General features: G+C 40.3%; 3 protein-coding genes across 3 annotated transcripts; 1 reads left to right on the top strand and 2 right to left on the bottom strand.

Annotated features, from left to right (window-relative positions):
* Positions 1-15,539: 15,539 nt before the first annotated feature.
* LOC131724817 (zinc finger protein 239-like) lies at positions 15,540-17,762 on the bottom strand. The gene is made up of 2 exons (XM_059017642.1): positions 17,446-17,762; positions 15,540-16,206 (listed from the first exon to the last, which is right to left on the bottom strand). Exons 1-2 carry the CDS (start codon positions 17,744-17,746, stop codon positions 15,638-15,640), a joined length of 870 nt encoding a protein of 289 aa, XP_058873625.1. The 5' UTR covers positions 17,747-17,762; the 3' UTR covers positions 15,540-15,637.
* A 22,099-nt stretch (positions 17,763-39,861) lies between these two features.
* On the bottom strand, positions 39,862-44,621 carry LOC131724778 (zinc finger protein 300-like). Its single transcript, XM_059017528.1, has 3 exons — positions 44,609-44,621; positions 42,221-42,541; positions 39,862-41,547 (listed from the first exon to the last, which is right to left on the bottom strand). Exons 1-3 carry the CDS (start codon positions 44,619-44,621, stop codon positions 41,168-41,170), a joined length of 714 nt encoding a protein of 237 aa, XP_058873511.1. The 3' UTR covers positions 39,862-41,167.
* Positions 44,622-44,671: 50 nt separating this feature from the next.
* Positions 44,672-63,467, top strand: LOC131724814 (zinc finger protein 286A-like). The gene is made up of 5 exons (XM_059017639.1): positions 44,672-44,932; positions 48,456-48,653; positions 51,186-51,386; positions 56,361-56,681; positions 61,482-63,467. Exons 2-5 carry the CDS (start codon positions 48,494-48,496, stop codon positions 61,793-61,795), a joined length of 996 nt encoding a protein of 331 aa, XP_058873622.1. The 5' UTR covers positions 44,672-44,932; positions 48,456-48,493; the 3' UTR covers positions 61,796-63,467.
* The last annotated feature ends 8,622 nt before the right edge of the window (positions 63,468-72,089 follow it).

Below are 72,089 nucleotides of genomic sequence, written 5' to 3'. Positions count from 1 at the left end.
CCCTATCTGTGGTTTCAATTGAAGGCAGTGCAGACGCCGGTGTTTTATAAAGCAATTATATGCAGACTGCCAGTTAAGCATGCAGTCTACTGACAGGGCTGCATTCATGATAAGATCTCAGACAGGCTTCATAAAGGTACATATACGCTTCATAAAAATCATACACTTATTGTCATCTATCTATCTATCTATCTATCTATCTATCTACAGTGCCGTGAAAAAGTATTGGCCCCCTGTCTGATTTTCTGCATTTTTGCACATTTTTGACACTGAATGTTATCAGATCTTCAACCAAAACCCAATATTAGATAAAAGGAACCCTGAGTGAACAAATAACACAAAAATTTGATACATATTTTATTTATTTATTAAAGAAAGGTATGCAACACCCAATGCCCCCGTGTGAAAAAGTAATCACCTCCTTAGACTCAATAACTGGTTACGCCACCTTTAGCAGCAATAACTGCAACCAAACGCTTTCTGTAGTTATTGATTAGTCTCTCACAACGCCGTGGAGGAATTTTGGTCCACTCCTTTATGCAGAACTGCTTCAACTCAGTGACATTTGTGGGTTTTCAAGCATAACTGCTCATTTCAGGTCCTGCAACAACATCTCAATGGGGTTTAGGTCTGGACTTTGAGTAGGCCATTCCAAAACTTCAATGATGGCAAGGCGTCCAGGTCCTGATGCAGCAAAGCATCCCCAAACCATGACACTACCACCACCATGCTTGACCGTTGGTATGAGGTTCTTACTGTGAAATGCAGTGTTTGGTTTTCGCCAGACATAATGGGGCCCATGTCGGCCAAAAAGTTCCACTTTTGACTCATCTATCCGAGGCAGAGTCGTGGGTTCAATCCCGGGGGGGAACACTGCTGCTGTACCCTTGAGCAAGGTACTTTACCTAGATTGCTCCAGTAAAAACCCAACTGTATAAATGGGTCATTGTATGTATAAATAAATAAATAATGTGATGAGAAAATTGTAAGTCGCCCTGGATAAGGGTGTCTGCTAAGAAATAAATACATAATTAATAATAATAATAATATAACATTGTTCCAGAACTCATGAGGATCATCCAGGTGCTTTTTGGCAAACTTGAGACAAGCATTCATATTCTTCTTAGTGAGCAATGGTTTCCTCCTTGCTACTCTACCATGAATCCCGTTTTTGCCCAGTGTCTTTCTGATGGTGGAGTCGTGAACACTGACCTTAGCCGAGGCGAGAGAGGCCTGCAGATCCTTCGATGTTGTTCTAGGGTTCTTTGTGACTTCCTGGACGATTTTACGCTTTGTTCTTGGAGAGATTTTGGCAGGACGGCCACTCCTGGGAAGATTCACTACTGTCCCAAACTTTCTCCATTTGGACAATATGGCTGTGACTGTGGTTCGGTGGAGCCCCAGAGCCTTAGAAATGGCTTTGTAACCCTTTCCAGACTGATAGTCATCAACAACTTTTTTCCGGAGGTCTTCAGGAATTTCTTTTGTTCGTGGCATGATGTGCCTCTAGAACCTGTGTGCTGACAACTTCACTCTGATGGTAAGGACCAAAGTTAGTCAGATTTATATTGGGCAGGGCTGACCCAAATCAGGCCTGGTTGTTAACCAAAGTACTCAAACAGCTGACCCTAATTATCCCTTTAATTGGGTTGAGTTAACTAGGGGAGTGGGGGGGGGGGGGGCAATAACTTTTTCACACCTGAAGATTGCATGTTTGATTACCTTGCACACCAAACAAATGAAAGAAGCACCAAACTTTGGTATCATTTTTTCTCTGACTCCATCTATATAATACTACAACCTACAAAAAAATCTGACCAAATACAATTTGAAAAATGTGCAAAAATGCAGAAAATCAGACGGGGGGGCAAATACTTTTTCACGGCACTGTATCTATAAATAAATAAATGTCTCTATCTATCCATATATCAGAGGATGATTCAAAATCGGAGGCAGAACCACAGTAAATGTCTGGTTTAAATTTAAAACGAATTGTAAAATTGTTGAGTTACTTGTGTTGGAATACTGTTTCAAAATTGTATAAATGCAACAAAAATATATTAAAAGGGTTAATGCGTGGCCGAAGGTTTCTCACTGATAATTTACTGTTTCTCAGCCAAAACGGCAAGTTTCTCAGTATCTAAAAAGCTTAGAGGGAGCGCTGGTTAGGATAATGATCTGTGACCTTTGATATCAATCTACAGCAGCAAATTGAGGTTTCATGTTTGATTAAACAGTTTGCCTGCAAATATATTTCAGATACGTTTTTGATTTTTTTTAAGTTTTGGTTCCTGATGCCGATGGTGGTGGACACAACACACTGCAACAATACTCCTGTATTTTTAAACAGGGCGATACCTGTATGTTTATTTGTCAAACACTGCGCTTTGTTTTGTAGGTTTGATACTTTTAAGGAAAAGCAAACGAAACCTAACTCCTTCTGGAAGAGCTAACTAAACTATACAGGTTTCCATTCTGTCAGTTGACTAATCTGCTTACTGACAAAATCCACACATTCCCAGTAATAAAGCTACAAAAACACAGATTCAAGTTCAGTTATTGAGTACAGTCTCTTTGTCAAACAGAATACATTTACTGTAGGATTTTGCTGTTACAGGTATTGCATGATTAATTAGGGTCGTTACGTTAAAATGCAAATAACAGCTTCTGACTTGAGACTGACTTGTCAAGCGCCAGCATTTTAAAAAGACGCGTTTGCTTCTAATTAGTAGCTACTATAGAAGGCTTTTTATTTGTGTTCTCGAATATGTAATCTGCTATTCAAATAGTTGTTTTGGTATTTTCGTGTATTTGACTACTGACCCATCCCAATACATACATGTATGGAGAAATAAAACATAAACAGTTGAAGGCAGTGCAGATGCCAGTGTCAAATATATGTGTTTGTGTGGCTCAGAAAATAATCATTTTCAATGGACAGATTCTCATGCTCTGGGCTACACTGAGGTGAATCTGAGCCCCGAGCAAAGCTCTCCTTACACTTTTATCATGGAACTTGAGCCATGGCTTACCTTGATGGAACGGGTTGATTTGTTTAACCTATAAAAGGCTTGCACAAATGAAGGCTGACTTAAACTGTTCCTCAAAAGTAACAGATGGGAAAAGATGATAAAACGTCACTAGTATACTTACTGTTATGTTAAGAACTAGTACTGTAGTTTTAAAAAAAGATTAATGTTTTATTAAAATGGCCTGGAGATACTGTAATTGTACAACTAAAAAAATAAAACGTTTGATTTTATTGCAAACATGGAAGGGTGTGGGGGTGTGTGTTTTTTTGACCCTCACTATAACGCCACCCTCATTTATTACCCGTTTTTGCCCATGGCCCTTACCAGGCAGTTTAAAGAGGGTTGACTGTAATACATATTTTATTTGATAAAACAAAAATGTAAATACATGAAAATGTGTATGTTCTTTATTTAAAATAAAGTTTTAGAACAACTCAATTTTTCCAGTTTTTATTGAAATTTACGCAGTTTAATGTCGCAATCTCTGAAATTAAAGCATAGAACAAATAAACAATTGGAGATAAAAAAAGAAATCATGAAATCGTTTTGTTTAACAAAATTTAATCTAAATTTTTGACTCATCAAAGTAGCCACCTTTCGCAGATATAACAGCCGAACACACTCGTGGCATTCTTTCTACAATGGAAATCAAATATTGTTCGGAAAGTTCTTCCCAACACTGTTAAAGAAGTTCACACAAATGTTGCACTTGCAAGTTGCTTTGCTTTCACTCTTCTGTCCAGTTCATCCCAAACCAGCTCGATGGGGTTTAAGTCTGGAGACTGTGCTGGCCATTCCATGATTTGAAGCCTACCGTCTTGTTCTTTTCTTCTAAGGTAGTTCTGACATAGCCTGGAGGTATGTTTTGGGTCATTATCTTGCTGTAGGATGAACCCCTGACCAACTAGGCATATACCAGAGGGTATTGCATGGCGCTGCAAAATGCTGTGGTAGCAGTTTTGGTTCAGCGTGCCACTCACTCTGTGCAAGTCGCCGACTCTGGATCCAGCAAAAGAGCCCCAGACCGTCACGCTTCCTCCTCCATGTTTGACAGTTGGTGTCACACACCGAGGAACCATCCTTTCGCCTACTCGACGGCGTACAAAAACCCTGTGCGATGAACCGAAGATTTCAAATTTTGATTCATCAGTCCATAAGACCTTCTTCCAGTCTTCAGTAGTCCACTGGCGGTGCTTCATGGCCCAGGCAAGCCTCTTTTTCTTATTTTGCCATCTTAGCAATGGCTTTCTTACTGCCACTCGACCTGTTAAACCTGCAGCTCGAAGTTTTCTCTTCACAGTTGAAACTGAGACTTGCTTACTTCGACCAGTGTTAAGCTGTGCTTGAAGCTGTTGTCCTGTGAGCCGCCTATCACGCAAGCTGTTGACTCTCAGAAACTTGTCTTCTGATTCTGTTGTGGCTTTGGGTCTGCCAGACCTCTTCCTGTCAGTTTCCTCCAGTTTCCAAGTGCCTTTTGATGGTGTAGGAAACTGTACTCACTGACACCTTGGCTTTCTTTGCAATTTCTCTAAAGGAAAGACCTACACTTTTAAGGGTTATAATGGTCTGTCTGTCTTCCTTTGTTAATTGCCTTTTTCTCACCATTATGAGAGCAATATACTACTTCCTGCAGTACAATACTGTCCAAATAATGCTTAAGAGAGTGTAGTAACACAGTCTGTTCCAACACTGCTTTTATACAGACAGAGGGTTTGTAAGTAATCAACAAAAGTTGGGACACCTGTAGGAATTGTTAGCATCAACTTTCAAGGCTTAATTTACTTCCATTGCTGCAGAACAGCTGTAAGTTGTTAACCCATTACTTGTTCCCTGAAAAAGGCATTTTTGTATAACTCTGAAATGTACATTATTTTTCAGTTTTTGGTAACCTAAACTTTTTTTTTTAACCTCTGGCAGTTTACCGCTTACCTTTATACCATTTCAGGTTATTCACTGGACTTGAACTGCTTAAATTTCAATAAAAACTGGAAAAATGGGGGTGTTCTAAAACTTTTGACCGGTAGTGTATATTTCAGCTTCAGTTGGGCATTAATCATCCCTCAACCACAAATACTTTAGAAGCAATGTTGGATGCATATCTATTTAAAAATAAATTGATTAAAATTTAAAAAAAACACCTCCTCATAAATGGTTCCACTGGAATGACCCAATGACCTCTCTCAATAGAATTGACAAGGGGCTGGCTTTGTAGAGGAGCCTGGCTGGTAAGTAATAGCTATAATTTTGTACAATTTTCTTTCACACAGATCCCAAGGAGAGCCATGCTATGCCTAAATCTGAAGCACAGGAGGGGCCAAGGATAGAAGCAGTTTACACACAAGAGGAATCATTTGACCAGGAGTGGTGTGCAAGTCTAAAGCAGGTTACAGAGCTGAGATTTGTTAAAGATGAAGAGGTCCTTCAAATTGAATGTGTTACTATTAAAGAGGAATTCATAGAACAGGAATGTGTCCCCATTGCAGAGGAAGTTCCTACTGAAAATAATGTCTGTACACTTGAGGAGAACAACCAGCTGGGATCCAGCCTGTGTGATGACTGTCCACCTGAATGTGAACTGGGATTTAGAGGTAATTATACAAAACAATAAACATTGAGCTGTATATTGCTCTTACAGAAACTAGTTACTAAACTGTAGAAGGGTACTGAAGATTCATATTTATGGTCATTCTACATTGTCAATGGCTTGCAACATAACTTTCCTTGCTACTGCGCCATCGCTGGGAGTGCATCCACTATCATGCCACTTTGCCTGTTAGATCTTTGCCTTTCCTGTTTCTGGTAGACTGTTTGCAGTTGTGCTGCTCCAACAGCTTTATAGTGGTGCTGAGATCACATGTCTACTCATCAATCCAGTCAGGTTGCTAAATGTCATCAGAAGAAACAGTTCAATACAGTACTTGAATATAAACCTGATCTTATGCTTTTTTTCCTCAAAGCGATATTAAGTGGGGTGGAAATCGGTGGCTTTGCAAATGCGAGTGATATTAACCGGAGTGCTTCAATAATCAAAGTGATATTCTCAAGCATTGTCTTATTTGACACCAATTATTCTGCCTGGCAAATTTCAATGTGATGATAATAAAAGGAGGCTGGTATTAACAGGAGTGATATTAAGCGGGTCTGACTGTATTCTCATCAGAGTTCACTCTAGGAGTTGGTCATGGTTATGAGGGGAAGCCCTGCAGAAGAGTGAATGTGTAAGAATGCTGTACAATAACCTTTGTCTCTCTTCTCTTTTTTTTCCTCTAGCCGATAAAGGAAATTTCACAGGAAAGGCTCCATTTTCCTGTGCTGATTGTGGGAAGGGTTTCAGTCGTTTATCACGGCTTAAAATCCACCAGCGCATTCACACAGGAGAGAAACCTCATCACTGCACTGAGTGTGGGAAGAGATTCACTCGTTTATCAGACCTTAAAAGACACCAACGAATTCACACAGGAGAGAAACCATACCACTGTAATGAATGTGGGAGGAGCTTCACTCGAACAGATAAACTTAAAACACACCAACTAAATCACACAGGAGAGAAATCTTGAATGCTGAATGTTGAGAGGTTTAACTTGGTGGGACATTCTCACAAGGCAAAAACCCAGTCACAATTATTTATTCCAGCAATTTTCTTTTGCAAAACTCCAAGAATGCTATTTCAAAAGTATTCAAACCCTTTGATGCTATTATAGTATTGTCTACAAGGTGCTTGAAATTTCAATATGATGATGCAGAACCTAATTCTAGAAGTCTGGAAAATTCTGGATTGTAGGTGAACATTCTTAGATTCTTCTAAAAGCGTTAGGCACAGGATGATTACCAATAAGACAATATGGGAATATACAGACAGATCTTTTTTCTGCAAGTTTTTTTTTTTTTTTAATTGGCCTTTGTGCCTTTTTTGTGATCACATTTTTATAATGAAATGAACAAAACAGTTAGCAATCACACAATCACACACTCTTTATAATTTGTTGCAGTACTTCTACCTCTCCACTAGACAGCACTCAGATACCACCTCTTAAGAGGTCCATGTGTTATTCCATTATAATTAGGGCTTCTAGTTTTTGGGTTTTATTTTCCATCTCTCTCCCTCCCTTTAAACCTTAATTAATAGTTGTTAAGCCTTAACTGAAGACCAGATTGTTTAAATTAGCGACTCACTACTAGAAACTAACGCAGTGGAAACTAATAAGCTGAATGCAGCGATTAGAGGCAGATTGAAACGCAGGTTCAAACACAATCAGGAGAGATCAATGCACGTCGTTTGTGAACTCCATCAAGATACAAGGGTAAAAAGAAACCACTTCCTTTGGGAATTAGTGTGTGATTAAGAAAGTGAATCGGCTCAAAATATGTTTAAAGGGACATCATGTGATCAAAAATAAAACCTGAAAACTAGAAGCCGTAATTATGTTACAGTTGTAGTTCCTCTTTCTCCCCAGTAGAGTGTGCTAAAAGCCTGTTTCTTCACGTGTCTGCAGTATTTCCATCCTCCCCTCCTTGGTCACCTTGTTCTCAGACAGGCTGCTATAGAGCCCCCATCTTCAAGCTCCTGAACCCTTTTGGCAGCTAAGTCCCTCCCTGTTGACCTTGTAATCTGAGCAAACACACATCAATGCTGCAGTAAACAGGTATTTTCATTGGCAGTACACTAAGTTAAAGAAAGTTCTCAGTTTGTATCCCTTACTTTGAAATGTGTTACACTTCCAAAGTCATTTCTGCTCAGCAGTGTCTTCTGGGTCAGAGCGTGTAACAGTCAATAAGGGAAGCAGCTGGTTAATTCAGGACAGGAAATTAGCCGTTGAAGTGCAACACTCTCTGAAAGCCTGGCTTGCAAACAGATTTCTTTTAACTGAGAATAGAAACAGATGTAATGATTTAAAATAACATGTTTTTCTTTTAAAACTGCACATCTGATACCTATATAATGATTGGAAATACACAACCGGTGAGATTTATGGAATTATTGTGTTAGATACAAACAATTCAAATTCAAGTGTTTTAAATAAAACATTAACTAGCACACACTGCCCCCCCCCCCCCACCCCACCCCACCCCACCCCACCCCAAAAAAGTGTAGTAATGGATTTTAACTAAATAATATCTTAACTAGCACAGACTGCAAGGCTCAAGTCGGACCCCCCTAAAAAGTATAGTAATTGATTTAACTAAATAAGATATTAAAATACACCAATACAATGTTTCCTATGACTGTTGCCCCTCAAACTGCACGAGGGAACACCTCTAATGAAAGAGACACCCAACACACTATGACACCCTAGGGTTGAAATGTGAAATAAAAAAATATTAACACTAATTAATATTAAATTAATAATAGAGACTGAAATCTGCTATGATGTGTGTTTTGCCCAAATTGTTTTTTTGATACAAGTTAGAAGAAACAATATATACTGATGCACAATGAAAACGCAGCAGTCTAAGTTTTACAATATAAGGCACATACATAATGTTATTTGCATTTTAAATAGTGAGCAGATAGGTTTGTTGATTTGTTCCTTGGGATAACAATATACTGAGCTCAAGTCATGTGATTTCATAAAAACACCAGGTGCTCAGTGTTTGTTATTTGAGTTGAGTTAAAATTGCCAAAATGAGTTGATTAAGAATCTGTATAAATAGCCATTTGAAAAGATTTAATTAAACGCAAGAACAGTGAAGATCGCCCGGCTTCTATCGGCATGATTGAAGGCGGCCTGTCTGTGAGAGAAGTTGCCCGGACTCAACAATTAGCAGACTAGTCCAGAGAAACCAGGAAACCGGCTCTGTGAGGGACAGGCCACGTCCTGGAAGGCAGAGGGTCACCACACCGGCTCAGGACCGTTATGCTGACTAATGCGTTGTTCAAGCCAACAGTGGGGCAACCGCGACCAGCCAACCTTCACCAGCTGGCTGCAGCTGCACAGGAAGAGTGTCAGAACATCCCACAGCAGTCTATCCAGAGGCTGATCAGGTCTGTGCGTCAACGCTGCAGGATTGAGTTAATGCTCAGGGAGGTCATACCCAATGCTAACTTTGTAATGTGTTCATTTTGACAGTGTGTCACGTTTCATACTTAAAACTTTTCATGATTCTTTGATCTGTGATTTTGTTTGATCTAAATTTTAAATATTTGATTAAATCCATTAGACTTGAGTGATGCGGTTTTTTTGTGCATCTATATATCTCTAAATATATCTATATATATCTCTATATATATATATTAGTAGAAAATATGGATACTAAATAAAAGTCTACAACCGAAAAGTGTGTCAATTATTCATACTTTATTCATTAAAAGAAGGTAAAAACAGGTACGCTGATGTGTTTCGACGTGTTGTCTTCATCAGAGTGTATTGAAAGCAGGACTCATTAGATATATTAAATGCACCCGGTACTCATTGTCATTTAAAAGCATTATCCGATTAGATAGTAATAGTAGTTCCAGATACTTAACAATCTGCTATATATTGTAGTGGCGGCGTATCTGATCCGCAGCAGGAAGAAATGGAGACGGCACAGGATGCAGTTTAAAGCAGTGAAAACCACAAATCACAGTGCAGCCAACACAGACCCCATCTACATACAGCTGCACTGTGCACCTGACACCCCAGACAGCGCGCCAGCACTGCCGAGACACGAAACGCGCTTCTAATCGCAGCAATACACTAACACTAGCACTCCCGCACGGCGGTGCGGGGCTCTCTATCTGGGGCTATGGCGACGCAGGGCTCCCTCTGGGGCTATGGTGATGCGGGGCTCTCTGGGGCTCTAGCGGTACGAGGTACTCTCTCTGGTAGCGCAGGACAGTCTCTTCCGGAGGTGTTGTTTCGCTGGTGTCGCTGTGCAGTCTCTCACTGGTGGTGGCGTGGCCTGCTCTCACTGCAGTGTGGGGCACTTTCTCTTGGGCGGCACGGGACACTCAGGCGGCAGGTGTGAAGTGGAGCTCTCTGGCGGCAGCTGCGGCGCAGGATTCTCTCTGAGCGCCGTGGCTTCTCCTGGCATCACACCCCCAGCTGTGCTCTCTCCCACTCGTCCGGTGCGGGGCTCTCTGCTTCAGCACATGCTAGAAAGACAAATAGGAAAGAAAGAGCTGTCGAATTTAAAGGCGTAGCTCCCTGCCTGCGCTTTTGGTCTCCATTTTGTCATCTATGTGTTTTTAAGCTAGTATTCTAAAAGGCATTGGGGTTTTAGAGGAGTGCTGTATTGGTTTTATTGCCGTTTTTTATTTGTGAGCCCCGTCTCCATGCAGGTATTGAGCTGCACTGCCCTTTAGTTTTAAATTATAATTCTGTGTTTAGTTATTGTTTTAATTAACGGGCAGTGCAAACCGCTTGCCCTGACTGTGTATTCTAGATCTGCCTTGTTTGTTAAGTATAGTTTACCACCTGTATTTAATAAAACGATGTTCATTGCCCGACATAGTAGTGCTGTCTAGTTTATATTTTCCTTCTGGTATTCTGCCTGGCTGATCCCACCCTGATCAGAAAGAACGAGTGCCCCTCCCGGGTGCTACATATGTTCAGCAGCAATCTGCCACATAAATTAAAGTGATTTTGTTTTTAAAATAAATATAATAATTTATTCAGCATAATGCAATTGACATATCCAACTTCGATCATGATTTCATATTATTTCATCAACAATATACAATAGAAACTGTCAACAATATATATGCATGTTAAAGTTATGTGTGCAAAAGTATGGATGTTCAATGAAAGTGGCATTCATATTAACTACATTTTTTCACATTACATTTTTTTTTTACACATATATAAAATACATTTCATATTTCTTTTTTTTTTTTTTGGTTCCTGGGTAGTGTTATTTCCTAATTGCTTATGCCTCAAAAGTATAGAAAATGGCTATTATTCCCCACAAACTTTGCTTTTGTGACCAGGACAGTGATATTTTGAAATTTACCTATTTTCCAGAACATTCCAGATAGATTCAGTGCTGAGTAAACTTGGAGTAACTTCTAGAACTTTCCAGTAATATAAATAGTAGTATAAATACAGGGGCCTTAAGCCCACCAGTTCAGTTTAGTTCCAGCTGCCTAAGTGGATATATATCTGCATTTTTCTGAGATGGCATCAAGAGGCTGCAAGCATCTGGCAGAAGCATTTTGCTATGTCTGCGGCCAATTTATCACGACAAGAGCGAAAAAGTACTCCGTGGAAGCATCTGCTAAGATGTGTGAGGCCTACAAGGCATATTTCAGCATGCCTGTCGGGGATCAAGACAAACCGTGGGCACCTCATTTCACCTGCGAGCACTGCAAAAAAAACTCTGGAAGGTAAGATGGACAATTGTTGCTCAGAATTTTATGTTATAAAATTTGTTAAAATTTGTAAAATTGTAAAAGTTTTTAATTTGAAAATGTTTTACAATTTTCAATGTTATTGAAAAAATATATCATATATGAAAAATGTTGCGAGAATCTCTTGCACATTTGTCATGGGTGAAAAATGTATTTTTGTAGGATGGTACAGAGGGGAAAAGAGAGCCATGAAGTTCGCTATCCCAAGAATTTGGCGGGAACCCACTGACCACTCAAGCAACTGCTACTTCTGCATGGTGGACCCTTCCAAGCGGACCGATTTCTCTGTGGGGAGGAACAACGTCAAGTGGGAGCCACTGGTGGACCCCTGGAAGGTGCTGATGCCACCACTGCACATCAAATTGGGCCTTATGAAACAATTTGTCAGAGCTCTAGATAAGGAGTCGGCAGGACTCTTAGGAAATAACACTTACTACCCAGGAACAAAAATTGTGTTACATAGTGGAATCGAACCAATGTTACAGTTTTTATAACAAGTATCAAGATGGACAAGATTTTATAAATACTGATTATATATTACCCCCAATTGTATTGAACGCTTTCATCTAATTTTGCAAACAATTATAATAAGCTTGATCTGTTAATGTAGTATATTGTAACGTGTTCATGTTTAGGAAGTAGTATTCAGGACAAGGCTGCCATTTTTTCCACAGACCAAACCCAGACATATTTCTCAGTCAGCCTTGGTCTATCAAACCTGCAGTATACTGTAATACAGTTTAACACAATTAAGCAGGTTGGTGATTCCCAGTCCTTACATAAAATATGCCTTTACCGTTAACAGAGTGCATTATACTACATGTATTATTTTACTGAACTAATATGAAATCACAGAAACATCATTTATAACATATTTACAGGAAATACAGATTCTAGATACTGACACTTTGTAGAACAAAGGTTTATTTTTTTTATCCCTGTACAAAGTTATGATACAAATGTCATATACATTGTTTTAATTGTGAGTATTTAACAAAATATGTTACACGTCTATATACGAACAACACAGAAATACTGTATATAATTCATATTAGTACTGTATATAATTCATATTAGTACTGTATATAATTCATATTAGTACTGTATTTAATTCATATTAGTACTGTATTTAATTCATATTAGTACTGTATATAATTCATATTAGTACTGTATTTAATTCATATTAGTACTGTATATAATTCATATTAGTACTGTATATAATTCATATTAGTACTGTATTTAATTCATATTAGTACTGTATTTAATTCATATTAGTACTGTATATAATTCATATTAGTACTGTATTTAATTCATATTAGTACTGTATATAATTCATATTAGTACTGTATATAATTCATATTAGTACTGTATATAATTCATATTAGTACTGTATTTAATTCATATTAGTACTGTATTTAATTCATATTAGTACTGTATATAATTCATATTAGTACTGTATTTAATTCATATTAGTACTGTATTTAATTCATATTAGTACTGTATTTAATTCATATTAGTACTGTATATAATTCATATTAGTACTGTATTTAATTCATATTAGTACTGTATATAATTCATATTAGTACTGTATATAATTCATATTAGTACTGTATTTAATTCATATTAGTACTGTATATAATTCATATTAGTACTGTATTTAATTCATATTAGTACTGTATTTAATTCATATTAGTACTGTATATAATTCATATTAGTACTGTATTTAATTCATATTAGTACTGTATATAATTCATATTAGTACTGTATATAATTCATATTAGTACTGTATTTAATTCATATTAGTACTGTATATAATTCATATTAGTACTGTATTTAATTCATATTAGTACTGTATATAATTCATATTAGTACTGTATATAATTCATATTAGTACTGTATTTAATTCATATTAGTACTGTATTTAATTCATATTAGTACTGTATTTAATTCATATTAGTACTGTATATAATTCATATTAGTACTGTATTTAATTCATATTAGTACTGTATATAATTCATATTAGTACTGTATTTAATTCATATTAGTACTGTATTTAATTCATATTAGTACTGTATATAATTCATATTAGTACTGTATATAATTCATATTAGTACTGTATTTAATTCATATTAGTACTGTATTTAATTCATATTAGTACTGTATATAATTCATATTAGTACTGTATTTTAACAAACTTTTGAAAATGTATTTTTTCTTAATAACATACGAACAACATGCCCCACGTGTCGACCTCTTCCTATCCAATTTTAAATAACTTTAGCATAACAGAGTCAGAAGTGTTAAAGGGACTAGGAGCTCTTAAAATAAACAAATCCCCTGGGACGGATGAGATCCTCCCAATAGTGCTCAAAGAAATGAAAGAAGTTATTTACAAACCGCTAACCAAGATCATGCAACAGTCTCTTGACACAGGGGTTGTACCGACAGACTGGAAAATAGCAAACGTAATACCGATCCACAAAAAGGGAGACTTAACCGAACAAGGTAACTACAGACAAATAAGCCTGACTTCTATTATATGTAAACTTATGGAAACTATAATAAGATCCAAAATGGAAAATTACCTATATGGTAACAGTATCCTGGGAGACAGTCAGCATGCTTTTAGGAAAGGGAGATCGTGTCTAACTAACCTGCTTGATTTTTTTGAGGATGCAACATTGTAGGTTCTATAGACATTGTCATCTCAAATATATTGCAAATGTCATGGACTTTCTTATGTTATGATATTATATATTATCAGGAATCTACATTGAATGAACTTTAATCTAATTTGTCTAGCTTTGCCTAGAGATAACGATCAGCCTAACACCTTGAATGCACCAGGCACTCAGGAAACAAAAGGCTAATCAAACCCGTCTCCGTGATTTAATTAACCTGTCTAGTGAGAGAGAGGTGGTTTAGCATAGGAGTCTGAAAGAGAGAAAAATAGCTTAGAGATTTAGAGATTTAAGACAAATTTCACATCATGTTGATTTAATACCACTATGAGTACAAGATGCAAGCGTTTTTATTCTTAAATTGCCTAACAAGTATAAGATAACCCAGGTAATAAATCCCTAAGAGAATTAAACTGTTTGCAATGTCTAACCAAAGTCGCAACCCGACATGTTTGGTGTCTAAAGAAATGTAATTTCTTAGGGTAAAAATAACGGGAATAAAATCTGAATTATTTAGCAAAAGTTATGCATGTTTTAAAAGTTTCCCCTTTCCAGATTATGATAATGAACTAATCAGACAGAGGAAGGGGGGAGCAATCAATCAAGGTTTCAAGCCCATTCGCTACAAAATAGCCAATCGGAGCATGCAGCGGGAAATTCAAATAATCTCTTTGTTTTAAAAGTATAAAGTCCCCAGCTCTACCCCGCTACGCTTGCCCCAGACCTGCGTTAGCCCTCTAATCTCTGCCCCAGACCTGCGCTATCCCTGCTCGCTCATTTATTTAATCAAAAATATACATTTTCAACAACACCACCACACTCAATTCAGCTCCTTGTATGCACCTTTGGCATTCATGTTCAGGTTACTGATGAAAATCTGTTATTGATTTTCATTATGAAACTGTATACTTGGGAGACTTGGTCACTAGTGAGGAGATACATATAATAATCCTAAAATTTAGAGACTCAGCAATGCAGGAGACAAAAGTGGAATCTTGCAGACACATTTACAATCTCCATCATAGATTACTAATGTGACGTAACAAAATCAGAATGATTCAAGATGATGAATGGTCCAAACAAGATGTAGTAGTTCATATTTTCCATCCATGAGTGTAAGTTTTTGATCTGAAGCGATTAGGAATAAACCTATTTATTTAGTAACTTTATTACTTTGTTTTCAGTAAATATCTCTGTATTTTAGTCAGATTTACTCCTGGTGTCAATGTGTCCTCAAGTGCCTAAAATTCTGTGAATTCTCTTGTGTCCTTTAAGACCCAGGAACTGACTGAACGTCTTCCCACAGTGATAGGGCTTCAATCTTGTGTGAATTTTATGGTGTCAATTAAAGTTTGATAACTGATGGAAACTCTTTAAACATTCACTGCATTGATCCGATTTCTCTTTGTTTTGAGTCCGCTGGTGGATTTTCAAGGAACGAATAGCTGAAACTATTCCCACACTCAGAACAGTGATAAGGTTTCTCTCCTGTGTGAATGCGCTGCTGTGATTGAAGATGTCCTAACTGTGCGAATCTCTTCCCACACTCTGTGCAGTGATGAGGTTTCTCTCCTGTGTGAATGCGCTGGTGTTTTTTAAGATTTTGTAACAGTGTGAAACTCCTCCCACACTTTTTCTCCTGTGTGAATGCGGTGGTGTCTTTTCAGGTCTGCTAAACGACTGAATCTCTTCCCGCACTCAGTGCAGTGATAAGGTTTCTCTCCTGTGTGAATGCGCTGGTGTGATTGAAGACTTTGTAACAATGTGAAACTCCTCCCACACTCAGTGCAGTGATAAGGTTTCTCTCCTGTGTGAATGCGCTGGTGTTTTTTAAGATTTTGTAACAATGAGAAACTTCCCCCACACTCAGTACAGTGATAAGGTTTCTCTCCTGTGTGAATGCGCTGGTGTGATTGAAGATTTCCTAACTGTGTGAAACTCCTCCCACACTCAGTGCAGTGATAAGGTTTTTCTCCTGTGTGAATGCGCTGGTGGATTTTCAGGTCTGTTAAACGACTGAAACTCCTCCCGCACTCAGTGCAGTGATAAGGTTTCTCTCCTGTGTGAACGCGCTGGTGGATTTGAAGCTGTGATAAACAACTGAAATTCTTCCCACAGTCAGCACAGGGAAATGTAGCCCCTCTTGTGAGATTTCCTTTAGCAGCTAGAGAAAAAAAAAAGAGAAGAGACAAAGGTTATTGTACAACATTCTTACACACTGGCTCTTCTGCAGAGTGAACTCTGATGAGAATACAGTCAAACCTGTTTAATATCACTCCTGTTAATTCCAGCCTCCTTTTATTATCATTTGTGACAGGCTGGCTTTAGTGATGACCTCAGACCAGAAATGAACACACAGCACTGCGAGTGAAAATAATGAATGAAAGCGCTGTTGCGCGGTTTATTATAAATAAAAAGGTTTGAAGAAAACTCAGGACACGGCACTTTAGCCAAAATAAACAGACACTAACAAACTGGGACGAATACTAAACAAACACGTACCACGTAGCAATTGCTTTTTATACTTTAATTATCTCCTCACTCTCTCCCGTTCCTTCGCCCTGAACACACAACCCTGAGTGAATGAAATGTACATCTATATATACAATTGGGCTGGGATTCAATTACCAATTAATTATTCACTTGAATCCCAGCACGTGAACTAATCTGTGAAAACCCCGTGTTTGCATATTAAAGTACTTTAAATGCATGTGAAGTGCAATCCCCGTGCTTAAATACAATTATACATTTTAAACACTCGTGCTGCACACACCCATTTATATCCCGTGCAGCCATATCTACACACCACACGCAACATACAAACACAGAAATGCACACAGGGGCGGGGCACATTGCCATATCATCACATTGAAATTTGCCATGCATAATATAATGGGTGTCAATAAGGACAAATGCTTGAGAATATCACTTTGATTATTAACACACTCCAGTTAATATCACTCACATTTACAAGTCACTGATTTCCACTCCACTTAATATCGCTTTGAGGAATAAAAGTATAAGATCAGTTTTATAAGTGCTGTATTGAAATGTTTCTTCTGGGTACACTTAGCAACCTGACTGTTTGGCATCACCCAGTGATGAGACATGTGATCCCAGCACCACTATAAAGCTGTGGGAGCAGCACAACTGCAAACAGTCTACCAGAAACAGGGAAAGGCAAAGATCTAACAGCATTTGAAAGAGGCATGATAGTGGGTGCACATCTACCAGATGCCAAGGATAGTTATGTTGCAAGCCATTGCCATAGTGGTTGGTCAGCCTCCCTCGCTTAAATTGAGGTTGAATTACCAAAAATATGAATCTTCAGCATACTTCAGTTCTTAGTAACCAGTTTCTGCAAGATTGAGTTTGCTCAATGTTGCTTGTTTTGTATAATTACCTCTAAATCCAAGTTCAAATTGAGGTGGACAATCATCACGCAGGTTGGATCCCAGCTGGTTGTTCTCCTCAAGTGTACAGACATTATTTTCAGTAGGAACTTCCTCTGCGATGGGGACACATTCCTGTTCTATGAATTCCTTTTTAATAGTAACACATTCCAGTTGAGGGACCTCTTCATCTTTAACACATGTCAGCTCTGTAACCTGCTTTAGACTTGCACACCACTCCTGGTGAAAGGACTCCTCTAGTGTATAAACTGCTTCTATCCTTGGCCCCTCCTCTGCTTCAGATTTAGGCATAGCATGGCTCTCTTTGGGATCTGTATGAAAGAAAATTGTACAAAATTATAAACTTACTTATCAGCCAGGTTCCACTACAAAGCCAGCCCCTTGTCAGAATTCCACTGAGTGATGTCATTGGGCCATTCTGGTGGAACAATCATGAGTTTTTTTTATTGTATTTATTTATTTTTAAATGGATATAGTGCACCGAGTTACAGTACCCTTTTTTTCCAGATCCTACAGGATGGATGAGCTGGGAATGAGGTTGGATCCAACATTGCTTCTGAAGTATTTATGGCAGAGGGGTGCATCAAATTAAACTGAAATATATATTTTAAATAAAAAAAATCTAATTTCACACCACCTAATTTGGGTCACAAATGGAGATTAGATAAAGGCGCATTCAGAACAGAAAATAGGAGGCACTTTTTTACACAGAGAATTGTGAGGGTCTGGAACCAACTCCCCAGTAATGTTGTTGAAGCTGACACCCTGGGATCCTTCAAGAAGCTGCTTGATGAGATTCTGGGATCAATTAGCTACTAACAACAAAACAAGCAAGATGGGCTGAATGGCCTCCTCTCGTTTGTAAACTTTCTTATGTTCTTATGTGTGTACGACGGAGACGCCATCTGAAGTATTATACAGTGTGCAGCACAATAAATGAGCTCTGTGGTTACTCTACAACAACACTGTTTTGTGTCAGTTTTGTACGATACAACAGTTTGTATCTTTGTAAATGCATATTTACTTGAGGTTTTATTTTTTTCTAAAATTGAGTGGTACATTTGGGCTGCGTCTTAAATTCGAAAGAATACGGTAGTCCTTTCTGATAGTTAGCAGAATACCCATATTTTAATAAGACTGAGACCCGGACCAAATCAAAACCTTGACAACCCGCTAATCCCACTTAACAAAACTGTATGTAATAGCGTTTTATTTATTTATTTTTTGTAAGTATCTTATTTCTGCTACTCATAAAAAGAAAACGCTATTACATACAGTTTTGTTAAGTGCGATTAGCGGGTTGTCAAAGTTTTGATTTGGTCCCAGCCTAGGTGGGTTTTTACAAACATAAACCACTATGTTCTATGAAAACTGGTGTACTATTAGAACAGTACAGCTGAGTTATTAACAGGAGTCATAAAAAAGCAATTTAAAAGTGGCTCAAGATAAATTCTAACTAAGGCCTCACCAATAAAATCGACTAAGAAGCTATGTAAAGACTCGGAATGACCAAGCAATACCGTCAACAAAACAGATCAATCTTACCTTGAAATAATCCCTGGTTCTCGTTCCTCTGAAAGTCTTGTTCATTGCAGTCGGGGTTCATGTTTCTGAGAGGTTGTTTAATGTCTGCATCTGCAGCGTTCATGCATTCCCGCACTGCTTTCAACTCGCTCTCTGATATTTCCAATCTCAGCTTCAGACTTTCATTCTCTTTCTCCTTTCCAGCCATTTCCATTCGGAATTCAGTGAATTTGCCGCCGACAACTTTTGTGATTTGGCACAAGACGGTGTCTACAGCCGCTTTCACTGCGTGCTCGATGGTAGAGGCGAGCTCGTCTTGAAAGAACGACACGGAGACGCTGACGTCCATCTTCACTGACTGTTAGCTTGAGACTCGAGTAACATTAATATATAATAATATATAAGTGATAAAGAAAGAAAACAAACTACAGAGTCCTTTGTATTTGTGCGAGGAGTAACTTTCGCGCTCCACAACATAAACAAAGCAAACGCTTCAATTTCCCTAACGAAATGATAGCGTCACTAGGAGTAGGCGTGCCCTGTTGGAACCGTCGCGTATTATTGGCTGCAGAAACCCAGCTTGCGAGACTGGTTGGCTGTCCTCCCTGTCTCAAGCAAAGGGGCGGGACCTCACACTGCTCACACTGTGCTGGATCCGAAATGGCGCCGGTTTCGACTTCATCTGCTCGGCAATGCGCGCTCTCTAAACTTGCAGTTCCGAGTCTACCACTGGCCAGCCTTGACCGCACACCACTTTACCTCAGTGTTTTAATCTAAATTATAGCTAGGTTTTACCTGCTTTCTCCCCCCCGAATGCTTTTTTCTGCATTCTGGTTAAACCCGAATAGGCGCGTATGAATAAACGCATGCGCAGATGCAACAGAGCAGAACTGGTGTCGATGACAGTAAGCTGATTTACCTATTAGAAAAATGTGGCTTCTTAGTGTGATAGATATATTTTTTTGCACACTTTTCTTCCCAGTTATTTGTTTTATGAGTGTGTGTTTAAGCCAAGAGCTTTTATATGTAACAGTCAGTCGTTTCTCTTTGTAAAACAGCACGGAGTAAAGTTGTTTAGTTTTCCTGTATGTTCTGTGTGCAATTATACTTGCAACTCCACTACAAAATAAAACTTGACTGGAACAGAGAAATGCCTCCATATACAGTATATGTGTGTGTGTGTGTGTGAGAGAGAGAGAGAGAGAGAGAGAGAGAGAGAGAGAGAGAGAGAGAGAGAGAGAGAGAGAGAGAGAGAGAGAGAGAGAGAGAGAGAGAGAAGTTTGCAATACCATGTTAAAAAAGGACCCTGTCAAATCCTCTTGATTGGACAAATACAGAAATGAAAAACGTATGCCATGGTAGATATTATTATTATTATTATTATTATTATTATTATTATTATTATTATTATTATTATTATTTATTTCTTAGCAGACGCCCTTATCCAGGGCGGCTTGCAATTGTTACAAGATATCACTTTATTTTTACATACAATTCCCCATTTATACAGTTGAGTTTTTACTAGAGCAATCTAGGTAAAGTACCTTGCTCAAGGGTACAGCAGCAGTGTCCCCCCCACCTGGGATTGAACCCACAACCCACCAGTCAAGAGTCCAGAGCCCCTAACTGCTGCCCAGTGTGATATGATTTTACATGGTTGTTGCACTACAGGAATTTATAATGAGATAAGGATATATAAAAAAAAGACACTGTATATATGTGTATATCTACATTAGGGTGATTGTTGCATTTATAAAGATTAAGTTCTCAAAAGTACTTCAGTTTGCATGGAAAAGTTAATAAACTTTACCAGCTACACTGAAAAACTATTAACATTAATATTATTGAAAAGTATTTAAATGCATTAGAAATAATTTGAAGCTTTAAACACAAATGGAAATATTTATTTAGAATAGTCAAATGCAAATAGTTCAGAAGATTACATTTAAATACAAATGCATTTACATTTGACCCCACATCTGCTTCACATTACACTGTACAGTTCATTTTAAAACACATTCATATTGGTGTACACCCGCCTAAAAAAGGTGCAATTTGTAAGAACTTGCTGCTCCGCCAGCGTTACAACACAATCGATCTGGAAGGATTTCTTTGAAAAACATTTTAGGTTGATTATGTAGTAGCCCTATGCCAACAGAAATATAAGAGTTAATTCTACTCATTAAAAAAAGTGAATTGCTATTATTAATGTATGGATAACAACCTTATTAAAAAGAAAGATTTCGCACTAGTATAGTGTCGTAGGTTTATTTATTTTTTCCGCAATCGTGCTTCACGTATGATTATGAAGAGATGTGTTTATTTCTTACCTTGAAATAAATGCAGGTTTTACTTAGAGTACTTTATGTTCTTCTTGAGTTAACAAGTTAAGATAATACATATTTTAACATCACCATGATTAACTTTTAACGCTATTTCCTACATTACAGTGTGGCAGGCTGGCTCGCAGTGATGAGGTGTGGTGACGTCACGGACCAGGAAGTAACTGAATCAAAACAATGGATGGGAGGGTGAAGCTGAATGCAACGGCACTCAGCGTGGATTTATTAACAAACAAAACAAAACAAAAGATTTAAACAAACAAAACAGAAACCAAAGGGCACGCGGGCCAAACGACTAAACAGACAAACAAGTGAGTGTCGTGCTGGCTAATCCAGCACGTTTTAGCAATTTTTTTTAAATGTAGTTATTTCTCCTCGCTCGTTCTCTCCGCTCCCCGTACTCTCCTCTGTACACTCCACCCTCCAGCACGGACAGCGGCAGGTTCTTATACTCTGGCCGAGGGGTTAACTAGTTGTTAATTATCTTATTACCCCTCGGCCACAGTCTGCACGCGTTTGGTAAGGATGCATGACTGTCAGCTAGTTAAATAATCAGTAGCTGATCAGTCATGCATCCTCACGGGGTTTTTAAATATAAATATAAAAACAATAACAAAAGCCGCAGCGCTTTTATCCGCGCCGCAAACAAAAATACAAATAATAATACATAGGGGCGGGACACTCCGCCACACATGCCCCCCCCTTGTGCGCAGCACACATGGCCTTTTCGGCCACCTCCCCCCTTAGTCCCCAAAGTCCTGGTTAGCAGTCCCAGCCCAGGAACAGGGGAAGCAAGGTGTCTCCGGGGGCGGCCACGGCGGGATGTCCTCCTCCCACCCCAACAACTGTAGCGTCCCAGTGGACCACGCATAGGCCGGCTCCTCTGGCCCGAAAAATTTTGGGGGTGGTCTCCAGACCTGCCCCCCCTTCTTCATGGCTGGACTGGTAGCGACCCCAGGCAAAACAGGACCCTCGGGAGGCGACGGCAGCAGCAGCGGACCCTCCGGAGGGCGACGGCAGCAGCAGCGGACCCTCGGGAGGCGACGGCAGCAACAGCGGACCCTCGGGAGGCGACGGCAGCAGCAGCGGACCCTCGGGAGGCGACAGCAGCAGCAGCGGACCCTCGGGAGGAGACGGCAGCAGCAGCAGCGGACCCTCCGGAGGGCGACGGCAGCAGCAGCAGCGGACCCTCCGGAGGCGACGGCAGCAGCAGCAGCAGACCCTCGGGAGGTGAACTCGGGAGGGGAGCCCCTGGCCATGGAGGCGGCAGCGGGAGCTCCACTTCTCCCTCGTTCCCTGTAACTGGTGGCTTTCCAGGCGATGCGGGGAAACAGGAGGTGACGGCAGCAGCAGTGGACCCTCGGAAGGCGACGGCAGCAGCAGCGGACCCTCGGGAGGCGACGGCAGCAGCAGCGGACCCTCGGGAGGCGACGGCAGCAGCAGCAGCGGACCCTCGGGAGGCGACGGCAGCAGCAGCGGACCCTCCGGAGGCGAACTCGGGAGGGGAGCCCCTGGCCATGGAGGCGGCAGCGGGAGCTCCACTTCTCCCTCATTCCCTGTAACTGGTGGCTTTCCAGGCGATGCGGGGAAACAGGCAGCCCCAGGCGATGCGGGGAAACAGGCAGCCCCAGGCGATGCGGGGAAACAGGCAGCCCCAGGCGATGCGGGGAAACAGGCAGCCCCAGGCGATGCGGAGCAACAGGCAGCCCCAGGCGATGCGAGACAGGCCTTCTTGGGCGAAGCGAGGCAGGCATCCTTGGGCGGTGCGAGGCAGGCATCCTTGGGCGGTGCGAGGCAGGCATCCTTGGGCGGTGCGAGGCAGGCATCCTTGGGCGGTGCGAAGCAGGCATCCTTGGGCGGTATGTGGCAGGGCAGGAGCAGTCCTTCCCATGACAGTGGATGTGGAACCAGCAGGTATTCACCCTCTGCTGGTGGAGGTGGAGATAGAACCAGCAGGTATTCACCCTCTGCTGGTGGAGGTGGGAGGGGCAAGCAGTCCTCCCACGGCGGCTGAGGCGGAACCAGCAGGTATTCACCCTCTGCTGGTGGAGGTGGGAGGGGCAAGCAGTCCTCCCACGGCGCTTGAGACGGAACCAGCAGGTATTCATCCTCTGCTGGTGGAAGTGGAGATGGAACCAGCAGGTATTCACCCTCTACTGGTGGAGGTGGCGGAGGCAGAGGCAGCAGGTATTCTTCCTCTGCTGCTGGAGGCCTAGGTTCTGGACCTGTGGGCTTTCCCCCCGGGCGCTGGATGCACAGGCTCCCCCCTTCTGGGCGCTGGATGCACGGGCTCCCCCCTTCTGGGCGCTGGATGCTCGCGCTCCCCCCTTCTGGATGCTCGCGCTCCCCCCTTCTGGATGCTCGTGCTCCCCCCTTCTGGATGCTCGCGCTCCCCCCTTCTGGGCGCTGGATGCTCGCGCTCAGCCTCATCATATTGCGTGGGGCATATGGCCAACGTGTGCCCATATGCCCCACAGCCAGGGCACAACTCCGCCACGAGGTTCACAATGTAAACCTCACAGCCATCCTCACCGATCTCCTCCTGCTGTTGCTGCGGTTGCTGTTGCTGCAGCCTACCTCTCCCCCTTCTCTTCCTGCTCCTTCTCCCTGCCTTCCTCTCCTGGGCCGGTTCCTCCTCCTCATCCTGGAAGGGGCAGATCGCTACAGTGTGCCCGTAGACCCCGCAAGCAAGGCACCAGCCTTGGTCCTCCAGACCACCGAGGAGGTCCTCCAGTTCCCCGCAGCCGTTTCTCCAGCTCCAGCCTTCCATTTTATTTATATTATTTTTTTTTTCCAAAAAACACAAAAAACACTTTTTGAAAAAAAAAACAAACAAAAAAAAACATCCTTTTTCTCTCCTGGTCCGGCTCTTGGAGGCGTTGTTTGTCCCACGCAGGACACCATATGTGGCAGGCTGGCTCACAGTGGTGAGGTGCGGTGACGTCACGGACCAGGAAGTAACTGAATCAAAACAATGGATGGGCGGGTGAAGCTGAATGCAACGGCACTCAGCGTGGATTTATTAACAAACAAAACAAAACAAAAGATTTAAACAAACAAAACAGAAACCAAAGGGCACGAGGGCCAAACGACTAAACAGACAAACAAGTGAGTGTCATGCTGGCTAATCCAGCACGTTTTAGCAATTGTTTTTAAATGTCATTATTTCTCCTCGCTCTCTCTCTTCGCTCCCCGTACTCTCCTCTGTACACTCCACCCCCCTGCAGCACGGACAGCGGCAGGTTGATGATTTCTCTTCCTCACTATTTAAGTCTCTTGGCTGGTATTGAAAAATTGTAATTCAACACAACAGACATATATAATGAGGAAGACAGATACTGTATATATGTGTATATCTACATGATTTTAAATCGTGATAATTCACTGTAATTCAATATACTGTATCTCTTTCTCGTTATATGTTTTATTGGTTGGTGGACTACAGGGATTTACCATTTTAAAATTATGCTGATATAAAGTAGCCTACATATACTGTATGATCTCTCTCACAACACAAAATCTTGGTTGGTATTGAACTACAGGTATTTACCACGGTTTAGCAAAGACGTTAACTCTATAGTTTTTAATTAATGAATGTATTGTTTCTTGCCACACTTGTAATTGAAATACATGCATGATGATAACCAGTCTCCTGTTTGTTTTCTGTCCTAATTATACAAAGTACTGTATGTAAAAATAAATGAAAGAACAAATATAAAATAATAATGCTGTACCAAGCAACGTTTTTCAAGTACATCGTGTGATTGATGTGCACCGTGGCCTAGTTAGTAATCGCAGCATGGCGCTTAATTTTTTCCATGATTGAAACTCATGCTTTAACTTTTGGACAATCGCTCGCATACCTGCTGTCCATACTGTAGTGCTTCTCAAAACAAAAGCACCTCCAGAAATGCAAAATAACATTAAGACGTAACACATTTTGCTAGTTAACGTTTGTTACACAAACAGAAATACACAATCAGAAATGTATAAATCATACAATTCATTTGAAATGATTTATTTGCTGCTAATATATATTACAGCGATATATATTATCTAGCGTAATACTGTCGAATGTATCCAATCTACATTAATGTAAATTATACGTACAAAAGTCATTTTAAATTATGCATTTTTGTTAGGCTAATATATCGGATCTAAAGTGATATTCACATCATCTTATCAAGCAGCATACTGCCGAATAAATCCGATCTACTAATTGATATAAATTATACTTACAACATTAATTTAAAATTATTTATTGTTCATTAATATATCCGATCTACTTATTTCCTGGCTCGATCTACTTATTTCCTAGCCTAGGCTCGTTTACATTAGAAACAATGGAACCTCCCCTTTAAATTCTAGAGCTTGATCAACTTTTTTCCTGGGACACCAGTGTCTGAATCAGTCTTGTGTGCTGACATATTTAGTTTGCAGTGATAATAGTGCTGGGAGGAGCATGGAATTGCAGACCTGCCAACCTGTACGCATTTTGCGTATCTGCAACACATTTTCAGTTGATAATACACGGGTACGGTTTCATCAAAGATTATACGCAATATACGCAATGCGTAATATATATTTCGCTCATCGTCTACGATGTTGCCTGTAGTTACTAGAGAAAGTGTTGCATCTGATTGGTTCATTTCGTTAGGGACTCCTTATTTCGACCATAGGATTGAAATTTGCTTATGACCACCCACGGTCACTTTGCAGCCACTCCCTGGCTTTCCCTCGTCATCATCACCAGTCTCATTCACTGATCTCTATATAAACATCATTGGTCATTTTACTGTGGTAACCGTGATTTCCTGGCCGAACTACAAAACCACACACATATGTGATAGAATAGTGTTGCCCAGATAGTCCACATTAATCCTAGATAGATACCCAGTGACATTTTTCATCTCTTGAAAGGCAGAGTACAGAACCAGATCTTACATTGCGCTGAGTAAAATGCACACCTGACACGAATGACAGAGAGCAAATGAAGGTCTGATTCTGTATGCCCTGTCTTTCAAAATGTAGCTACTCAATACGGTGCAGATTGTTAGTTTGTTATTGTCATTTGTGAATGAGTAAGTAATTAAATATCAATTGATTCGTATGAAGTAATGCACACGGCAAAGCAAGCGAGCATGGTGCAAAAAAAAAACAACTGCAGAAACAGGTGCAGAGGTGATGCAGTGCAGGAATAATCACACAAAGGAAACTGTAATCCGCTTTGGAAAAGGGGTCTTTATTTTGATATAAATCCCGGTCTGGTGACCAAACAGTAACCTCTGGCAATATGCACCAATGTGTAAAGCTCGGCAGGAAATTATAATCATGGTTTACAAAAACCCAGTAAATAATAACACGTTATCTGCTCCCACAATACTACTAACACAGTCACCAGTCCGGGTGCGTGCAGTAGTGCTCAAGGTGGGTAATAACAAACAAACAGTGACTGGTGTAGTGTTGTTCCGGGTAGTGCTGGCCCAAGGCGACAGCTCCGGAGACGTGTTAGCCGTCTAGCGAATTTACAAACAAAAGACAATTACTAACAGCGATACAAACAAACAAAACACTCACAAACTCTTTTTCAATACAAGTCAAAGGGAATCTCTCCCGGTCCTTCCAGTTCCGTAGCTATCTCTGAAACCAAGCGAAGGAAAAGATTTACGATCCTCCGTCCCCTTTTATGCTATCACGCATGACCCCTTGGTAAACGAGTGCAGCTGTCTCTACTGTCTGCAGCTGCTACATCGTTTCCCTTCCGGGTCAATACGTTCCTGCAACAGAGTCTCGCCGCCTTCCAGCCTGACCGACTTCCCGGCCCGGGGAAATAACTGTCAGGCCAGCCCATCCAAAACCTTTTCCTTTCGCTGCTTAGATTTACAACCAAAACTCAGAATTATATTTCTGTCACAGCATCCAATTGCACAAATACAGTAGAAGAAAAATTGAAAACCAATGCCTGTCTGTTTAACCTTCATTTTACATTCGCAGAGCCACTTAATTCAACCTCCTTTCTCTTACTTTTCGATGCACCTTCTCAAAATAAGCCCTCACATGGCTATCTATATGTATATACAGTGCCTATAGAAGGTCTACACCCCCTTTCAAAATGTTCACCTATCAAACCTCATCACTGCACTAAGTGTGGAAAGAGATTCACTAAATCAGGAAGTCTTAAAAATCACCAACTAATTCACACAGGAGAGAAACCTCATCACTGCACTGAGTGTGGGAAGAGATTCACTGAATCAGGAAGTCTTAAAAATCACCAACTAATTCACACAGGAGAGAAACCTCATCACTGCACTGAGTGTGGGAAGAGATTCACTGAATCAGGGAGTTTTAAAAACCACCAGCGCGTTCACACAGGAGAGAAACCTTCACCACTGTAATGAATGTGGAAGGAATTTCAATCGGATACAAAATCTTAAAACACACCAGCGAATTCACACAGGAGAGAAACCTTACCGCTGTAATGAATGTGGGAATGGCTTCACTCAATTAGGAAGTCTTAAAATACACCAACGAATTCACACAGCAGTGAAACCCTGAATGCTTAATGTTGAGAGGTTTTATCTGGTGGAACACCATAAAAACCAAGAAATTCTCTCAAGACAAAAACCCTGTCACTGGAGAGATCAGCTCAATAAAATGTCTTACTGTCGGAGTGAGTTTTTACCTTTTGTTAAGATTTTACAAATAAAAATGCAAATGTAATTTAAATTGACAAACACATTAAAATGAATTAAAATATCTCATGATTGTAAAACTATTTAGTTTGTGTGGTAGAATACACTATGTAACACAATTTTTGTTCCTGGGTAGTAAGTGTTATTTCCTAATTGCTTATGCCTCAAAAGTATAGAAAATGGCTATTATTCCCCACAAACTTTGCTTTTGTGACCACGACACTGATATTTTGAAATTTACCTATTTCCAATGAGAAAACGGGTGAATTTGTGTCTTTTCGTTCACATAGTCAGAAAAAAACAACATATGAATCCAAATTAACATGTATTTATACTAAAGTAATACAAAAATGACTACAAAAGATTTAGAAGTGAGTAGTTTTTCGAGATTTACGATTATACTGTAAATCACTTTCACGAATCAGCCCCCAAATGTAGTCTCCCATCATGTTCTCGTTATACTGTCCTTGGTAGCGGCGTTCAAAGTCCAGTATATCCTGGTGGAAGCGCTCGCCTTGCTCCTCCGAGTACGCTCCCATGTTCTCCTTGAATTTATCAAGATGAGCATCAAGGATATGGACTTTGAGGGACATCCTACAGCCCATTGTGCCGTAGTTCTTCACCAGAGTCTCAACCAGCTCCACATAGTTTTTGGCCTTGTGATTGCCCAGGAAGCCCCGAACCACTGCGACAAAGCTGTTCCAAGCCTCTTTCTCCTTACTAGTGAGCTTCTTGGGGAATTCATTGCACTCCAGGATCTTCTTTATCTGTGGTCCGATGAAGACACCGGCTTTGACCTTTGCCTCAGACAGCTTAGGGAAGAAGTCTTGAAGGTACTTGAAGGCTGCCGACTCCTTATCTAGAGCTCTGACAAATTGTTTCATAAGGCCCAATTTGATGTGCAGTGGTGGCATCAGCACCTTCCGGGGGTCCACCAGTGGCTCCCACTTGACGTTGTTCCTCCCCACAGAGAACTTGGTCTGCTGTGGCCAGTCCCGCCTGTGGTAGTGCGCCTTGGTGTCCCTGCTGTCCCAAAGGCAAAGATAGCAGGGAAACTTGGTAAAACCGCCTTGGAGACCCATCAGGAATGCCACCATTGCAGCCTCTTGATGCCATCTCAGAAAAATGCAGATATGTATCCACTTAGGCAGCTGGAACTAAACTGAACTGGTGGGCTTAAGGCCCCTGTATTTATACTACTATGTATATTAATGGAAAGTTCTAGAAAGTTCTAAAAGTTACTCCAAGTTTACTCAGCACTGAATCTATTTGGAATGTTCTGGAAAATAGGTAAATTTCAAAATATCACTGTCCTGGTCACAAAAGCAAAGTTTGTGGGTAATAATAGCCATTTTCTATACTTTTGAGGCATAAGCAATTAGGAAATAACACTTACTACCCAGAAAAATTGTTACACGGTGATATCAATGAGAACTGTACATCCATATAAATGGTATGTCTGCCAACTAAAATATGTAATTCATGATATATACAGTATTATGAACATGTTATTACAACATTGTATGCAAATCTTATATGAATTGGAGAGCTCAGCTTAATTTGGAAGGCAGAATATTTTCAAGAAAATCGGATTCCAGTGTAATTTCAATTTCAGTAAATGATAAAACATGATTTAGTTATTCTGGTCCTGCCATCTGTCACTATTCTCCTTTTCGTAAACAAAAGGTGATACTCTTATGAGAATAAATTAAACTGCCACCAGGGAGTGTCCACAGTTCCCATAGTTTCAGTAATTGTACATTTATAAACATTCACTGTAGTTACACCAGCTAGATTAGAATTAGACTGGGCACAGCAGCTGCAGTGACTCTCTATACAGTACAAAGCTTTCTAGGAAAACTATCTTGATTTGTTTAAATGGCATTCATCTTCTATATCTATATATTGTACCCTACAAGCACATCAAAATGTATCTGTATTTACTCTGTGTCAATACGACACAGCTCATAGATTAATAGAAGGAAGCAGTCAGTGTTTGTACAGATATTACTTTATTATGGTTCCCTGCATTTAACCTGGCTGTTTTTGTACACTAATGTGCTTTTTTATATTACATTTATACGTAATATACAGTCCAGTGCACAAAATAATAATGAAAACAAAAGACACAAAGAAAAAGGGAAAACAAAACACTGCTAACAAAACCGCACGGTCCGGGTCTCCGTCCTACACTCCACCGTTCCCTCAGACTGCGGTCTATACTCTACTTTTGGGCCTGCCCATGGTTTCTCCACTACCCCTATATTTATTTTATTTTGTTTTGTTTTGTTTTGTTTTCGTTCTCTGGCCGTTCTCGGTCCGGCAATAGAGCTTCCACTCGCTCGTTTGTCTTCCTATAGGGGCCGACCTGAGGGAACAACAGAGCGTTATTTTATAGGCCCAGCAATCCCCCAAGGCCCACCTCCCAACCATTCAGAGAGAGGGAGACCGCACACCCTGGTCCCACCTCTCCGTGTCATTGCCATGACTGACAGGCGGATCTTATGGGTTGCTGCCCTCTTCCTGCAGAACCATGCATGCGCCAAACAGTCAGCACAGATCTCCCGTTACACCATCCAATATACGGACAGCTGGAACCTTGATCGACCAATCACACTGCTTGTTTCACGTTCCATTGTGATTCCTGGATTATAATATATTTTGTAATCCAGGTCTGGCAATGTAAAATAGAACACATCAAAAATGAAGATGAACTTACTTTTGCATGTTTCAATTAAATTAATGTACGCATCTTAATTTAGTGTGCTGTTCAAAGTTATAAATGGGGCTACTTTATGTGTGTAAGGATATTTAATAAAAGCATCATTTTTTGCCCTAAACATGATTTATGCTTTTTTTTTTTCAAATCCACTGTTTGACCTGGATTATAAATGCAATAAGACCCCTCAGGGTGTCTGTATATGTCCAAGATACGGACACCCTGTTGAGCCTTATTGCATACTAAACCCCTGTGCATAAATATCTCATTTTTGTTTAACAGCACTGTGGCAATGTGGTAATTAGTAGCAGGTGTATAGCAGATGTGGTGCAGATGCAATAATCCCAAGAACAAACAGACAACAAAGTACAGGTGAAATGGTTAATTTAATGATTATTAATCCAATGGTTTGATGACCAGCCAGCAAATAATAATGGGCTGGCAATACACAACAATGTGTATTGCACAGTAATAAAAAGGGTTGCAGCCTCATAAATAATAAGCACAGTACTAACACACACAATATGACACACACATGATTACAAGTCCAAAGTGAGTGCTCTCAGTGAAGTACAATATAATACGTGCTATAGTGGTTAAACAAGTGCGGATAACAATGTTAATCGTGACTGCAGTGCAGTTTTGATCTGGTTTTGTGCTGGCCCTTGGCGACAGCTCCGGATTCGTGTTTAGCCGTCTAGTGCTATATAACAAAAACACAGACAGTTACTAAACAGACACGAACAAACAAACAAAACACTCACAAATATTTTTCAGTACACTTTCTCTGCGTCTCACACGGTCCTTCCAGTCTCTCAATAAAAAACAATCAAAGGAAAAGATTTACAATTCTCCGGACCCTTTATGCGATCATGCATGACCCCTTGGTAAACGATTGCAGCTGACTCTATTGCATGCAGCTGCTACCTCGTTTACCTTCCAGGTCAATACGTTCCTGCAGCGGAGTCTTGCCTTTTTCCAGGCTGACTGACTTTCTGACCCAGGAAATGAACTGTCAGGCCAACCCGTCCAAAGTCTTTCCCTTTCACTACTTAGCGCCCTCACAGGTCAGGAGGGAGATTTACAACCAGAACTCATTATATTTCTGTCACAAGCACAAATTCTGACTATAGTTTCAAAATGATCCTCCGCCTGTACGTATGGGTGATTTCCATTTAGTGGGTTTCCATGCTGATCAGGCGAGGATGTATTTCAGTAACGATTCAGATTATCCTGTGCATTGTTTCTCGAGTCAAAAATGTATACATTTCTCACTCTCTCACAAAAGAAAAAAGAAGGAAGTAAACTACAAGTCCACAAAAAGTGCAACATTTTAAATGGCACATATAATTGAAGAAGCTGAAGTAAAAGTTTACAAGTTCACTGTAGGTTCTGGGAAGCATAATGTATTTAAACATCAGAAGTCTTTTAACAGATGTCCTTGGATGAAGAAAAAGGAGCTAGTACGAGCCCAGTGTTGCCCAGAGATTCAGATTGGGGTAGTTCAGTCTCATCAGAACTGCAGGATTGCTACTGATTCATCTCCCCTGCTGGTGTGGGCGGCAGCGTGTGCAGCGATCGTGTAAGGACATCGGGAAAGAACACTGGCTGTTTTGGGGTGTTTGTGTTGTTATGTGTTGTGTTATTTTATTAGTTGTGGATTTTAAATGTTTCTAATTCTTCATTTGCTTTTCTATGCCTGCTATGTCTTTTCATCTGCCATTTCTCTCCGTATCCTTATTTTTCTTTTTCTATTTTATTTATTTTAAGAAACATTTTTAAAAAACTTAAATTACTATCTTATTTATAAATGTATGATCTATTATTATATTGCTATATTAACTATATATTGTAATATTATATTCATATTGTTTATTTGTATCTTTATTTATTTATTTATTTTATAAATTTAGTTGTTGCCAATTATTTTTATTATTTTCTCCCAATTTAGAATGGCCATTTATTTTTTAAGCTCACCTCACCGCTACAATCCCTGCGCTGAAGTGTGTGCCGTCAGCCAACCGCTTTTTTCACACTGCGGACTCACCATGCAGCAACCCAAGAGCTACAGCATCGGAGGACAACGCAGCTCTCGGGCAGCTTACAGGCAAGCCTACAGGGGTCGCTGGTGCGTTGTGAGCTGAGGACATCCTGGCCGACCTAACCCTCCCTCCCCACCCGGGCGGCGCTCAGCCAATTGTGTGCCGCCCCCTGGGGGCTCCTGTCCTCGGTCGGCTGTGGAATAGCCTGGACTCGAACTCGCGACGTCCAGACTATAGAGCGCATCCTGCACTCCACGCGGAGCGCCTTTACTGGATGCGCCACCCGGGAACCTCCATGTATTGTATTTATGACTTTTCCACTATCTCTGTCATTTGCTCTTCTCATTTATGCAAATTATCTCACTAGCACTATTCTAACCCTTCCACTCTGATCTCCCTACCTGCACCCCTCCTGTGCTCCTTCCTGCTCTCTCTATCTCTCTGGTGCCCTCTGGAACTACCAGTCAGCCTGCAACAAGTCTGATTTCCTCTCATCTCTCTCTCTCTCGGCTTTCTAGCTCTTACAGAAGACCCAGCTGCTCTCTCCTCTCTCTATTATTATTATTATTATTATTTATTTCTTAGCAGACGCCCTTATCCAGGGCGATTTACAATTGTTACAATATATCACATTATTTTTACATACAATTACCCATTTTTACAGTTGGGTTTTTCCTGGAGCAATGTAGGTAAAGTACCTTGCTCAAGGGTACAGCAGCAGTGTCCCCACCGGGGATTGAACCCACAACCCTCTGGTCAAGAGCCCGGAGCCCTAACCACTACTCCACACTGAGGCCCTATTCTCATTCTTCACATTCCACAGGATGAGATAGGGGAACAGAAGAACTGCTTTCTCCATTCTGCTCTCTCCACCCTCTCTGTCGCTACTTTTGAATTTCATGCCATTGAATTGCACTCTCCCTGTCATCCGCTCTACTTAAAGCTCGACCCTGGAAGCCCCTCTGCCATGATCCGGCTCTCAGCTTGCATTCAAGACATCGAGGCCTAGATGTGTGCTAATTTTCTTCAGCTGAACACTAGCAAATCTGAACTCCTCCTAGTAGGATCTAAAACTTAACTTAAGAATCTAAATATAGCTGCCCTGAACCTTGGAAACAGTCTGCTACTGCCTTCTCCCACTGTATGAAGCCTTGGTGTATTTCTTGACAGCAACCTCTCCTTTGATGCCCACATCTCCCCTGAAGAATCCTCCTTCTACCATCTTCGAAACATCTCCAGAGTCCGTCCCTACCTTTCCCTCCTGGATGCGGAGATACTTTGTCATGCATTTGTCTCCTCTCGACTCGACTACTGCAACTCTCTATATCAGGGGTGCCCAGTCCTGGTCCTGGAGGGCCGATGTCCTGCAACTCTCTATATGGTGGTCTCCCGGCACGCACCATAAACTGAATGCAGCTAGTTCAGAATGTCACTGCCTTACCAGATGTAGAAAAAATGCCTTGCCAGATGTAGAAAACATGCCTTACCAGATGTAAATCACATCACCCCCCATCTTGCCCAGTTGCACTGGCTACCTGTAAAGTTCAGGATTATTTTCAAAACTCTCCTGCTCACCCACGATGCCCTTCATCACACAGGTCCCAAGTACCTCCTCACCCTGCTGACACGCTATGTCCCTGCCCACAAGCTGAGGTCCTCCAACTCTGGCCTGCTTATTATACCCAAGCAAAAGTGCAGCACACTTGGAGAACGCTCGTTTAGCTTCATGGCTCTGACTCTTTGGAACTCTCTCTCAGCTTTGGTGCGTGATGCTCCCACCGTCGCTCGCTTCAAATCAACTCTCAAGACCCACCTGTTCTCTCTTGTTTTCCATGCTCTTTAAGCCTGATCTCTGCTATTATCTGCTGTGTTGCTGCTACTACTATCATGTATTATGCTACTAGCATGTATTATGCAATTTCCTCTGTATTTAATGTATTATGCATTGTCTTTTTACTGTATATCATGTATTATGCATTTCTCTGTATTAAAGTATTATGGATTTTCTTGTTGTTACTGCATCTTGTAAAGCGCTTTGTGATGGTGGTCCACTATGAAAGGTGCTATATAAAATAAAGAAAGATGGAAAGATAGATTGATTGATTGATCTGCTTCTCATAGTTATCCATCATCCCCCCTGGTCCTTCTACTCACTTCTTAAGAACATAAGAAAGTTTACAAAAGAGAGGAGGCCATTCAGCCCATCTTGCTTGTTTGGTTGTTAGTAGCTTATTGATCCCAGAATCTCATCAAGCAGCTTCTTGAAGGATCCCAGGGTGTCAGCTTCAACAACATTACTGGGGAGTTGGTTCCAGGCCCTCACAATTCTCTGTGTAAAAAAGTGCCTCCTATTTTCTGTTCTGAATGCCCCTTTATCTAATCTCCATTTGTGACCCCTGGTCCTTTTTTCTTTTTTCAAGTCAAATAAGTCCTCTGGGTTGACATTGTCTATACCTTTTAGGATTTTGAATGTTTGAATCAGATCGCCGCGTAGTCTTCTTTGTTCAAGACTGAATAGATTAATTTCTTTTAGCCTGTCTGCATACGACATGCCTTTTAAACCCGGGATAATTCTGGTTGCTCTTTGATGAACTTGATTTATTCCTTTCCCTGTCCACTATTTCTGTCATTTGTTTAGGTGGCTTTCATTTTCATCTCTCTAACTCAACTCATTGTGCTTGTTTTGTCCCTCTTCTTAATTCTTTCTTTTCAACTCTCCCCTTCACCTCCAACTCATGTTGCTGGTCACCAACTGGACCTGATATTCTGTAGACTGCTCTCCCCCATCCTCTACTATTACCCCCCTCTTCTTCTCTGATCACTTTTTCATCTCCTTTTCACTTCTTCTATCCTCCCTGCCCTCTATTTCTACCCCTTCTCTTTCTTTTCACTGAAATCAACTTCCTTTACTCAACAATCTTTACTTGCTCTGCTCTCTCCCTTCTTCCTCCTATTGAATCATTCTCCCTGCTTTCAGCTGCCTCGGCTACTAAGATTCTTTCTTCCTCTCTCACCACAACTCTTGATTCCTTCTGTCCTGTCGTCTCCCGCCCTGCTCGCTTTGCCCCTCCCCAGTCCTGGCTGTCCTCTACACACATCCTGTACTGTATTACATGCTGCTGAGCAGAGATGGAAGAGATCCAAAATTCCCCTCTGTTGATCTAGATCATTACCATTCCCTCCTCTCCTCCTTTTCATCAACCTTCATGCTAGCCAAACATTTATACTATATTTATCTCTCATCCTGTCTTCTAACAACCCCTGCAGACTTGTCTTCACCTTTTCTTCCCTCCTTAAAACCCCACCCTCTCCCCAATCCTCCTTAGGCAGCTGATATCCAAAAGCTATTCTCCAATCCATCTTCACCTATCCCCTCCCCACCTGATCTGCCTTCCTGCCCTCCCCCTCCCTTACTTTCAACTTGCATGCCAATATATGATCCTGACCTTTTGCTCCTTAACCGTGAATTCCAGGCCAACTACTTGTGCTCTGGATCCCCTTCTCACTTCTTCCAATCTATTACCCATGCTCTTCTTGCTTTTATCTCCTCACACATTAACACACCTCTGCTCTCTGGTTCTTTTTCCTCTGCCTTAAAAATTGCTCATATCATCCCTATTCTTAAGAACCCTTCCCTTGACCCTTCTTCTGCCCAAACCTATCGCCCTGTCTCTCCTCCATTCCTCTCTAAAACCCTTGAGAGAGCTGTGCACTGTCAGCAAACATTCTCTGCTCTATCAGCTTCAATCCGGATTCCGTCTTCCGCATTCCACAGAAACCGCCCTCCTCTCTGCAACTAATTCTCCTTTCTACGTTTGCTGCTTCCCTCTCCTCCATTCTAATTCTCCTTGACCTCTCCTCTGCCTTTGACACTGTCAGTCGTGCTTTTCTCCTTTTTTCGCTCTGATCTAGGAATCTCAAGTAATGCCTTTGCCTGGTTTTCCTCCTATCTTTCTAACCGTGGCTGTCTCTCTTCTCCTCCTTCTCTCTCTACAGGTGTACCTCAAGGATCTGTCCTTGGACCCCTTTTATTCTCACTCTATACCCACTCACTAGGTACTCCTATCTCCTCTTTTGGCTTCTCATATCACCTATATGCTGACATTACTCAGATCTCTCTTCCTTCGTTTGACTCCCATCTGTCCTCCCGCATTTGACTGTCTCTCAGCAATCTCATCTTGTACACATTCACATCACCTCAAACTCAACCTTTCTAAATCCAACCTCATTTGCTTTCCTTCTACTTCTCCTCTGACCTCTATCTCAGTGTCCCTTGATGCTAGCAATCTTTCTCCTCTTTCTGTAAGAAACTTCAGTGTTATTTTGGACCCTTCACTCTCCTATTCTCAACACATCTCTTCACTAACATGTACTTGTCATTTCAACACATACTTGTAATTTATAGAATCTTCCCTTTTCTATCATCTTATTCCACTCAGCTCCCGGTCCAAGCTGTTGTTCTTTCTCTATTGGATTACTGTAACTCTCTCCTCGCTGGTCTCTATTTTCCCTCTTCAACTTATTCAAAATTCTGCTGCACATCTGGTATTTTCCCAGCCTGCTACTCTCACACTAACCCTCTGCTTTGCACTCTCCACTGGCTGCCTATCTCTGCTCAAATCCAATTTAAGACACTTACTCTTGCCTATCACTCTATTTATCATACAGCCCCTTCCTATCTCCAATCCCTCGTGTCTCCTTATATTTCCTCTTGCCCTCTCCGCCCATCTTGTTATGCCTTCACACTCCTTCCTCCCGTGCTCACTCCTTCAATTCCATCATCCCCCTGTGGTGGAACCAGCTACCGGTTATCCTCAGGGCTGTTCAGTCTTTTGCTGTCTTTTCAAAACCCACTTATATAATCTTTATTTGTAAATTCCTATGTATTTTTTTATATTTTCTTTATTTACAATTATTATTATTTTTTTAAATTTTGTAGTCGCCAATTATTTTATTATTTTCTCCCAATTTGGCATATCCAATTATTTTTAGGCTCAGCTCACCGCTACCACCCCCGCGCTGACTCAGGAGTGGCAAAGATGAACACACGCTGTCCTCCGAAGCGTGTGCCGTCAGCCGACCACTTTTTTTCACACTGTGGACTCCCCCTGTAGCCGCCTCAGAGCTACAGCGTCAGAGGACAACGTAGCTCTGGGCAGCAGGCAAGCCCGCAGGCGCCCGGCCAGACCACAGGGGCCACTGGTGCACAGTGAGCCGAGGAGAACCCTGGCCGACCTAAACCCCCCCACCCCCCGGGCGACGCTTGGCCAATTGTGCGCTGCCCCCCTGGGAGCTCCCGTTTACGGTCTGCAGTGGAATAGCCTGGACTCAAACCGGCGACCTCCAGGACATAGAGTGCATCCGGCACTCCACGCGGAGCGCCTTTATTGTGTGCGCCACTCTGGAGCCCCCTACAATTATTATCTAACAGATGGATTTACCAGTGAGCAGGAGGATGAAGGGAAATGTAGTTCTGAGAGAGCCATGCTGGTACATGTGAAGCCATCTTGAGGCAGGGAATGCAATTTAAAAGTTTATAAAAGTGGTCAAAATGTTAAAAAAAAACAAAAACAATACAGACACCTTCTGTAAACACTTATGTACCCTTAAAGGCAAACCATTAAAAGGAAAATAAACACCAAAAAATTCAAGCCATACTTATAAGAGTATGAAAAAAATGTGTGTGGTAATTGAAAAAGATCTTATACTTATGCTGGCGTTGGTTTAAGGATGCAATGAATCAACACGTACATGAAAGGCAGACACAGGCATTTAAATTTGCAAAGGATTTAAAACATTCTGCGTTACCTGAGACAGGCAAGCATTCCTTACTTTAACAATATAATTTGTTTTGCAAATGCGTTCTCTAAATGAATGTTATTAACACTAGAAGCCCTGCTGCAGTCATTTTTGCGGTTTTTGGTTTTAAAATGTAATTTTCTCCAGTCGTGTAACACATATGGGGCTGTGCGTTAGTGTACCTTTCTGTCCATATGTATTAAATATTCTCATGAAGTATGAAATGCGGGAGTGAGGAAATAAAGGAGATATATTAGATTATACCTAAAAGCCCCGGTAGCAGTCACATTGATGGCCACACAGAAAACAGTATTATACAGAACAGTATTCTACTTTATTATTTTTATTTACCAGTCCGCAATGTGTTCAGCTGTAATCAGATTAGTTTCTACTGTCTGCCTGAGTGAATGACTGACAGTCTATTGTTTTCAATCAGCCTTTTGAAGGCTGCGCTGCTTTGGTCAGTCAATTAGCATCGGGACTAGTGAAAATAAATACCAGAGACTGTGGAGTTTTACAACGCAACAAAATATGGAGTTAATGTTTTGGATCAGATGACATGGAAGTATTTGGTGAAAGCTGGCTCCCGATGGTGGTCTGTTCAGGTGTTTTACAATGTATTGGACCTAGCAGCCATCAACTCCTGGGTACTTTACAAAGAATGCATAGAGAAGAATTTACTAAGGAGAGAATATATTTTACAGTTAGCAAGGAGCTTTGCAAGAAGCATTTGGAACAGAGGGATTTGCCAAGTGTGTACCCACAGCTGAAGCTGGCAACCCCGCTGAGAGCCCCAAGAGACGCCAATGCCAGGTTGGCAAGTGCAATAAAAATAAAACTTTGGACAGCTGTGCCCTGTGCAGAAAGGCGACGTGGAGAAACACATTATCTGTGTTGATTGTAAACAGCCTTAGACTCAAGGTAAAGGAATACCCTTTTGTCGAAAAAAAGAAAAAATAAATTAAGACTTTTTTTATAACTTCTTGTGCTGTGCGCTTCTGTAAATTATTTTTTTCTAAGTTTATTTATCTACGTTGTTCAGTTGCTTTTGACCTGAAAAGGGAAACAAGGACTAGGGGTCACAAACGTCCCATCATTATCATTCTGATTAATTAATTAGATTTTAATCAATTTCCTGAATGATAAATTACTTAATTTTTAGCGATTTAAGTTTGGCCTTTAATACCCTACATTTTGAATGCTTGTAAATTTACGAGTTCACAAGAATACTGTTTTTATAACAGTTAACATTTCCCCATTTAAAAAAAGTAATTCCAATCTAAAACACTTAAAACAAAAAAAATCATGATTTAATAATTCCAAGAGGGGACATTTTCAAGGTATACACATTTGTCATTCATTCTCAAGTTACTGATAAAAATCAGTTTTTCCATTCCCATTGTGAAATTGTATATTGGGGGCATTATATTCAGGGCTTCTGATTTGCGGTATTTTACCCAGACTTTTATACTCTCCTTTAAGAATTAAACTGATACCTGTTAAGCCATTTGCGTAACTCAATCACAACTGAGAAAATTGATTTCATTTACAGGTTGTTTATTCTTTTTCTGTGAAGCAACAAAATTGGATTTTAAAATCAGCCAAGCCTTAATTTTTAATTTACAAGCAGAACGCACAAACGAGATCACAACATGTTAATAAGCGACTAGTCTTTATTAAAGCTATAATGAAAAATAAAAGCGTTTCGCTGGACACGCTTTATTAAAATCGTTATGTGTAACTGTATTCACGTTCCTAAAGAGTCGCTTCTGCTTTTAAATGCAAAAGACTTACAATTTAAAGCCCATTTAGTTGTTTCATAGAAAAAAATTGAATCAATTTTACTATTAACGCATTTCTCAGTTGTGACTGAGTAGGTATCAATCATGAATTTTTAAAGGAGAGTAGAAAAGTCGGGGGGGGGGGGGGGGGGGGGCGACACCAAAAATCAGAAGCCCTAGTTATAGTGCAGTCACAGCTTATCAAGAACAAAACAATGCTTGTGGTGTAAAGTTAAGAATTGACCAAAGCTTAGCACTGACTTGAAAGAGCTGGAGACTTGGTTACATTTAATAATCTTAATGTTTAAACTAAGCGACTGAGCAAAGCATGAGACACAAGTAGGATCTTGTAGACGCAATTACAATCTATCTCATAAGATTACTAATGTGATGTAACAAAATCGGTATGGTCAACAAGATGATGAATGGTCCAAACAAGATGTAGTAGTTCATATTTTCCAGCCGGGAGTGTAAATTTATGATCGGAAGTGATTAGGAATAACCCTATTTATCACGCAAGTTTATTCTCTTGTTTTCAGTAAACATTTCTGTATTTTAGTCAAATTTACTCCTGGTGTTCAGGTGTCCTCAAGTGGCTGAACTTCTGTGAATTCTCTTGTGTCCTTCAAGACCCAACTTGACTACACGTTTGAATTTATGGTGTCTTTTAAGGTTTGATGACTGACAGAAACTCTTCAAACATTCACTACAGATTTCTCTTTTGGTGGATTTTCAGGGAACTTAAATACGTGAAACTTCTCCCACACTCATTGCAGTGATGAGGTTTCTCTCCTGCGTGAATGCGCTGGTGTCTTAAGGTATGATAAATGACTGAATCTCTTCCCACTCAGTGCAGTGATAGGGTTTCTCTCCTGCGTGAATGCACTGGTGTCTCTTAAGGTACCATGAACGGCTGAATCTCTTCCCACACTCAGTACAGTGATAAGGTTTCTCTCCTGTGTGAATGCGCTGGTGTCTTTTAAGGTCTGCTAAACGACTGAATCTCTTCCCACACTCAGTGCAGGGATAAGGCTTCTCTCCTCTGTGAATGCGCTGGTGGATTTTAAGATGTGATAAACGACCGAATCTCTTCCCACACTCTGTGCAGTGGTGAGGTTTCTCTCCTGTTTGAACGCACTGGTGGATTTTATCCTGTGATAAATTAGTCTCTCCTGTGATATTTCCTTTAGCAGCTAGAGAAAAAAAAGAGAAGAGTGACAAAGTTATTGTGTAGCATTTTTAAACATTAGCTTCCCCTCATAACCACACCCAACTCCTAGAGTGAACTCTGATGAGAATACAGTCAAACCTGCTTAATATCACTCCTGTTCATACCAGCCTCCTTTTATCATCATCACATTGAAATTTGTGAGGCAGAATATAAAGGGTGTCAATAAAGACAAATGCTTTAAAATATCACTGATTATTGACATGCTCTGGTTAACATCAGTCACATTTACCAGGTTTGCTAAAATTATAAGATAAGATTTACATTCAAGTACTGTATTGAAATGTTTCTTCTGGTGACACTTAGCAACCAGATTGAATGTGGCATCACCCATTGATGAGACATGTGATCCCAGCACCACTATAAAGCTGTGGGAGCAGCAGAACTGCAAACAGTCTACCAGAAACAGGGAAAGGCAAAGATCTAACAGCATTCAAAACATACATGATAGTGGGTGCACATCTAGCAGATGCCACAGTAGCAAGGACAGTTATGTTGCAAGCCATTGACATAGTGGTTGAGTAGCTCCCCTTGGTTAAATTGAAGGGGAAATACCAGAAATATGAATTCAGCACACTGAGTTTAGTAATTTCTGCAAGATTAACAGCAGCTCAATGTTTCTTGTTTTGTATAATTACCTCTAAATCCCAGTTCACATTCAGGTGGACAATCATCACACAGGCTGGATCCCAGCTTGTTGTTCTCCTCAAGTGTACAGACATTATTTTCAGTAGGAACTTCCTCTGCGATGGGGACACATTCCTGTTCTATGAATTCCTCTTTAATAGGAACACATTCCAGTCGAGGGACCTCTTCATCTTTAACAAATGTCAGCTCTGTAACCTGCTTTAGACTTGCACACCACTCCTGGTCAAAGGGCTCCTCTTGTGTGTAAACTGCTTCTATCCTTGGCCCCTCCTGTGCTTCAGATTTAGACCTAGCATGGCTCTCTTTGGGATCTGTGTGAAAGAAAATTGTACAAAATTATAACTCTTACTTACCAGCCAGGTTCCTCTACAAAGCCAGCCCCTTGTCAGAATTCTATTGACATCTCTTTGGGTCACTCCGGTGAAACAATTTATGAGGAGGGTTTTTTATTTATTTATTTATTTAGTATTTATTTTTAAACGGTTACCCTGAGCTGGGAATGAGGCTGGATCCAACATTGCTTCTAAAGTATCTGTGGTAGAGGGGTGATCAATGCCTCAAATTGAAGCTGAAATTAATTTTTGAAATTAACAAATAACATTTCATCCCACCCACATTTCCATGGTTTATATTTTTGTGATGTCAAATTAAATATTTATTACAACTCTTATCGACCTTCTGTGTTATTTGCCTATCACCCTTAGAAGTACCCCAGGGGTACGCGTGTGTGCCCCCCCCCCCCCTTGAAAACCCCTGGTTGAAGTAATCAGCTAACCTGAGACAGCTGTGTGTGACCTGTTTAGAGGCGAGTCCTGACAAAGAGACTGAATCATTACTGAATCAGTGAACTTGAATCTGTGTGTTTGTAACTTTATTATTGTGCATGTTTGTATTTTGTCAGCAAGCACGTTATCCAACCGACAGTTAGAAGGGGACTCTATATAGTTTAGTTAGCGCTCCCAGGAGGAGTTAGGTTTTGTTTGTTGGATTTTAAGTATCAAACTTAATGCACAAAGTGCAGTGTTTGACAAATACACATACAGGTATTGCTGTGTTTAAAAAAACAAAAATATTGTTGCAGTGTGTTGTGTCTAAACGTACATTTGCCAGCAAACAGTTAAGTCAAACATGAAAACCCAATTTGCTTCTGTAGATTGATATCAAAGGTCACAAATCAGTATCCTAACCTTCAATACGGTTTGGTAAAGTCTCAGTGGGACTATAGGCTTGTTTAATTTACTAGCCACAGTTTACTCTATAGAAGATATCATTTTACCAGAAGGAGAGCCATTTAAATCTTCTAATTAGACTGGTTAAGATTTACCAATATAGACTAGTACTTTCTTATAGTTCGTAGAATACCCATTTAAATCTTAGTCTAGGTGAGATATACAAACATAACCAGTACTTTCTACAGACTTTAATTGGACTGGTGTGCTATTAGGACAGTGGAGTTAAGCTTTTAGCACCAATCATAATAAGCAGTTTAAAAGTTGAAGAATTTGAATGACCAAGTAATATCATCAAAAACATCCATCTTACCTTGCAATAATCCCTGGTTCTCGTTCCTCTGAAAGTCTTGTTCATTGCAGTCGGGGTTCATGTTTCTGAGAGGTTGTTTAATGTCTGCATCTGCAGCGTTCATGCATTCCCGCACTGCTTTCAACTCGCTCTCTGATATTTCCAATCTCAGCTTCAGACTTTCATTCTCTTTCTCCTTTCCAGCCATTTCCATTCGGAATTCAGTGAATTTGCCGCCGACAACTTTTGTGATTTGGCACAAGACGGTGTCTACAGCCGCTTTCACTGCGTGCTCGATGGTAGAGGCGAGCTCGTCTTGAAAGAACGACACGGAGACGCTGACGTCCATCTTCACTGACTGTTAGCTTGAGACTCGAGTAGCGGAATCCTCTTTGACTTTAGTATTTATTTACCGGATAATTAACATTTATATAAAGTCATCACTTCTAGTGTGATAAAGAAAAAAACAAACAGACTCGTTTTACTTTTGCAAGGAGTAACTTTCCCGGTCCAGTCTGTCTGAGTTCTTAAATGAAACAGAAAATTGACTCTGTTTTAGAACTCAATGTAGGTAATAAACAAACAAAAAATATATAAATCATTAGGAAACATTTTAACCCTAATACTAAACTAATACTAACCAGCAGCAGCTCTACTCGTCTCTCACCTCAACATAAACAAAGCAAACGTTTCAATTTCCTGAAGCGAAATGAGCGCGTCACTAGAGTAGGCGTGTCTGGTTGTAACTCTCGCGTATTATTGGCTGCAGAAACAACTTAATAGATCATCTTGCGAGCCTGATTGGCTGGCCTCCCTGTCGAATCGCGTTGTGAAGAGGCGGTTATGAAACTGGATACCGATGTCCGCCATGTTGGCTCAAACTGCGTTGTGTTTTCCTATGCAATATCCTGTTGAGGATCCGAAATGGCGCCAGTTTTTTTCCTGTGCTTTGTACTTAACGTGCTCCATGTGGGTTGTATTCAGAAGCTGCTGCGAGTTTGGGGGTGAGGGGGGGTCATTGTAGTTTGTTTGATTTCTTAACGATTGGACTGTTTTTTGTTGTAATCTGAATGGTTTTAGTTAAAGTGGCGGTTTAGAGATGAAGCAGAAGTCTTGAGATCGACCAAAGAGACAACAACTTACGCGCCGACTGCAAGAGAGAGATAGAGAGAGAGAGATAGGTAAACACAACTTCATATATTTAATTCACTTTATTTTTTTTTAGTAGTAGTACAGTACAGTACACTACATGGGTAATTCCGTACAAAACGGAATTTGAAAACTGAGCTGCACAAAAATTCGATTTTGATTGGATCTACACGAGAGCATTTCGATCCCAGTCCGCTCGCAGTGATGCTCAACTGCCAGCCGCTAGAGAATAATACAGTTATATAAGCACCAGCTTCAACCCCTCCTACTACAAAAACAAACGCAGGAAGCGGACACCCTGGGATCCTTCAAGAAGCTGCTTGATGAGATTCTGGGATCAATAAGCTACTAACAACCAAACGAGCAAGATGGGACGAATGGGGCCTCCTCTCGTTTGGAAACTTTCTTATGTTCTTAAACGTGTTCATCCATGCCAGCTCACCCCTCCATTTAAGTTAATAATGTCATTTTTTTACTGTAAAGAAAATTGTATTGTCAATTAAACATAACCAATGGTCTCATATCAGTTGTGTTTATCTTGCAGTGCAAGTTTTACTTTTCAATACTAAGTCTTCTTTAGTAACACAGGGCAGTGGGGTCGCGTAGGCATTTTTAATGATAGAAGTGGGTCGCAGTGCAGCGAAGTTTGACAACCGCTGGTCTGTTAAGAAAATATTGTTCCTGTGCAGCAATAATCTTTATAATATATTCTAGAGGTTAAAAAGCTCCAATAGCAACGTTTTACTAGAATTAATATAGTCTGCATATTGATTTAATACATGTCACCGAAAAATAGTAGGTGGACAATTCCATAATCAAGTGACCATGACCATCAAAAAAAACAGTTGCATTTATCAAAAACATAGCTTCCTCTGTTTTTACTAAAGGGTGTATATTTATCCTTGCTGTATTACTTCAATGTGTGTCTTTACTTAACAGCCATTTCAAGTTCCTGTTAAAAAGCTATATTTTCAGAAGTCCGACTTCCATACATTGTAGTTATCAATGGTAGGATGAATGTTTGAGGTACACATTTGTAAATATGTCACTGTGACAGGATTGACCGAGGTTTGAGACTCAGAGACAGTTTTAAAGTTCAAAATAAAGTTTTTAATAAACAAAAATACAAAATAAACAGGCACAAGGGCCAAACAAAAAGGTTTCAAAACACAAAATAGACACCAAACAAAACTTACAAATAAAGGTTTCCAGGCTGGGCGTTTCCTTCACAGGATTCATAAAGGTTCATAAAGACGGGGCAGTCCCCCGTCACAGTCACATTTTGGACTCTGGGTATGTCATACTAAGTTACTGTTTTTCGACCAAAATGCATGCAGTGTTTACAGTAGAGGCTCCATCAGATTCTACAAAGACAAAATATCTTTGGTCTGTGCCTTGACGCAGCACAAAGGAATATCCACTAGAAAGTGTCCTGAGGGCATCAGATAATTTTTATGGTTAGGTTTAGGGTTAGGCATTGGGTTAGGGTTTCAGGGCTGGGGTTATTTAAGGTTAGGGTTGGGGTTGGGTTAGTATCAGGGTGGGTTGATTTCATAGAGTTGCCGAGCTCTGGAGGTGGAAGGTGCGAGTGCTTGGCAAATGCCCTCGAATCATCTGATGCCCTCCGGACACTTTCTATCAAATATTCCTTTACCCTGCTGCCTTGACAGAGGCTCGCAGGCAGCCATTTCTGGGTTTATTTGTAACCAATAGAAGATCAGCTTCTTCACAGCTAGCCAATCAGAAGTGATAGGGGTGGGACGTAAACACTTTTTCAAATGTTTGTGTAGGTGCTAGACTTCCGCAATTCAGTTTTCAGAAACTTGCGTGGCTCTCTAGAAATATACCCGGAGTGTCTTTCTAGCAACAGAACAAACACAGGGAAAATAAATAAATAAAAACTATCGCAGCAAATCTCGCTGTCCGGGGCGTTGACCGATGTGAATTGCACACCCCTGAAACTATATAATTATATATAGATGTATGTTGCCAATTTATTTTACTATGTGAATAGTGTAGCAATTAAAAACTGTGGCAAATGCCCATTTCATGCTGGTTCCAATGACGCATTTTGACTAGGTGGTTTTTTTGAGACCAATATAGAAGACAAGCAAAAATCAAAATACATTGCACATGGTATGTCTTCAATTGCTATGCTATTATTAGGCTACATTTGTGTTTTTTACTCTAGATTTTAATATTTGTATTCTATTTTTACCAGTTTCAAATTGCTTGAGAGAGTATTTTCTGAAACGATAGCATTTAAAGGGAATTGTAAAATGGCTTGGATAAATTAAGTGCTGTGATTGGCTTAACAAGATCACGTGACTGTAGTGTTTGGCTGTTCCGTGAATTCTCCATCAGATGTGGGAAATCAGTCTGCTTCCAATTCCCAAATGCCATTTTATGTCTCAAATGTTTACTATAAATGGGAATGTTCAATGTAATGTTCATGGCAAATAAAAAAAGTACAAAATATATGTATTCAGGGACTTTTTTTTTTTCCGTGGAAGGATACATAATAAGTTTCTAATTTTTTTCCTTAAAGCTAGTTTGTCTAATTTATTAGCCATTTTATAAGTGAAATAACACACGCCTGGGTGGGTGAAGGCACAGTCATGTGATCACGGCTATGACATCATAGACCAACTTACTTACCTGATCTATTAGCCTTTATATGTGAATTTAAATAATATTTGATTAATGCATAATATAGTTTGCTAACCCTAACCCTAAAAGCGCCCAATATGCAGTCTTAAATGACAAACTGTGAACAGGTGGATAGTGGATACAGGTGCAGGAGTGATGCAGTGCGTGATGAAGCAGACAGAAATAATTGTAATCTGGTTTGGAAAGGATTTTATTTATAGTTTCCAGGTCTGGCGACCAAACAATAATCCCCTGGCAATCCACACCAATGTGTAGAGCACAGGGTAAATAACAAGGGGATTGCAGTCCCAAATAATAAACAATATCCGCCCCACAATAATACAGACACGGTCACCAGTCCTGGGTGCGTGCAGTAGTGCTCGTGGTGGGTGATACACGTTTATATTTGTGACAATTGTGAAGTGTTGTTCTGGCTTTAGGTGCTGGCCCTCGACGACAGCTCCGGAACATGTTAGCCATCTAGTGAACACAAACAAGACAATGAACAAAGACAAACAAACACTCACGATTTTAATCACAGTAAACAACTGGGGTCTTTCGCAATCCTCCTAGGTTCATGTGCATAAAACAAAGCGAAGGAACAGATTATGATTATCCGTCCCCTTTTATGCCGTCACACATGACCCCTTGGTAAACGAGTGCAACCGCCTCTCCAATCTGCGGCTGCCACGTCGTTTCCCTTCCGGGTCAATGCGTTCTTGCAACGGAGTCTCGCCTTCATCCAGATTGGCCGACTTCCTGACCCTGGGAAAGAACTGTCAGACCAGCCCGTCCAAAGAACTCTGTTCTCGATGCTTAGCGCCCTCACAGGTCGGGAGGAAGATTTACAACCAAGAATCGTTGTATTTCTGTCACACAAACAAAGTCTTGTCTCCTTTTCTTCAGTGAGAACGGATCAGCCTCACTCGAAGGAAGTTTCTGAGATGGAAGCAGCTCACATCAGCCCAGAGCTTCCTATTCGATGGGTTGTTTCTGCAGACAGGACTGTTGAGATCAAGGAGGAAGTGACTGAGCTGGGGTGTGACCAGGCCAATGAGCGGATCCTGCAGGAGGAAACGCCACCTTCTAGCATCACTGAGAGAGGTGAGTGAAACCAAATACAGATCTTTATTGAAAGAGGGGCAGAAAGCCTGTGGAATGCACTATATTAGGGAGTCATTCATTTTTGTTTGGCTTCTCACTGTACTCCACCATAAAGCTATTGACAGTAGAGTTCGTTTACAGTCCTCAACAATTTATCCCTTTTTTTTGGCAACACCACTGATGTTGAGCTAGTTTACACAGTATTTCTTTCTCTAAATTAGTCTACACTGGAACTATTTAGGATTGTTTATGATCAGACTAACATAGGTTTAAAGACTAAGTAGCACGATTCCGAATAATATTGCGTTCTGCATTCCTACCTGTAATTGTTTTCATTGTTAACATCCTGACAACCTTTTACATTTATAACTTTAAAGTCTGTATCAAAGCTCTTGACCTTGCAGAATCATACCAGACCAAACATCAAATAAATTAAAAAAATGCTCTAGAATTAATATTTATTACTTGTCAACAATTAAATGTCTTAGAGATGCAGTATTATTTAACATTATGAATAAAATTCTCCACAAATAATACAGCTACTAAATAACAAATTACTTTAACAAAGATTTGTACTGGTGGTAGGAATATGATACATTGCACAGTATACTAAAGAAAGTCTACCAGTTTTCAGAATTAATTTTCTTAATGCCTTTTTAGTGCTAACTGCTGTGTGGGGGGAAAAAAGGTTTTGGAAGAATATACTAGGATTTTTTCAAGCAGAGAATGGGTGAAATCGACCTTTATGCTACCCCCCCCCCCAGTCTTTTTATGCCATTGAGAAACGTCTCATTTAGCGAAACCCCTTTATCATATTCAACATTCAACAAAACCATGGTTACCAACATTCGAGTTCTTGTATAGGTAAAGGTCCTACACAAATTTAAATATTGTCTCAAATAAGCCGTAGAAAACGCAATATCAAAGTGTATTACACAGACTTTTACAGCATAGATTTACAAGTAAAAATAATACGGACAATGGGGCTCCCGTGTGGCGCATCCAGTAAAAGCACTCGCTAGAGTGCAGGATGCTCTCTATAGCCTGGACGTCGCCGGTTCGAATCCAGGCTATTCCACAGCCAACCGTGGACGGGAGCTCCCAGGGGGCGGCTCTCAATTGGCTGAGCGTCGCCCGGGGGGAGGGAGGGTTAGGTCGGCCAGGGTGTCCTCGGCTCACCACGCACCAGCGACCCCTGTAGTCTGGCCGGGCGCCTGCGGGCTTGCCTGTAAGCTGCCCAGAGCTGCGTTGTCCTCCGACGCTGTAGCTCGGAGGACAGCGTGTGTTCATCTTCGCCCCTCCCGAGTCAGGGCAGGGGTGGTAGCGGTGAGCTGAGCCTAAAAAATAATTGGGCATTTCAAATTGGGGAGAAAATAATAAAAACTAATTGGCAACGACTAAATTAAAAAAAAAATAAAAAAATATGGACATAACAAAACAGTAGATAGCTGAACAGAACTAACTTTCACGTATTATCCAGATTCTGAGCTCCACCCCTCTCCTGCTTCAGCATAGCTGCAGTCACTGAAGGCAAGGCAGACAGGCCCGCTTCGACCTGACGCAGAGACTTCAGCTGTCGATCAGGATAATGTGCGCAATACTCATTAAATGTCTTCCTCTTGCACCCCATTTTCAAATCAAACTAGTAACTGTCACCGTATATACCTATAGCAAAAGCCTACCTACACCTTAACCCGCTAATTCAAAGTAGACGTTTTGAATGACAGGCGCTGTAGCTGGCAAATGAAAGTGCACGGTCGATCTGATGATTTACAGTCATTTAAACGAATGAGAATATTCTAACGCTGCTTCAGTCAATGAGATCTGTCATGTGTTTGTGACAGTAGGGGGAGGATGTGTGACAGGGCAGTGACCCTGCACACTGGGACATGTGTGTTTTGTGGCTGCCTTTGCACAGCCACACAATGTAAATTGATAATTGTTTTATAGAAAAGTGTGGAATGTGGCCAGGTGGTGATTGAACGATTGGTTGTCCATTACCCCTGGCCACAACCTATACAGGGAACAAAGGCATGCATGTCTGTGTGGGTTGTAGAGGAGAGTGTGGAGCAGAGAAACAGTAAGAGAAATAATACACTGATAGCGGAGGCTTTAGTGTGTTTGTTTTGTTTATTTTGAAGAGTTTATGTGTATAGTGTTTGGTTCTAACTATTTATTTGTTCCAGTGTTTTGATTTTGTTTAAGTAATAAGTGTACAAGAGCGCTAAACTTGCAGTTCTGAGTTTGCTATTTCTGCCACTGGCCAGCCTTGACTGCACGCCACTTTACCATCGTGTTCTAATCTAAATGATAGGCTATTAAAAACTACCAGACCATGGACACTTATTAGACTTTTGTTCTCTAATTGTTTTGTTTTTACTTTTTGATCTAAGGCGTGCATAGTAACCTCCAGCACCTCTTGCATTAGATGTCATGTTACAATGAGCACACCAGGTTAGAATGCAAAATTGAAAAAAATTGGTTTTATGCTCAGTCGGAGGCATTCCGGACTAATTTTATTCTGTTTTTCAGGTACTGACATGCAGTTGGTATCAGAAATGGCATTTTCTCACATTAAAGTGGAGGCCTCTGAACTGGAACCTGTCCTCATTAAAGAGGAGAGTCCTGTGCTAGAACCAGTCTACATGAAGAAAGAAGTCTCAGTGTTGGAGCCTGTCCACATTAAAGAGGAGAGTCCTGTGCTAGAATCAGCAGAATGTGAACACCTTTCAGGTAAAAAAAAAAAAAAAAAAAAAAAACAGAGATTGAAAGCATGCAGAGATGAAGGGCGGGGTGTATTGCTCTATTGAAAGCATGCAGAGATGAATGGCGGGGTGTATTGCTCTATTGAAAGCATGCAGAGATGAATGGCAGGGTGTATTGCTCTATTGAAAGCATGCAGAGATGAATGGCAGGGTGGATTGCTCTATTGAAAGCATGCAGAGATGAATGGCGGGGTGTATTGCTCTATTGAAAGCATGCAGAGATGAATGGCAGGGTGTATTGCTCTATTGAAAGCATGCAGAGATGAATGGCGGGGTGTATTGCTCTATTGAAAGCATAGAGATGAATGGCGGGGTGTATTGCTCTATTGAAAGCATGCAGAGATGAATGGCAGGGTGTATTGCTCTATTGAAAGCATGCAGAGATGAATGGCAGGGTGGATTGCTCTATTGAAAGCATGCAGAGATGAATGGCGGGGTGTATTGCTCTATTGAAAGCATGCACAGATGAATGGCAGGGTGTATTGCTCTATTGAAAGCATGCAGAGATGAAGGGCGGGGTGTATTGCTCTATTGAAAGCATGCAGAGATGAATGGCGGGGTGTATTGCTCTGTTGAAAGCATGCAGAGATGAATGGCAGGGTGTATTGCTCTATTGAAAGCATGCAGAGATGAATGGCAGGGTGTATTGCTCTATTGAAAGCATGCAGAGATGAATGGCGGGGTGTATTGCTCTATTGAAAGCATAGAGATGAATGGCGGGGTGTATTGCTCTATTGAAAGCATGCAGAGATGAATGGCAGGGTGTATTGCTCTATTGAAAGCATGCAGAGATGAATGGCAGGGTGGATTGCTCTATTGAAAGCATGCAGAGATGAATGGCGGGGTGTATTGCTCTATTGAAAGCATGCAGAGATGAATGGCAGGGTGTATTGCTCTATTGAAAGCATGCAGAGATGAAGGGCGGGGTGTATTGCTCTATTGAAAGCATGCAGAGATGAATGGCGGGGTGTATTGCTCTGTTGAAAGCATGCAGAGATGAATGGCAGGGTGTATTGCTCTATTGAAAGCATGCAGAGATGAATGGCAGGGTGTATTGCTCTATTGAAAGCATGCAGAGATGAATGGCGGGGTGTATTGCTCTATTGAAAGCATGCAGAGATGAATGGCAGGGTGTATTGCTCTATTGAAAGCATGCAGAGATGAATGGCAGGGTGTATTGCTCTATTGAAAGCATGCAGAGATGAATGGCAGGGTGTATTGCTCTATTGAAAGCATGCAGAGATGAATGGCGGGGTGTATTGCTCTATTGAAAGCATAGAGATGAATGGCGGGGTGTATTGCTCTATTGAAAGCATGCAGAGATGAATGGCAGGGTGTATTGCTCTATTGAAAGCATGCAGAGATGAAGGGCGGGGTGTATTGCTCTATTGAAAGCATGCAGAGATGAATGGCGGGGTGTATTGCTCTATTGAAAGCATGCAGAGATGAATGGCAGGGTGTATTGCTCTATTGAAAGCATGCAGAGATGAATGGCAGGGTGTATTGCTCTATTGAAAGCATGCAGAGATGAATGGCAGGGTGTATTGCTCTATTGAAAGCATGCAGAGATGAATGGCAGGGTGTATTGCTCTATTGAAAGCATGCAGAGATGAATGGCAGGGTGTATTGCTCTATTGAAAGCATGCATAGATGAATGGCAGGGTGTATTGCTCTATTGAAAGCATGCAGAGATGAATGGCGGGGTGTATTGCTCTATTGAAAGCATAGAGATGAATGGCGGGGTGTATTTCTCTATTGAAAGCATGCAAAGATGAATGGCGGGGTGTATTGCTCTATTGAAAGCATGCAGAGATGAATGGCAGGGTGTATTGCTCTATTGAAAGCATGCAGAGATGAATGGCAGGGTGTATTGCTCTATTGAAAGCATGCAGAGATGAATGGCAGGGTGTATTGCTCTATTGAAAGCATGCAGAGATGAATGGCGGGGTGTATTGTTCTATTGAAAGCATGCAGAGATGAATGGCAGGGTGTATTGCTCTATTGAAAGCATGCAGAGATGAATGGCGGGGTGTATTGCTCTATTGAAAGCATAGAGATGAATGGCGGGGTGTATTTCTCTATTGAAAGCATGCAAAGATGAATGGCGGGGTGTATTGCTCTATTGAAAGCATGCAGAGATGAATGGCGGGGTGTATTGTTCTATTGAAAGCATGCAGAGATGAATGGCAGGGTGTATTGCTCTATTGAAAGCATGCAGAGATGAATGGCAGGGTGTATTGCTCTATTGAAAGCATGCAGAGATGAATGGCAGGGTGTATTGCTCTATTGAAAGCATGCAGAGATGAATGGCAGGGTGTATTGCTCTATTGAAAGCATACAGAGATGAATGGCAGGGTGTATTGCTCTATTGAAAGCATGCAGAGATGAATGGCAGGGTGTATTGCTCTATTGAAAGCATGCAGAGATGAATGGCGGGGTGTATTGCTCTATTGAAAGCATGCAGAGATGAATGGCAGGGTGTATTGCTCTATTGAAAGCATGCAGAGATGAATGGCGGGGTGTACTGCTCTATTGAAAGCATGCAGAGATGAATGGCGGGGTGTATTGCTCTATTGAAAGCATGCAGAGATGAATGGCAGGGTGTATTGTTCTATTGAAAGCATGCAGAGATGAATGGCGGGGTGTACTGCTCTATTGAAAGCATGCAGAGATGAATGGCGGGGTGTATTGCTCTATTGAAAGCATGCAGAGATGAATGGCGGGGTGTATTGCTCTATTGAAAGCATGCAGAGATGAATGGCAGGGTGTATTGCTCTATTGAAAGCATGCAGAGATGAATGGCAGGGTGTATTGCTCTATTGAAAGCATGCAGAGATGAATGGCAGGGTGTATTGCTCTATTGAAAGCATGCAGAGATGAATGGCGGGGTGTATTGTTCTATTGAAAGCATGCAGAGATGAATGGCAGGGTGTATTGCTCTATTGAAAGCATGCAGAGATGAATGGCGGGGTGTATTGCTCTATTGAAAGCATGCAGAGGTGAATGGCGGGGTGTATTGCTCTATTGCGGTGTAGGAAGAATTAACAAGTAAATAAATATACAATACCCAATCAAGAGTAACTAGCAGACATGTGTAATGGTTTTAATTAGCACTCTTAAATATTAATTACTTCCAACCAAGCTCAAGATCTGGAAAATGAAACAGTCAAACAACAGAAGGAATCTATGCAGAAGGAATATATGAAAAAGACCTAGGAGTTTATTTTGACTCAGAAATGTCTTCATCTAGACAATGTGGGGAAGCTATAAAAAAAGCCAACAAGAATTTAAATCAAGGGAAGTAATGTTAAAACTTTACAATGCATTAGTAAGACCTCATCTAGAATATTGTGTTCAGTTCTGGTCACCTTGTTACAAAAAGGATATTGCTGCTCTAGATGAGTACAAAGAAGAGCGACCAGAATTATCCCGGGTTTAAAAGGCATGTCGTATGCAGACAGGCTAAAAGAATTGAATCTATTCAGTCTTGAACAAAGAAGACTACATGGTGGTCTGATTCAAGCATTCAAAATCCTAAAAGGTATAGACAATGTCAGCCCAGGGGACTTTTTCGACCTGAAAAAAGAAACAAGGACCAGGGGTCACAAATGGAGATTAGATAAAGGGGCATTCAGATCAGAAAATAGGATGCACTTTTTTACACAGAGAATTGTGAGGGTCTGGAACCAACTCCCCAGTAATGTTGTTGAAGCTGACACCCTAGGATCCTTCAAGAAGCTGCTTGATGAGATTCAGGGATCAGTAAGCTACTAAAAACCAAACGAGCAAGATGGGCTGAATGGCCTCCTCTCGTTTGGAAACGTTATAACAAACTGAAATTGGCTCAAAATTTTAAAGGGACGTGTGGCAGGATGGCTTGCAGTGGTGAGGTGTGGTGACGTCACGGACCAGGAACTAACTGAACCAAAACAATGGATGGGCGGGTGAAAGCGCAACGCAACGGCGTTCAGCTGATTTTTATTAACTAAATAAAACAAAACAAAAGATGTAAACAAACAACAAAACACTACAAAACAAAAGGGCGCGATGGCCAAACAAATAGAAACAGAAACAAGTATATTTTCAATATAGCAATTGTTTTTGCTCGCGCTCCCGTGTTCTCCCGTACTCTCCTCTGTACACTCACCGCCCCGCAGCACGGACAGCTGCAGGTTCTTATACTCTGGCCGAGGGGTTAACTAGCTGTTAATTATCTTATTACCCCTCGGCCACAGTCTGCACGCGTTTGGTAAGGATGCGTGACTGTCAGCTAGTTAAATAATCAGTAGCTGATCAGTCATGCATCCTCACGGGGTTTTTAAATATAAATATAAAAAACAATAACAAAAGACGCGGCGCTTTTATCCGCGCCGCAAACAATAATATAAATAATAATAAATAAATACATAGGGGCGGGAAACTCCGCCACAGGACGTCCTGTGATCAAAAACAAAACTCTAAAACTTCAAGCCCTACAGATACTTTACCACACCAGTTATACGCCACCTACTGTTTTGTTTTACGTTATTTTAATATTTTTTTTGTAATGAAGTATGAGGGTTAGTTAGTACAGAAACAGTTTTAGAGGGGTTTACTTTGCTACAAACCCTAATCAAGGCACAAAACACAGCTGATAGGAGTCGCACTACATATTTTATTTAATAACAAAAATATAAAACATGGAAATGTGGATGGGGTGAAATTATTTTTTAATTACTAAAATAATTAATCTTTATTAATTAAAAACAGGGCAACGTAACTGGATGCACTATATCCATTTAAAAATAAGTAAGTAGAATTAAAAAAGAAATCCCTCCTCATAAGTTGTTCGACCGGAATGACCCAGTGTCATCTCTCAGAAGAATTCTGACAAGGGGCTGGCTTTGTAGAGGAACCTGGCTGGTAAGTAAGAGTTATAATTTTGTACAATTCTTTCACACAGATCCCAAAGAGAGCCATGCTATGCCTAAATCTGAAGCACAGGAGGGGCCAAGGATAGAAGCAGTTTACACACAAGAAGAGCCCTTTGACCAGGAGTGGTGTGCAAGTCTAAAGCAGGTTACAGAGCTGACATGTGTTAAAGATGAAGAGGTCCCTCGACTGGAATGTGTTCCTGTTAAAGAGGAATTCATAGAACAGGAATGTGTCCCCATCGCAGAGGAAGTTCCTACTGAAAATAATGTCTGTACACTTGAGGAGAACAACCAGCTGGGATCCAGCCTGTGTGATGATTGTCCACCTGAATGTGAACTGGGATTTAGAGGTAATTATACAAAACAAGCAACATTGAGCTGCCAATTAACCCTTTTGAAGGCTGCAATGTTTTTTTTTTTCAATTGCATCATTTAAAATGATGCTGAAATGGGCCGTGTATAGTGATATACATTTAGAACACATTATTGTGTTTGCTGGTTTCCTTGCAAGTTGGTGTATATATATATATATATATATATATATATATATATTCAGTAACAAAAACTTTGTTAAAATAACTTCATAGTTGCAGTTCAAAATCACAAAAGTCAGGAAATGGGATGTTAACTCACCTTAACTCACCCCTCTTATGCCAATGCATCGCATCAGATATGACGTCATACACGACATCAGTAATGACATCAGCAGTGACTAATCACATGACAAATGCTCCACCAAGACTGCCCAGAAGGACATTACCTGGGTGTGTTTGTTGGTCTGCAGAATATTGTGCTGTCAGCTGTTCTTAGGAACTCGTATGACAATAACAAGACAGAGAAGCACAGTTTGGTCCTCATTCTCCATGGCACTGTTCTAAAAAAAAAAACATTCCTTTACTGAGTGAGATACATATTCAAATGCATTTGGTAAACCAATGGTCTTGGATAGAAATGTGGCAATGCCATATTGCATAGTGGCAAGTGTGCTATCTTTTGCATTGGAAGTAGTAGAAGCAGTAATTATGCAACACCTACATCACGTCTACAGACAATAGTGCAAAGAGTGACCCGAGTCATGAAAGTGTTCTTGTTTTGTCTATGATCGTGTCTACGCTGGCACGTACACCAAGAAGCATGATAGCTACAGTCCAGCACAGAGGATTTTATTTTCCAGTGTAATGTCCATCTGGGCAGTCTTGGTGGAGCATTTGTTATGTGATTAGTTATGCCAACATTCATGTTAAATTTAATTACAAAAACAAAAGATATGTTGCTCTAGATGATTAGATTTGACCTCTGACCTAAGCAAAGACACATTTTATATTGTCTTTTTTAAACATATACTAATATCCAGGTATTATAAAAAATAAAAGATGTACTTCAGTGAGTTACAGGTTCTGGGACTCTGTCAACTAAAGGCCTCCTAGTGCATGATGACATCACAGAAAGTCTCCAAAGGTTATTATTTTGGTAATGTCCTTCTGGGCAGTCTTGGTGGAGCATTTGTCCTGTGATTAGTCATTGCTGATTTCATGTATGACATCATGTCTGATGTGATGCATAGGTTCAGTTTTTGTTACTGAATTTCCATATATATATATATTTTTTACCTGAATCTACTACAGTATCAATTTCTAAAGTCCTACACACTCGGAAGGAAATATGTTTTACAGCAACCCATGAAGTGGAGAGCACACAAAAAAGGCAGCCAGCCTGGTATAATGCAGGTGAAACAGGACTGTTCTAAGAGATCTGAGTAAAACACTGCATCCCAACACATTTTTATTTGTTTTTCACCCACCCTTTGACATAAAAATATGAGATCAGCTACTGAAATGTGTCAACTGGCTTATTACAGTCTTTATAAAAAAATCTGTCCCTATGCACTTGACTTTAGCATACACTACATCAATCCAATAATGAGACCAGCTTTGTTTTTTTATTCAATATTTTCTAACTGCAAAAACATGCTAGTTATCATCTATTAGTGAAACATATATAATACTCCATACAGCATTCCACGTATACAGTATCATGAACATGAGACATCCATGTAGCCTATAGTATAAATATTACAACTGAGTGCAAATGTTAAACTTATTTAAGCATTTGAACCCAAAGGAGCGCTATTAGAATATGGATCTGTTAAAAAATAATAATAAAAACGTTTTTATCCTGATTTTATAAAGAACTAGATTTCTGTTACTAAGCGTTCAGCTCAGTATTCCATGAGTAATGCAGTTTTCTCAGAAAACATCCCTGGTCTGTTTTGTTTTCTTTTTACAACTTGTGAATGAAACCATAGAGTAGACTAGTTTGCTGTATTTACTAAATTTAAGTGATTTTATAAATCTACTGTCAAACTGCAAGAACAATTTGACTGTGATTCTGCATTCTGCAAAAGTCCAAAGTATTTTTTTAATGAGGAAATTAATAAGTATTGTGACAAGCAGGCTGTAGTGGATGACGTCAGGCCAGAAAGAATCACAGAGACGGGCAGTACTCGGGTTGAAAACTTGAGTCGCTGCGGCGCTCGGTATGTTTATTGTAAAATAAAAAGGTTGAAACAGAAAACAGGACACGGCACTTGCGGCCAAAATAAACAGACAAACAAAACGGACTAACACTTAAACAGTGGACGAACAGACAAACAAACACGGGGAGTAAAAAATAAACACACAAGTATCGTGCTGGTCCTTCCAGCATGAAATAGCAATGGTATGCTTTGCTTTAATCCTTACTTTTTCTCCTCCTCTCTCTCCCGTTCTCCACTCACCGAACACACAACCCCGAGTCAGTGAAACGTGCATCTATATATACTGTTGTGCCGGGATTCAATTACCAATTAATTATTCACTTGAATCCCAGCACGTGAACTAAATCTGTGCAACCCCGTGCTCACATATTATTAACTACTTTAAATGCACGTGAAGTGAAGTGCAATCCCTGTGTCTAAATACAATTAACATTTTAAATAACTCGTGCTGCACCCACCCATTTATATCCCGTGAAGCCATATCTATACACCAACATTAACACACCACACACAACATATAACACAGGGGTGGGACACATTGCCACATATACCCCCCCTTGTGCGCAGCACACATGGCCTCAACGGCCACCTTCCCCCTTAAAAGCCCAAAAGTCTCCCTCAAAGTCCTGGGCCAAGAACAGGGACTGTAAGGGGTTCACGGGAGGCAATGTTGCCAGTAGCCAGGCTGCTAATGGCAATGCTGTCAGCATAACTGCCGACAGCTCCAAGGCTGACTCCTTCAGCCAGGGCAGTCCTGGCAGCGGAAAGGCTGCTTGGAGGATGGTCTCCTGACCTCCCCCCTTCTTCGTAGCCGGCAGCTCCCTTTTGTGGGGCTCCGGCCACAGTACTTTTGGCAGCGCAAGTGCTGCAGTGGGAGCAGGTCTCCTGACCTCCCCCACGATCTCCGGCATCGAAACTGCTGCTGGGGTTTGTGGTCTCCGGACCTCCTCCCCCTTCTTCGTGGCCGGCAGCTCCCCTTGGTGGGGTTCCAGCCACATACCATGTTATTTTAGAGCATCAAAGTGCATAGCTATTTGTTTTACATTAGAAATAAACAAAAATGGTTGGCTTTTGTGGTTATATGGGTGAGTGTTTTAGATTTTTGTAAGCCTAATGTAACGTTGATGTAAATAATCGTTTTAGGCCTATTTGAAATGTTTCACTATTATTTATAGCTGCTCTGGTGCACAGTCTCTCAGCCTAAGTGTACATGCAGGTTTTAAATACTCGTTCACCTTCTATCACTGACTGACATTGTTATTATTATTATTTTTTATTTACTTACTCTGTACAGTAAAAAAAACATAAGAAGTACAACTGCACATTCGTTTTTAAAAGTACTTTTTTTAAATATTAAAATACACATTTTTACCCCCCCCCCCCCCCCTTCCACAAAAGGCACTAAAACTACTTGGATGCGGTAACTTGCCAAATGGGAGTAGTAACTGTCCCATAGTTTTTATTTTATCTACAGGTGAATAATAAAAAAAACGCTCTAACGGCACCAAACTTGCCCCAAAAACCACCTGTTTTTAAAAAGTGCTGTAGCTCAAAAACTACTGGACAGAATAACACAAAACTTGTAGAAATCAGCCTACCAATCAGACCTGAAATCCCAAACGGCAGGCAGATTGATTGAACTTAACCCCACTTTTGGAGCAGCACAAAATAGGGGCTTATGGGACCTGGAGAAATGTTCGTTATATCAGGGTGTTCACTATAATAGGGTTTGGCATTTTTCTGTATCAGAATAATGACAAAACGGCAAATTTGAATTGAACATCAATATATAGTACTTTTATGAAGACTCCTTCACATTGATCAACATTTAAACGGTATTGTGACAAGGTACTCGTGTCACATGTGTGGGTAACCGCATTGCAAGACAGAGAGACTTGGGACTTGGAGTTGAAACGCTGGCACAGGCGCGCAGGATTTATTAAACACAAAACAGAAAGTAAACAAATGGGTCATGTGATGCTACCAACGATGGTAACGCACAGAGGACACATACAAGACAGACAGCAAGTTTCAATCGAGCGCCTGTCTGTAAACAATCATTTGATCAAACACAACTCCAAAAAGCACACAAAACAAACCCGTTTCCACATGTACATTACACCAACATTAATTCCCCCCTGTGATATGTTTAAGAGAAAACAGTAAAGAAATTAAAGAAAGAATGTGCACTTACATGCTGAATAAAGTAATTACATGTCCTTTCTCTTCAAAAAAGAAAAAACATTTCAATACAGTATTTACATATAAACCTGATCTTATGCTTTTGTTCCTCAGATGTATATTAGGTGGGGTGTGGAAATCAGTGACTGGTACATGTGAGTGATATTAACCAGAGTGTGTTAATAATCAAAGTGAAATTCTCAAGCATTTGTATTTATTGACACCCACTATATTCAACCTGGCAAATTTCAATGTGATGATAATAAAAGGAGGCTGGTATTAACAGGAGTGATATTAAGCGGGTCTGACTGTATTCTCATCAGAGTTCACTCTAGGAGTTGGTCATGGTTATGAGGGGAAGCCCTGCAGAAGAGTGAATGTGTAAGAATGCTGTACAATAACCTTTCTCTTCTCTTTTTTTTTTTTCCTCTAGCTGCTAAAAGGAACCGCAATGGAGGGACTCAATTTCCCTGTGCTGATTGTGGGAAGAGTTTCAGTTATGTATCACAGCTTAAAAGACACCAGCGCGTTCACACAGGAGAGAAACCTTATGACTGCACTGAGTGTGGGAGGAGTTTCTTACTGTTAAAAAATCTTAAAAAACACCAGCATATTCACACAGGAGAGCAATTTTATTTCTGCGCTAAGTGTGGGATGGGATTCAATTATTTATCACACCTTAAAAGACACCAGCGCTGTAACACAGGAGATAAACCACTGAGTGTGGGAGGAGTTTCACGCGATTAGGAAGTCTTCAAAAACACCATTGCATTCACACAGGAGAGAAACCTTAGCACTGTGATCAATGTGGGAAGTTTCACATATTTATGTTCCTTGAAAATCCACCAGCGGACTCAAAAGAGAAATCGTATCAATGTAATGAATGTCTGAAGAGATTCCGTCACTTCCGACACCATAAAATTCATAAGAGGGTGAAGCCCTATCCCTCCACTGAATGTGGGAAGAAGTTCAGTCGGAACAATTGCAGACAGGAGTAAATTTGACTAAAATGCAGAAATATTTACTAAAAACAAAAGAATAAACTTGCTTGATAAATGGGGTACTCCTATTCACTCCAGATCATAAACTTACACTCATGGATGGAAAATATGAAATACAGTCGCCACCGTTTAGAACGGGCGCGTTTGTGTTGACGTGATTCACCCCCAGTAAGTGATGGACAGTATAAACTCCCACACAATAACCTGACATTCAAAATGTCCCCCAATCACCAGCACAGTAATCAAAACAAACATGCGTGTATGCGGTCAAAAATCTTTATTTACACAAATGAAAAATATGTATTAAAACCTATGCATGTAATAAAGTATGTGCAAAAAAGTACAGAACAGGCAGGCTGCGTTACTGCAAATTGTTTCCAGCAAAGAACTCTGTGATACGCATCTGGATGAACAAGTATGGACAGCAAACTCAGTTTAAAAAAAAAAAATCCCAGTTCGGCTCTATATCCGGATGGTGCTCCATAGCACTCCGCAGTGTTACAAGCGCAGCACGCATACATCACCTGTGTCTGCTTCAGGGAGAGCGTCCTGGTCGCCAAGGTGACCCAGCTGTGAATTCTTCCTCTGGCATCCCCTGTAGTGGTGTCAGAGTTTCGGTTGTATTTTCGTCAGCACTCCTCAACTACAGAAAATGGCTTATTTTTTTTGAAGCAACGTTGCATTGTTTGCTGACTGACAGAGTTGCAAGCGCACAGCATTTAACAGACATTTTATTTACACTGAATTTTCATGCTGATTCACATCGCTTTTCTCTTTCCAGTCATGCTTATGTTGTAGTCGGTGCTGGTTTTTCAAACTGTAAATAAACCCAACACTGCGTACAGGGATTAAATAGCCAAGGTACAGTAGAGGGGTAATCACTCAGTAACGCTGTGCAAACAGCTGATAGATCGATCTGTTCAGCTTTTACTACAGTAAAGTGCTGCCTTTTGTATTGAAATCTATTTGAATGGCAAGGTAACGAGGTGAAAACAGCTGATTGGTGGATTAGTAAGAGGGTTTACTACAGTATAAAGCATTGCGTTTGTTAGTTATGTCTGTGTGAATGGCACATAACGAGATCCAAACAGCTGAGTTTGCCCGAAATATACGGCATGCTTAGCGTAGTATAAACGATGCCTTTGTTATTGAAATCAGTGGAAACGCTATTTGTCAGATGTAAACAGCTGCCCGAAATAACCCTGTACGGTGTAAGTGGTGGGTACTGTACTACATCTTGTTTGGACCATTCATCATCTTGTAGACCATTCTGATTTTGTTAAGTCACCATCAGTAATCTATGAAATAGATTGTAATTGTGTCTGCAAGATTCCACTTTTGATACTGGTAACAGGGTCATGAAGATTTAAATTGGGGAATGTTTTACATTACTTTGCTGTGCTGACCTGCCAGTCTCATTGAAATAAATAAAAGCCGATTGTTATCTTCTAATTAAGAGAGTATGTCTGGGAAAACCAATAAACACATTCCTTCCAGTAAAGGGTTAGAAGGGCGACACCTGGTGAATACAAGGTGCCATGACTCATGATATGAATGAATAAGATGTCAAAACGTAATGTGACTAATGTGTAACAATTTAAGTGATTAAATGGGTTTTAGAATACTTACATCATTCTTAAATTTAATTTAATTACTTTAATTATTGTATAACATCTTTAACATGTAACGGTAATTTAGTGAGGAGAATGAAACTGAAATTGTGTATCCTTCTGTGATCAATATAACAAACGTTGTATAAAAATGAAGTTTTATTATAAAAATGTTAGTCTTTGGGGAGTGGTGATTTGCTTCTGTTAGTGATGCACATTGCTTGTGTGCAAGGAACTATCATCCAGACTCTGAAAGCCAATGAAAGGACTGATTTTGGTCAAGGATGAACTTCCTGTGTTGACCAGGAAGTGATGGAATCAATAATGCGAACTCCCGTTGGGCGCTATATTTAAAGTGAAACAAATATGAACTCTCGCTGTCTTGGATTTGAAAACATCTCACCATGAAGTGATCACGGAGCCTTCACTTGTAATGAGGACTCATTCAACTGTTGTATGTATCTACATCGAACTGCAATCTGTGCTTCAAGAAGGCTCCTCATCTCCTGCAACTCTACGTGTGACGAGAAGACCAGCTTCATGGCAACTTTGTTTTTCAGCAACGAACACATCTCCAGAATAAGTATTACATTTCAAAGACTTTAAGATTCAAGTAAAATGCTGTTTGTTTAAATGAGAAATATCTACAGGAAACCAGAAGAAAAAACATTTAATAGAACGTATCGCTTTGCTAAAGATTAAAAATTACTTTTAATGAACAATTGAAACAAGACTTGAACTGAACTGATATTTGTGTATTTGAAAACAGCTTTGAATGTCGGAACCATTACAACATAACTTAGCCTCATATTTATTTTCTATTATGTTCGTAGGTCTATTTATATATTTGATGAATAGAATAATGGAATATCATTTTATAATGAATACCATATTCCTACGAATTTAAGATACCCTCGAATTTAAGACGCAGCCCAAATTTACCACCCTCAATTTGAGGAAAAAGTAAGACGTCAAATATGCATTTGTAAAGATACAGCCTTAATTACGCTGTTGTATCGTACAAAACTGAGACGAAACAGTGTTGTTGTAGATTAACCTCGGAGCTCATTTATCGTGCTGTGCACTGTATAATACTTCAGATGGCTCTCTGTCGTACACACACCACCACTCACTCACGGCATCACACATCCTGACAACAGCAAGCAAGACACAACACTCCACGGCATCAGGCACCATAAAACCCAGCAACCACAACAGCACTGAACATTGCTTGGCATGTCGAGAAATACGGGGGTCTGATCAGCATTTCCGATCTGTCCAAGTTGGTACTGTTTGTTAGAAATGCTGAAATTGTAAACGTTTCTCTTGGAATTCCTCAGGAAGCTTGGTTTGTTTTTTCTCAGCAGTAAGTCACGATGCTGTTTGTGTATTTGGGCAGATGCCTTTGTTGTCTTTTCTCAGCAGTCAGTCACGTTTGCAGTTTTGTGTAATCGGGTAGTCGCGTCTTTTGTTGGCAATTTTAGTACACATCACTGTATTCGAATTTAAGACGCAGGCTATTTTTGAGAATCAAAAAATGATTAAAAAAGCGCATCTTAACACTAGAACCGCCCCAGCAGTCATTTTGACGGTTTGAGGTTTTCAAATTAAGTTACTCTGCGTGTCTGAAAGTTATGCAGCTGTCCGTTCATGACTTTTCCTAAATACATGTATTAAATACCCTGATGGCGTTTGAAAGGCAGGATCACGAAAATAAGGAACTTATAATCCCACTCACCTAGAACCGCCAAAGCAGTCATTTTGACTGCCTTTTACAATACATGTTTTTATTATTTTGAATATAACCTACAGTATTATATATAAATACACACAAGCCTGTTGTTATCTCTACTGGACCTGGCAGCCATTAATTCCGGTGTTATGACGAATCCTGCACCCCCTTGAATTCTGCATCCCCTGACTGAACATTTTGTTTTTAGTTGTGATCTGACTCGGGGGTGCCTGATTGTTTTGAGTTGCGACATCACACGTTCACGAGCTTTACTCGGAGCTGACGATGGTCACATGCATCGGTTTAACCAATGAATGTTAATACAGTTAGTTGTTCCAACGATTACACATTGCAGCCCAAAACCTCGGCGCTCGCATTTCAACGTGCACGCTCTTCCATCCATCACTACGATAAAACAGAAATATTGTCAGAATAAAAAGCATTATCTTGTGTTTCAGTAAAAATACAAAAACAGGTTATAGAGGTAACTACGCAACAGGCATGTTTATTAACTTAACTTTTTAAATTATTGTGCTACTTTTATAAATTAGTTTGGCTAAATCCAGATTGTTGGTGTTTAAACCATTGGGTTTTAAATACATATACAAGTAATCTTATTATGCATGTGGCATGAAACACACATTATATCATTATTAACAAAAATGTATCTGACATAGTGCGATACATCATTATAATGTTATTAATAAGAATTCATTGAATATTTAGTGGCAGTTTCTTTTGAATAGCACATCATTACAGAATGTAGGAAAAACAAATACTCATTTCTCAATGGACTCTCTTGTCTCCATGCCTGAAGAACTGGTCCTTTCACCACAATAGCGGCACACATCATCTAAACTGTCTGTGAAGCCAAGATGAGAAATTAAATGTCAGCATATTAGTCAAGGTTCTGACTTAATTTATAGGGGAAATACAGAAGCTTTTATTCCAAATTTCAGGTTCAATAAAATAAAACACAAATCTCGAAAGTGGTAACCAGTGGTCACTGGTTCCTGAATTGAATATAACATTCTGAAATCAGAACCCCTCCTTATATAGAATATCGAACACCTTTTACTAAGGAACCAAAGAGAACAGTTAGAACAATAGAACTTGAACACAATGGAACTTGAACTTGTAGTTAAAGAAAATGCATGTTTGTATTCAATCAGTATTGTTCTGAATGTTTTCACGTATAATTATAAAAATTGTATATACACATGAAAATTAAGCATCTGGATTAAATATAAATACAAACCATGTATTTTCACTTCTGTTCCTGTATGTTTCGAAGCACCATATTCATTTATTAATGTGTGAGCAATCTCTCGTCGCAAGTTTGTAATTGCAGCTCCGCTCTCTTGGAATGAGATTGGCTCCTCGTTCAAAATGCATTCTGCAAACTGAAGTGCAAGACATTTTGGATAAAAAGTCCAAAACATTCATGGCAGCAGTGTGGAGTAGTGGTTAGGGCTCTGGACTCTTGACCGGAGGGTCGTGGGTTCAATCCCAGGTGGGGGACACTGCTGCTGTACCCTTGAGCAAGGTACTTTACCTAAATTGCGCCAGTAAAAACCCAACTGTATAAATGGGTAATTGTATATAAAAATAATGTGATATCTTGTAACAATTGTAAGTCGCCCTGGATAAGGGCGTCTGCTAAAAAATAAATAATAATAATAATAATAACATTTAGAAAAAAAGGTTAATGGATGAACTACCAGGAAGACAATTTAGTATAAAACCATTTGTGACTATTTCCAAGTGTATTCTAAAAATAAAACTAAAGTTTAAAAGCAATGTTCTCCTTAATTATGTTTTTTAATTAAGGCAGGAGGCAAGTGTTTGAAATATTACCTTGCAAACAAATACTCCACAGGACACACTGTCCTGTTGTTTTGGATGGGGAACAGTGGAGCATTCCCATCTGGATATTGTCCATCCTTTTTTCCTCAGAAAAAACATAAAAGTAGAATTTATCTTAACCATTTTCTTCAAAAGAAAAAATACAAACGTCTTGCTCTAAATACCTAGAATCACAGATTTTTTAGGCAGACTTTTTCATTACTTTGTATATTCTGAAATATAAAAAACCTTGGGCAATTACCTGCATGCATTTAAATAAAGACAATTACATACCTGGTAACAGCTTTGCACTTTGCAATTTGCCATGTATTTTCTCCAAGCAGATTTAGATACAGTGCCCTTTTCTCTCTTGGATAAATAGCCTAACAAACAGTAATGTGAAATGTATTTACACAACTCTCCATTAATTACACCAATCAGAGCATATGGGGGACACACTTTGGGGGAATACAACATACAATAAGTCAGTCAAAGGAAAATTAACCTCACAATTAGGAACTAGTGTTAACTTTTAGTCTAATTAAAAGTAATTGAGTGCTCAGTGAGACCAAAAAATAACTTCCACAGCAGTCCACCAGGAATGCACTTTGCCACCCTACTGTTAACACATACCCCAGTATTGGCTGTTAAAATTACCTCACTCTGCAGTTCCTGTCCCGGCTGTAGATTTTTTTAAGTCAGTGTCAAAGATTTTATAATTTTGAATTTTTGAAATCACTATGCGTCTGGTTAATCCACTCCATGCATCTGAACTATCTAAATATAAGAAATTGTTAATCAACACCAGAAAATAAATAAATAAATAAAGATAGGTAAATAAAGCTTTATATATCTTGCATTGTTCTGCAGTTGTAAAGGATTCCAGTGCGGGTGGTTCTTCCACATCTGTTGCTTCCAGTGCGGGTGGTTCCACATCTGATGCATGTAGTGCGGGTGGTTCTCCCACATCTGATGCTTCCAGTGCGGGTGGTTCCACATCTGATGCATCTAGTGTGGGTGGTTCTTCCACATCTGATGCTTCCAGCGCGCGTGGTTCTTCCACATCCAGGCCTTCTGTCATCAGTGGCTTTTCATGTGCCGAGTCCAGAGGCTTAGGCATGGTTACCTTGCTGCTCTCTTGCCACAAAGTGCTTTAGGTGGTTTATATTGACTCCATGCACAATTTTTCTGCTTCCTTGATGAAGATCCACCACATTTCCCCTCGCATGTTCTATAGTAAATGGCCCTAAGAAGTCTGGTTCCAGCTTCCACCTTTTCTTTGTTGGCTTCTGATATTTTGCCGAAGCACTTTCTCGCCAACACTGAAAACTGGTGGCACACCTGCTTTCTTTGATTAACCTTTTCAGATGCTTTTTTTCACATTTGTTTTTACAATGTGACTTGTGTTCATGCCTTTTTATGCTTTCAGCAAATCTCTTCTTTTGCTACGCATCCTTCCACATCAATTGAAGAAAGCTACAAATTTGAAATTAATTGATTCTTCATGTTTTAAATTCTTTAAACCAGAAATCCACCAAAACTAATTTAAAATGTACAGATAAGTTGAATAAATTATACATAAAATATAATTAAGAATTGCATAGCTGTGGACCATACCTCTTATTCCTCTGGCACTTCAGAAGGATACCGGGCCTCCCGTCCAAACATGAGGTAATAAGGACTGTATTTAGTGGTTAGATGTTTTTGTTCTTAGCCCAAACATAACAGCATCTAAATACAAGTCCCACGTAGCAGGTTTGCTTCCAACTAACTTGCTCAATGCTCTACAGATTTAATGATAAAATATTCAAATTAACATTTGAATGTAGTACTTAAGAAAATACAATTGAGTTAAAGATTACCATAGACAGACCAAAACCTACCGTTGTATTGTTGAATTCATTTTTTCAACCTGTCCATTTGTTTGTGGATGGTAGGGTGCAGACAGACTTCTTTTTATGTTGAGAAGTTTGCATAATATGGCGTTAATTACAATAAATAGAAATAAAACATTATACAATTATTCAGACTGTTAATGTTTAATATACAGTACTGTGCAAAAGTTTTAGGCAGGTGTGAAAAAATGCCGTAAAGTAAGAATGCTTTCAAAAATAAACATGTTAATAGTTTATATTTATCAATTAACAAAATGCAAAGTGAGTGAACAGAAGAAAAATCTACATCAAATCAATATTTGGTGTGACCACCCTTTGCCTTCAAAACAGCATCAATTCTTCTAGGTACACTTGCACACAGTTTTTGAAGGAACTCGGCAGGTAGGTTGGCCCAAACATCTTGGAGAACTAACCACAGTTCTTCTGTGGATTTAGGCAGCCTCAGTTGCTTCTCTCTCTTCAGGTAATCCCAGACAGACTCGATGATGTTGAGATCAGGGCTATGTGGGGGCCATACCATCACTTCCAGGACTCCTTGTTCTTCTTTACACTGAAGATAGTTCTTAATGACTTTCGTTGTATGTTTGGGGTCGTTGTCATGATGCAGAATAAATTTGGGCCCAATCACATGCCTCCCTGATGGTATTGCATGATGGATAAGTATCTGCCTGTACTTCTCAGCATTGAGGAGACCATTAATTCTGACCAAATCCCCAACTCCATTTGCAGAAATGCAGCCCCAAACTTGCAAGGAACCTCCACCATGCTTCACTGTTGCCTGCAGACACTCATTCCTGTACCGCTCTCCAGCCCTTCGGCAAACAAACTGCCTTCTGCTACAGCCAAATATTTCAAATTTTGACTCATCAGTCCAGAGCACCTGCTGCCATTTTTCACCCCAGTTCCTGTGTTTTCGTGCATAGTTGAGTCGCTTGGCCTTGTTTCCACGTCGGAGGTATGGCTTTTGGCCGCAAGTCTTCCATGAAGGCCAATCAAACATTACATACCTGTATTGGTGTATAAGTTGTTGGAGCCTTCACTGTCGGCCTCTTCCTCTCACACACAGGACATTGGGATAACTCAAATTTTTTAAAAGAGTTTCACGTTAAAAATATCAATATAATTTTATTTAGTGCTTTTCAAGGTGGGTCATCTTCACAAAGCGCTTAACATTAAAACAATTCAAAATAATGCAAAGACCTACAAACATAATACAAATACAATAACAAATCCTAAACTAGTTGTGAGCAACTTTACGGCTTCCAAGCTGTTATCGTGAAATTTAAGTGCATTGCTTGTTATAGATCAAGGTCCATTATGTGACCAATGAGCACCATCTAGATTAATTTTTGATAGAGCATCTATTTGCATATATCTGCAATCTTTATGGAGTAATAAGCATGTTTTACAATTGAACTTTAGTAGAGGTCAAAGGTCATGGTGTGGCAATGTGCCCCGCCCCTGTGTGCATGTGTGTGTTATATGTTGTATGTTGCGTGTGGTGTGTTAAATGTTGGTGTATAGAGATTGGTACATGGGATATAAATGGGTCTGTGTTTCACGTGTGATTTAAAATGTAGAATTGTATTTAGGCACGGGATTGCACATCACTGCACGTGCATTTAAAGTAATTAATATGTGAGCACGGGTTTGCACGTAATTCATTCACGTGCTGGGATTCAAGTGAATAATTAATTAGTAATTGAATCCCAGCACAACAGTATATATAGACACATTTTCATTCACTCGGGGTTGGGTGTTCGAGAGTGGAGAACGGGAGAGAGAGAGAGGAGTTAAAATAAATAAGAACATAAATATAAGTGTTGTACTCACCGTGTTTGTTTGTCTCTCCGTGCACCGTTTGTTAAGTGTTAGTACGTTTTGTTTGTCTGTTTTATTTTGGCGTAAAGTGCCGTGTCCTGTTTTGTGTTCTGTTTAAACCTTTACTTTAATAAACGCTGAGTGCTACCATTTGCACTCAGCTTCTCATCACCACCGTCTGTCTGTGTATTCCTTTCTGGTCTGACGCCACACACTCCGGCCGTCTTTGTGACACGTGGTCATTGAAATGTTTTGATAGAGCATAAATATGTTCCCATATGTAGCTGAAATTTGATTGGCTTGTGGCAATGTTTTTTATTGCAGCGACTTGCCTTGAAGAAATTTAAAACAGGACCCAGCCATGAGAGTGTGTGCCAATTTACGTGCCGATCGGCCTAACACTTTCAGAGAAGATCTTTGAATATTTTTGGCCAATCCTAGTATGGCCGCCAAACCAGTTGCCCAATTGGCCTCTCCTGAACAAATCTTATTGTAGGCCACTCTGTACAGCAAGTTTCAGATCTCTACCTTTAGCCGTTTTTGACAAGACAAGACTTTTGAAAAATGACAGTTTGTCACAAAATCCAATATGGCTGTCATACCATACAAGGCCATGACATATGGCCTTCATTTTTACCCATAGGTATCTACCTCCCATCGCAATTTTCGTGAGTTTTCGTCACGCGGTTTTCATTTCATGGCCATTTAGCAGATATGGCGGAATAATAATAATCAGAACAATAACAATAGGTGTCCAGCAACTTCGTTGCTTGGCCCCCTAATAATAATCAATACAAAAACAATAGGCTTCCTCAGCCTACAGCTTGGAAGCCTAATGAGCATAACAAACACATTTTTGGTTGTGGTCTAACTTATTAGAATGTCTTATCACAAAGCACTTACCCATTTTCCAATGTCAGAGGTCATGTTGGGCCAATAGTATCTCCCTGAAATGGCATCTGTAGTCTTAAAAATACCACCTGTTGAACTCCCATGAAATTCTGTCCCTTGCTTCTTCTGCTGAGGCAACAACTTTAGCAGGCTTTTTGTCACCACCTTTATTCTTACGAAGATAGTGTAGTTTGATATCTGAAAAGACAGTTGCATTCAATCTTATACAGATTTCTGTCTAAATAC

Source organism: Acipenser ruthenus, chromosome 57 (genome assembly GCF_902713425.1).
Source record: "Acipenser ruthenus chromosome 57, fAciRut3.2 maternal haplotype, whole genome shotgun sequence".
NCBI classification, from domain to species: Eukaryota; Metazoa; Chordata; class Actinopteri; order Acipenseriformes; family Acipenseridae; genus Acipenser; species Acipenser ruthenus.
This window is presented reverse-complemented; position numbering and strand designations above follow the sequence as displayed.

What these genes read in the sequence shown, in the direction of transcription:
- LOC131724817 (XM_059017642.1), bottom strand. Translation starts at nt 17,746, where the DNA reads ATGCCTAAATCTGAAGCAGAGGAGGGGCCAAGGATAGAAGCAGTTTAT. An exon ending in ATTTGAACTTGGATTTAGAG is followed by an intron (nt 16,207 to 17,445) that starts GTAATTATACAA and finishes TTTTTTCTCTAG; the next exon opens with CTGCTAAAGGAAATCTCACA.
- LOC131724778 (XM_059017528.1), bottom strand. An exon ending in ATGTGAACTGGGATTTAGAG is followed by an intron (nt 41,548 to 42,220) that starts GTAATTATACAA and finishes TTTTTTCTCTAG; the next exon opens with CTGCTAAAGGAAATATCACA.
- LOC131724814 (XM_059017639.1), top strand. Translation starts at nt 48,494, where the DNA reads ATGGAAGCAGCTCACATCAGCCCAGAGCTTCCTATTCGATGGGTTGTT. An exon ending in AGAATGTGAACACCTTTCAG is followed by an intron (nt 51,387 to 56,360) that starts GTAAAAAAAAAA and finishes TCTTTCACACAG; the next exon opens with ATCCCAAAGAGAGCCATGCT. An exon ending in ATGTGAACTGGGATTTAGAG is followed by an intron (nt 56,682 to 61,481) that starts GTAATTATACAA and finishes TTTTTCCTCTAG; the next exon opens with CTGCTAAAAGGAACCGCAAT.